The sequence below is a fragment of the Equus caballus genome, chromosome 1 (assembly GCF_041296265.1).
Source record: "Equus caballus isolate H_3958 breed thoroughbred chromosome 1, TB-T2T, whole genome shotgun sequence".
Lineage (NCBI taxonomy): Eukaryota > Metazoa > Chordata > Mammalia > Perissodactyla > Equidae > Equus > Equus caballus.
This window is the reverse complement of record NC_091684.1, coordinates 166,103,596-166,175,684: the sequence shown is the minus strand read 5'-3', so window position 1 is coordinate 166,175,684 and position 72,089 is coordinate 166,103,596. Positions and strand designations below refer to the sequence as shown.

The 72,089-nt window shown below is 42.2% G+C and overlaps 1 protein-coding gene and 1 long non-coding RNA gene across 3 annotated transcripts; one reads left to right on the top strand and one right to left on the bottom strand.

The window, feature by feature from the left end:
* Nucleotides 1-39,321: 39,321 nt before the first annotated feature.
* On the bottom strand, nucleotides 39,322-55,679 carry GJD2 (gap junction protein delta 2). Of its 2 annotated transcripts, XM_070272442.1 has the most exons (3): nucleotides 55,050-55,265; nucleotides 53,198-54,038; nucleotides 39,322-39,447 (listed from the first exon to the last, which is right to left on the bottom strand). In XM_070272442.1, the coding sequence occupies exons 1-3, from the start codon at nucleotides 55,118-55,120 to the stop codon at nucleotides 39,412-39,414; spliced, it is 948 nt and encodes a 315-aa protein (XP_070128543.1). In that variant the 5' UTR covers nucleotides 55,121-55,265; the 3' UTR covers nucleotides 39,322-39,411. The 2 variants fall into 2 exon arrangements, with proteins under 2 accessions (XP_070128543.1, XP_001503703.1); XM_001503653.5 differs by lacking the exon at nucleotides 39,322-39,447 and having other exon boundaries at nucleotides 51,703-54,038; nucleotides 55,050-55,679.
* Nucleotides 55,680-55,994: 315 nt separating this feature from the next.
* On the top strand, nucleotides 55,995-71,264 carry LOC106782118 (uncharacterized). The gene is made up of 3 exons (XR_001378956.3): nucleotides 55,995-56,146; nucleotides 61,895-62,007; nucleotides 71,131-71,264. It is a non-coding gene; the product is annotated as an uncharacterized lncRNA (long non-coding RNA).
* The last annotated feature ends 825 nt before the right edge of the window (nucleotides 71,265-72,089 follow it).

Below are 72,089 nucleotides of genomic sequence, written 5' to 3'. Positions count from 1 at the left end.
AGAACCCTGCAAGTAAGTGTCCAGTATCTCCTCTGGCTCTGGTATGTCCTCTTTGTCCTCCCTAAAAGACGAGATGGCATCCATTCAGTCACATCCTCTGTGGGTATCCCTTACTTATTATCTATCCCTCTTTCTGCCAGTTTAAGAGAATGAGTTAGCAGGAGTGAATGCCCTTAACAGAGAGCTCCCTGGTCTAAAATTCTTAAATTATTGATGGAGGCCTCATTGAGCCAAGGCAATCTCTGTGGTCCATTCTAACCATATGAAACAATTGTACATTTTCATAAATACAGTGAATTATAATAGCCAATACCAGCCATTAATTCATCCACTTTGTTTACAAAGTGTGTTTCTGTTATGAGCTAGGTGCTGGATTGGATAACCTTAAAGATCCCTTCCAATTTTGAGGATCTATAATTCTAAGAGAAAATTGAAGTGAGCCTAGAAGAATGCATTGGATTTTGTAGAGAGGAGGCAAGGAGGGAAAGCTTCCCATATCATGTTAGTGAAGGATAGTGATAAGCACGATAGTGGCTTAACTAGGAGTGGAGAATAGATATCTCTGGTAGAGCAAAGGGCAAACTTTAGGAAATCATGAAAATTATAGTTGAATGGGTAGACTGGGCCAGGCTATTGGATGTCTCGAAAATCAGGCAGAGGAATTTCAAGCTGGTGCTATAAGCAAGGGAAAGCCATTGTCACGATTCTGAGCTGGGGAACCCTATGAAGAACACAGCGTCTTTAGGGTAAGAAACCAGTGGTCATCACCCAGTGAAAGCAAACCTTCCCTCTCATCGTATAGAATTCAATGAAAATTAACACTTCCATTAGCGTGGAAAATTAACATTCCTGTGGCCTAGATGCATAGCACAGAAACAGGAACCGAAGGCAATGCTCTCCCCTTTCACGGTTCTCATTTTCTCTGTAACCTTCATCTCTCAGATCACGATGATGTGGTTTGCTAGATGTTCCAAAGGCTGCTAATGAGATGCAGCTATAATCTATTCACTTCATAGCCTTCGCTAGAAACCAAACTACCCTCTTCACCTCTGCATTTCCAGGGTGTTCGCGGGGCAGGGCACAGTATGGTCTGTGTGGGCCATGGGGAGAGGGAAGTCCTCACTCAGGAAGGTCATTACTTCTCATTAAGCCTCAGGGAAGGGAGGGGACATAGGCCACTCACTGCCACAAGGTCAGAACAAACAGGGACAAACCATGCAGGAAAGGAAGTGTGGATGCTTGAATACAGAAATAGTTTGGGAACAAAGAGAAAACCAAGAAGAGACTTAAGTACCCAAAGGGCATCTGACCAAAACAAGAGTAACCAGTATTTCTCTAACATCACAGAGGACAGAACAAGAAAGAATCAGGCTTACAGGGTCGCAAGACTATAATATTATCCTCGCAGGCAAGCTGGCTTCTTAACAAGGGCTGTTAACAGGCCAGGTCACCTCAGAAGGTTGTGAAATCTGCTTATTTAGATCTTTAAAAATAGCTCTAAATTATATTTGCCTGGGAGTGGGCTAAGAAATGAAGATATATATTGGAAGATAGGAGGGTGCGCTAGTTAGCCTTTCAGAGTCTTTCCTAATCAAGTAATTATGACTCTTTCTTTTGAGTTGAATTAAATTAACGTAGCCCAAATTTATTGAGAATGGTTAAGATCTGGCGTGGTTTTTGTGCGTGTTCTTGCCCTCTGCCTTCACTTTCTTATTCCCTCTGTTTCAGATTCTCCCAGGCCCATCTATCTCCCTTCAAAAGTCCGTGCTTGACTGCTCCAGGGCCCAAGAAGTAGGCCATGCTTCCACAGTCTGCAATACATACAGTCTTTGCCACTCACTTAAGCAGCTGATCGTAAACTATTTTGTATTCTTTATTGTTGGCCAAGCATTGGTTTTTGATCCTAACTTACTTCCAACTCAATAAGGCAGAGGCAATATTTTATATCTTGTCATTTTCCCCTAGAATTCTGGGCAGGATGCTGCTGTTTAATAAATCTTTATTGGTTGACAGCAAAAGAAGCATCTAATAAATTGTATATATATAATTAAATATTTATTGAGCGTCTACATGTGTGAGGTGCTTTGAAGTCTTTATTTAGCAATTTTCTCAAACACTAGCACTTTTAGAAACAGCCTCTAGTGTAAATTAAGATTTTGTTAACCAAGTGTTTTGGCACAGGCAAGATGTTGGTTACTCAGGACACGATCGTATACAGACTACCAGTAAACATAATTTAGAAACTAGATTCCTGAATGCAGAAAAGAAGAGTTGGAGAAAAAATTTTAGTTGAAAATTGAGCAGAAATGATGCAGGGTCGGTGAGCCGAGGAGTTGAAAGAAAGATTTCTCAGACTCTTAAGATCTGGCACTAGTGCTCTTTTATTTAGAGAATAGTGTAGCATGGGGACAGGGCCCATGGGCAGGCAGAGCAGCTGTTGCTGCCCCCGCTGGCATGGGGACAGGACCCATGGGCAGGCAGAGCTAGTGCGTGGAGACAGGACCCACGGGCAGTCAGAGCTCCTGCTGCTGACCCGAGTTGAGGATTAGGGCTAATTTTATAAGGCATGGGTATGTGAGTCATTTCTTTACAAGATAAAGGAAAGAACATGAAAAAAAAAGTTAAAATGGTACCAGTGCAGGTGGGGTCTGGTCATTGGGTGATCCCATGACTTTTAGACAAGAATCAAATCAGATTAAGTAAAGGTTAGAAAGGTTAGACGCTACCACCCTAAACCAGTTACATGAGATTGCCAGACAGCAACCAACTTAAGTTCTTGCCTTCCCCATTAAGAGTTTCTAGGGATAAGGTCATCTCTCCTCTTCTTCCTGGTACAGAGAGGGAGGCACCTTTTACAGATAGAGATTTACCTTGCAAATGTAAATGTGTCCCAACAAGGGCAAGTTCCATTCCCCAGAGCCTCCTTCCCTGTCCCAGTTTATCGAAAGCAATCAGCCCCAAACAATCCTGATGCCAAAGAGACATATCCTGGGGTGGCCAATTTCAGGTCCCTACAAGGTCATCCCCGCTTCCTTCACAAACGCAAATGTCTCTCAAAAGGGCAAGCAAAATTCCAGTCCTCGGAGCCTGCTTCTCATCTGTAGTTTTAAAAGTAACCACCCTAAAATCCTCATCATAAACCGTTTTAAAATTAAGCAGCCTAAAAATCCTCATCAGAAATCATGATTGAAAAATAGGATATTAGAGAATATTGAAGATATAGTGCAGACTAACATGACAGTTTGTCTTGACACTTGCAGTTAGGTGAATAACAGGAACACTGGTGGAACCCAAGAGAATTATGAGTGTTGGTTTAGGAGCAGCAGTCACATGTGTACAGTGGTGGACTGCTTTGTTTGAGAAAACCAACCTAGAGACTTTTGATGCCAAATTGGTCTGGAGTCCTAGGAACCTATGGACAAATTCTCAGAAGTGATCTGTTTGCACAGTGAAAGAAAGAAACAGTCCATTGTGGTCTAGAGACAATGATCAACTTAAAGCCCTAATGGACAGAAGGTAAAGATTAGTAGAAAGCATAAATCTTGATTTCTTTAAATCTTTCTCCTTAAGTATCATCCTTGAAAATATTGCGTCTTTAAATTTGCCATACTTAATCTTCAGAAAAAATAATGACTATCGAATAGAAGGCCTAGGCAGTTCTCCATTAACCTGGTTGACAAAGTAAAAAAGTTAGGAAATCTGGGTGACAAGGTTACAACTCCATAACCAAGGCATAATCACTGTTCTATTACTGAGGATTTGGTAAATTACCTTAATCACAGTCAAAGTATCTCAGAAGGGCCAGTCCTACAGTGATAAAACTGTAAAATATCCTAATGTCATATCATAAATGGATTACAATTTCATGATGAATAGACTACAATCAAATACCCAATAATGACAGGAAATAGCCTTCAATGATTCAGAGGTCCTTAATAATCCTACACTACCCTAGGGTTATGCTTACGAGCCTTCACTTTGAGCCATGAAAACCTGGACACCTGAACACCCGGACATTTGAATTTTGTGATTATTTGGACATAATTCCAGTCTTATCGTAGATCACAAAATAAATAATTATGAGGCAGCATTTAGATCTGACATGCTTTCCCTGTTTTGCAGGAAATGGGAAGAATTTAGCTATCCATGAGATTCTTTGTACTTTTACATTGTTGTTATTAACGATGACTGAAATAACATTTGAGTTTTTCTCAATCATTTTATCAGTACTTCCCAAACTCTTTCCCATTTTGGCACAAATTGGAAATATATGAATGGCACCCTGGAAACATGGAGGTTACTGGGCTCGGGCGTCCCAGTGCCCCTTCCTGCTGGCTCTGGAGGAAGAGATCTAGATCTCTGCTCACCTAAAACCCATCTGTGGATCCTAGTGCAGCTCTGGAGATGGATGGCTAGTTTTGGGCCACCTCACATGTGGTCCTCTGACTGTCATGAAAACATGTTCTTCCAGCATCCTCATCCTCACTGAACCTAGCATCTTGAGTGAGCAGAAAGGAGATAAGCAGCCTCAGGGAAAGGAGGACTGGCATGCATTCCTGAATGGAGTGAGCAGAAACACTTGTACGTAGGCAGTGGCAGCTGTTGTCCTCAGGGAATTTTGCTGACAGTATGAGAATGGGGCATGATGTCACAGAAACCCTGGTTTGGCCAGAACAGCATGGTGTCCAAGGCAGCTGATCTGTTCATCCAGATTGAAAAGATTTCTTCCCCTGCTGCTCTCCCACCCTCCCCTTCTCCCTGCCGGTCTGAGTGATAATTGTAAAGCCATGCGGTTCCTTTCAGAAGTAGGCCACGGGAGCTAGGGCTGGGTGTTTTCAGTGCTGGCATGTTGCAATTATCACCAAGGATGGCTCTGATGACAGCATAATACATGTGGTGTTTTGTGCTAAAAAAGTCAATGCCAGTGGCTTAAAGAGCAAAACTTCTCAGTGATCCAAGCACAGTTTCAATATGACATATGATCTGTGTGAGCCCCAGTTCATGGTCACCTTTCCTCACCCTCAAGATTATTCCTACAAAGTAGTCTATAGATCTAGTCTTTGGGAAGCCATGAAGAGAAATTCTTCTCTATTCAGGAACTCTTCACCTCTTAACAGAGAGACAAGAGAATGCTTTATATAGAGCCTGTGTCAAAGCCCAGAATTTAAATTTATCTGAACTGGAGTGGAAGATGTTAGCCTCAGAATAGGACTTTAAGAAAGTCCTAATCCTAAATTTACCACTTAGTGGCTGTGTTACTCTGAAGATTTTAATTAACTTCTCTGACCCTCACAGTAAAAAAAAGTATAGTAATATCTACAGACTTGGATATTACAGACTTGTTAGAATTACATGACTAAATGTAAGTAAGATACTTAGACCAAAGCCTGGCCCTATGCAAATACTACATAAATAGTACTTATTGCTGTTGCTATATTTGTAGTTATTATTACATATACCACTCGTGTTTTTAGGAAAGGAACTCGATAAAAGAAAATTGTTATGCATGATTGCTAAGTTCTTCTTAGTACTAACCAAATAGGATGACTATGACATAGATGCACACACATTTTGCTTAATGACAGCAATACGTTTTGAGAAATGTGTCGTTATGCGATTTTGTCATTGTTCGAACATCATAAAGTATACTTACACAAACCTAGATGGCATAGCCTACCGCACACCTAGGCTCTATGGTGCTAATCTTATGGGACCACTGTCATATATGCAGCCTGTTCTTGACTGAAGCATCGTTGGGTGGCACATGACTTTAATTATGATCATGGTACCATTTGTAATCTCTTCAAAAATCTTAATATGCCATGTTGGTGAGAAGCTTGAACAATAATCCCAAATAAGAGGAGGGCAATTTGGAACATATACCCCACCCTGCAACCAGAGCAATCTGTAAACTCAAAAATTTCTTTAGATGACAAGAAGTTAGTTAAGTATTCTTTTGCTGGACAAGTTAAAAAATGAATATAATATATATTTAATGTTGACATTTTTATACCAAAAGCTATAGCTTAATCTTTCATATTATTGAGCCATCTAAAATAAGTTAACTTTTCACATTAGATGACAAGTTTTATTTATCTAACCATGAATTGCCAATCTGAAAAGGTTTTGCCTTATTCATTATTCAACATTAAGTATCTACTTTTCACTTTGAGGTAAGTTACTAATTTATAGACCGCTTTTACCTTAAGTTATCTGGTGACAGAGCACAGTTCCAGAAGTAGATTTTGAAGGTAAGCAGCTTAAAGCAGGAGAATATTTAAGTCAGCTCGATGTTTACTCAATAATTCATCAAAAGGAAACAATGAAAGGGAAGTTAGTCTTAGGCAGAAAAATATCTTCTTCACAGTCATATTCAGCTATTAAGTTTTCCTTAAGTAGCGTGTTTTATGCGATTGCATTAAGAAATCATTATATTTCTGCAACTAAACTGGCAGAGAGTAAAGACCTTGGTGTGCTGGCTATTTTAAAAGACAGACTCAAAATTCATTTAGAAATCACAGAGTAATAGTTTTCCCATTAACAGGTTCAGAGAACGTCCACTCAAGGTAAGAATGCATGAAACCAAGAGACCAGGGCTATATTATCCTTCCAAATTAGCATTTATTATAAAATGGGACTTTCAAGGGTTTTCATCCTTTATTAATTATTCTTCCCCTTCTCCTTCTTCTTTTTAAAGTACAGAATATTGAGGCAAAATAAAGGACCTCATCTTGTCCAGTCTCATCATTGTGCATAAATGGCAGTAAAGCTTAGCGGTCAAGAGCGGAGGTTTAGGAGTCAGCCTGGCTGAGTTCAACATCCTGGCTCAGCCACTCCCCAGCTGTGTGACCTTGGAAATCACTTGGCCAGGCTATTTACTTGTCTGTACTTTAGTTTTCTGAACTATAAAATGAAAGTACAGAATAATGAAAGCATGTACAGTATTGGGCTACTATGAGAAGTAAATGGGGCCACACATAAACGTTAGATGTTATTACAAATGGGAGAAATGAACCTATGGCGAGTTAAGGGATTTGTGTTAGTTTCTTTATCTCGTCGGCAGTGGAGTCCAGTCTCCTCACTCGAGTTCAAGACACCATATTCTACAAGTGAACAGCATGGTAGTGGACATAGATCCTTTTTGTCTAAACAGCGTCTACTCCTCCTTCTTCTGGTAATAGCGAATTAAAGTTTCCTTTGGAGAGCCACCTGATCTCCACTCTTAGTCCATGTATCTCAGCTTTAGTTTTGGAGAATGAGGGAGGGAGTGTCACTTAACTCAAGCCTGGGCAATCAGAGCCACCCCGGCCACAAGGTTTGGTTCAGGGAGGAGCATGTGATTCCAGGTCAATGAGATGCCATCCAGGACTTTTGCCAGAACAATTGGGAGGGAGAAGCTCTTGTTCAAAAGATGTGACTATTAAGATATAAGCTCAGAGCCCCTAGAGGCCACCTTGCTTCTAAGAAGGTAAAGCCTGAGTGAAAAAGAAGCCAAAATAGATAGAAAAATGGCTCGTAAATGGAGAGAGAAATATGACATCACTTGAACACTTGGATCAGTCACACCTGAAGGTCAGGGAGCTCCATCCTTGGGCATTGCATTTAGTCAGCCAATAAAGTGACTGCTGTCATTCACATTGAAAAAATTCTGATCTATGCAGGCATTTAAACAATATACCACATAGTTCTAGTCTCAGGAACAAGCTGGAGTATTTTCTCATATGAAAGTACTCTGAAACACAAATCTTCCTGTTACAACATGGAGAATCAATTCAACAGGCCTCCCTACTCCAGGAGATTTTCTTAGTGTCTTGGTCAGGTAAGCATCGGGCAGGCAACAGAGGGTGGCGTCTGGAGTCAGTCCTGAACTGGAACCCCAGCCCTTCCACTGGTTAGTCTCTTTTCCTTGGCTGGTTACTTAACCTCCCCAAGTCTTAGTTGACTTATCAGAATAGATTATTGCAATGGTTCCATGAGATGATGCATGCAAAATACTAAGCTTGAAGAACACAGCAATGATACTTGTAAGGATGACTAATGTTTGTTACTGTGCACTAGACTCTGCTGAGCACCTTACAGATATTAGCTCACTGAATCCTCATGACGACCCTATGTGGTAGGGGATCCATGCCTCATTTTGCAGTTGAGGAAACAGAGAGAGACGGAGAGACAGAAAGAGAGAGCGAGGTTAAGTAATTTTCACCAATCTGGAAAACGAGTAAGTGTTGGAGCCAGAATTCTTGTTTCAGAAGCCAAGCTCATTACTACTCTGCTAAATTGCCTCTCCTTTTGCCCAATAACTATTAGCTGCTGAGGTTCTTGCTGCTGCTAACTGACTCCTGACATAAGTGCAAAAGGTGACTAAGATTCTAAAGTAGTTTTTGAAGTAGTTAGGTGCAAAGGTTCAAGGATGAATAGGCCATAGGCCCTACTCTAGAAGAGTCCATAATACAGTCAGGAGTGGAGTTGGGTGAGGAGAGACAAGTTAATGGTAACTTCTCTAAGCATTGGTTTCCTCATGTGTAAAATGGATTTACCTACGTCCCCAGTTTTAGTAAGGGTTAAAGCAGATCTCTATGAAAAGCACTTAGCAAGCTGCCTGAGAATCATCCTCACTACCATTATCAATATCATTACCAATAGTGTCTACAAAACAGGCAGATCATGGCCCACAGTTTACAGATGTATGCAGAATTTGGTTTTACTTAGCGATCTTTTTTGGTGAACAGATCTTGTCTTCATGTTTAAACAAAAGGAAAAAGGAGAAATGAAAAAATCTCTGCAACCTGAAAGATTTTGTTTATTAGAAGTCTCCTAACGCCAAGCAAAATGGCCCAGGAAGAACTTCAAAAGCAAAGACTGAGGAGAATTGCCGCGAGCGTTTGTCCTTCTTGAGTGCTCTACATCCTTGAAGAGGACGCAGCACATGGGACTCTGAGAGATCACATGGGAAGGGGGCAAAGTTTCAGCAGAGAGGAGCTATTCAGCAACTGAAGACCTACTCCGCTCTCTGGTACAGTTCTTTCTAGGCAAAGAGCTTGCTGGACCTTGACTTTCTCCAAATGCTGTCTAAGTGGTCATTTTTAGACTCTTGCTTCTATTTCCTTGGGATGGTCTACACTGAGTGTCAGCTATAACTCCCATCGCCTGCTTTCTGCCACTGTCGTCACTTTCCACATCATGATCACACTCACTCAACCCGTTTTGGGTGGCATGTTCACACACAGACCTCCTCCCCTCACAGTGGCATTGGGGTCCTTTTCTCCTCTATTCCTTACCACTTTCACCCAACAGCAGAAGAGAGAGAGGCAGTACCTTGGTGCCCCACTTACCATTGATGGGCATCTCCTGGTGAGTGGTTCTCAGGGACCAAAGCTCCACTTGGCAGTAAAAGCATAAATATAAGACACCCTTGGTCCTCTTGCGTGGAGCAGAAAGAATGACTATCAGAACTACTTTATCTGTAGTGTGCAGCATCCAACAGGAAGATTGATACAAAAGTAGGAATGACATCTATTTGTTTTCAGTGGGTGATGTTTTCCTTTTCCCTCTTCTAAGGATTCAGAGTTGGCTTCTGGTCACCTGCTCCACACTGGAATAAGATCACTACTCCTATGAAGAGAGAAGACCATAAGCAGAGTGGACAGTCTTACAGTCAGTATTGTGCCTATCCATCTATTGCAGGAAAACAAATCTTGTGGCTTGCCCTGCTTGCCCTGGTAAAATATTTTCGAAATCTGCAAACATTTCATTATCAAGAAAAAATAACACATGTAAGTAAAAGTGCCTTACCAGGGGGTCATGTGCCTTAGAGTAAGCTTAATAGTTTTCATATATATTATCTCCTCTTGTCTTTTCATCTTCTTGATGATATAAGGATAAGAATGAAAATTTTATGATGCTTTATTCTTGACCTTTTTGTTTGAAATTATATATGCTCATTGCCAAAAATAAATCAGACAATACAAAAAGGCATAAAGAGTAAAAGATCACACAAATAACCCCACTATTCAATATTAAGATTTTCAAACATTTCAATATATATTTTAACACATATTGCAAAAAATGATCATAGTATCTTGTAGCCTGCTTTTATCAAGATATTCTTAACATCTTACAATATTAGAACATATAGATCTACTTTAACCTTTTTAAAAAGATTCCTCCATAGTATTCCATTATATGGAGGTCACTGAGTTACTTAACCAATTCTTTATTGATGGACATTTAGTTTGTTTTACATATTTTTTTTACAAGGAACAACTCTTTGATACATCTTTCAGTACTTGTTTGATTATTTTCTTAGGAGTTATTCCTAGACTCTGGACTAAAAAGTGTTTGCACTTTTAAAGTCATTTGCTAACTGTAGCTAAATTACCTTCCAAAAAGGTTTTCAGGGAATAAAATTACTTTCCATTTTTCCATGGACCACAGCATAGAAAGATTCAATGACTTGCTGAAAATAATTCAGTTACTCACTCAGGTGCCTACACATCCATCTGTTAAAAACCTTAATTGAGATGTTTTAGAGCTGGAGAGACCCACTGAAATCACTCCAGCCAAGTCTAGTATCTTTGTGGACAAACTGTGGAAGGGAGGTGTGTAATTCCTGAACTCAAGGGCCTCTCTCTTCAGTCCTTCCTTGAACTGGAGGAAGGTGTCCACAACTTGACACGGTGCCATCCTGCCACTCCAGTGCTTTAGATTTTCTTTAATGGGCCTCTATTTTTCTGGTAATCTGCCCTTTCTTTCACAACTTTAACCAACCCCACTACGTAGACCAGCAGTCAGGCTACAGACAGGATCTCAGACCTAGTGTCTTAAAACAATTTTTATTTTTTAAGCTGAACATGATTCTCTTTAAGTCCCTTCCGGACCTAGGATTCAGCAATGCTCTTTAGACATTTTCCTCCTTAGAATCATGTGCGGTTAGTTCCAGGCCCTCCCTGATGACCACTAGGCGTCAGACTTTCCCACCTCTCCTCCAACTGTGCTGCTTCCCCAGTAATTAACTCATTTGCTCAGAGTCATTAGCTCTTATCTAAGGGGGCTTCTTTGTCATCATATGAACATGGTCATTATGATGCAGAATCCTAGCAGATTTCAACAGACTTATTAAGTCTGACTGTCTCCTAGTTACTGGCTTTTCAATAGAGCTCTTCACTGCAAAGACCAAGCCCTAAACCAGGGGGGAGGTGGACAAAAGACCAATAACCAGGCCTTTCACCATTCCCAAGTGAAGCCACAGAATACCACTACCTTTCACCGCATAGATATCTGCATCCTAGCTGCTAATAGGTTGCGAGTGTGGACAATTAGGAGCACCATCCCTCATCGTCTTAAAGACAATTAAATGCCAACACTGTCAACAGCAAGCTCTGAATTCTGCACATGAGATGGGTTGAAATATAACAGCATATCATTAACCAAACATTTATTCAATGTCCAATTCAATGTTCAATTAATGGCACAAGACTCATAGTCCAGAAAAGAGAATTTTCATTCAGCCAGTCACTCAATTATTCACCAAGTATTTGTTGAATGCACCACAGGCATTGGGGACCCAGTGACAAAGAGAATGACATGGGGTAAATACACCAGGAGTATAGCTTGTGTAATAAGAAGACCACTTTCACACTACACCCAATTACAGGCTGTTTGATCCCTCTTGCCTTAGAAGAAGCTGTATAGGTGGGATTAAAGCCATGTCCTTTTCTCCCAGCCAAAGTGACTTTCTCCTTACAACCATGTCACCTTCTTGGAGGGCCTCAGTGTCATAGCCTCAGCACTTCCTCACTTCCTTCTCATCTCTCCCTGACAATATCTCTGAGAGAGGGAGACAAATAACACCTCATTTCAGACATGAGGGAACCGAGACTGAGAAAAGTGGAAAACGTTTTCTCAAATAGCATAGAAATACAGAGGCTGAACCAGCATTCTGGGTTCCATGTACTGAATCATAGGGGACCCCATGAAAATGGTTTTCAACCAAGACATAGATAATAACACTAAGTACAGTGCTTTGCAGAGAGCAGCTACTTAGTATTAGGAGACCGATGAATGAGAACAGAAAGCTTCGTTTTGTGAACTAGTTTCCATGAAAGACAGCATCTGCCTATAATGCCTCTGAGGAGGAAAACTCTCATCCTGGAGATAACTTCTCACCTTCCTTTCCTGGAGAAAGAGGTACCGTTCCTTGACAGGCACGGACTCACCTGGTCAAATGCATCGATTGTGATTTCGCGCAGCGTATGTCAAATCTTCGCAGGATTGCTCAGACCAAAACAACAGCCAAGTCCCTGAAGCTGAGACTCATTAAAATCTATTTTAACTTGCCCAAGGAATCACCATTACCAGAGTCTTCCCAGATAAATGGGTGTTTTCCATTTGGTTACTTTGAACTTTGTTTAACACTTCCAGGATTTTAAGAAAATAATAATGTCTCTATAAGATGCGGCTATAAAATAATGAGACATACATTCTCCCTCTTCCTCTCCATAAACACACACTTTCTCTAAATAAATCAGAATTGTTCTTTTTTTCCCTGCACTTTACTTTGAATTGTTAAAAAAAGAGAAGTATTATTTCCAAAACCAACCCACTAACTAACAAACAAAATAACAGCAACAAGGACATAAAACAAACTATTAGCATCTTTCTAGTTCATGAATCTCAGATTTTCTTTTCAATTTGCATTGCCAGACTCCAAACAATCCCATTATAAAGTTTTCTCCCCCTTCCTAAGTAATACTTAAAGTGGCTCTGAGAGCCACATTTCTTTCCTTTTCAATAGCTCTTAAAAAGGGATGTGACAGCATTGATTCACCCATCTGACCCAACGCCAGGGCAGCGCCTCACCTACCAGCCTTGCACTGGCTGCTGGCTCCCTCAGGTCAGTTCAGCTCTCGCCATGAGTCATCTGAAAAATCGAACTGGGCAGCTCAGCTCTTGAATAGCCATTCCTTTCTTGTGAAGGTATTTTCTGAGTAAGCACTCAGCAGCCACACTAGCTTAGGTTGAGAAACAAGATACGGGCCTTTCCTTTAGAGCTAGGCTTCCGAGGGCAAAGAAGAGGGCAGTCCTTAAAAAATGTGAGCATTGAGATAGTCATAAGCCTTAGTTTCTCAACTAGAAACCATAGATTGTACGGGAATTGTGGAAGGGCTAGAGATGGGAGCTTGCATTCTTATTTGGGACATCAAGAGCTGGACTAGGGGGGCCGGCCTGGTGGCACAGCAGTTAAGTTCGCACGTTCCTCTTCTTGGCAGCCCGGGGTTTGCTTGTTGGGATCCTGGGTGCACACACGGCACCGCTTGGCAAAAGCCATGCTGTGGTAGGCGTCCCATGTACAAAGTAGAGGAAGATGGGCACAGATGTTAGCTCAGGGCCAGGCTTCCTCAGCAAAAGAGGAGGATTCGCAGCAGTTAGCTCAGGGCTAATCTTCTTCTTCTTCAAAAAAAGAGCTAGACTAGGAATAGGAGTTTCCAGAACTCCTACCCAGGACTCCACATCTGCATCTTCCCTACTTCTGTTAAAAAGCTAGGATTAGAGGTCTGTGAATCTCCTAAGTACCTAGCAATCAACTCAGACTACTGCTTGGCTTAGCTTATTGGCCTCCCATGAACTTGCAGGGTTCAAAACCTGAACATTTCATCACAATTAACTAATAAAAATAGTTTGCCAAATAAAAGAAATATTTTCTTTATGACAGCTCCTTAATTGCCACTGGATAACGTTTATTGAGAGTTTCCCCAGGTGTTCAGGGCAGTGTACTAATTTATTCTGGTTTTCAGCAAACGTTTACACAACTGTACTAGGTACAGCTCTGAACTCAGTGCCTCTGGGAATAAAAAGAATTGTGGCCTGCGGGGAGGTTACAGTCTCATACAGACCACATTGCATTTATATAAGACCTACGATTCAAAACAATACCCAGGAATGGCCAATTAGGCGATGGAGAACGTGTGAGATGTGTGTATGCGGGAAAAGTGAGCTAGAAGTGGACATTACAGAATGTCCTACTGATAAAAAGTTATCTTTAGAGAATAAGGATTTGAATAATTTTAGTTTTCTTTATGTTTCAATTCTTTTATTTTCCACAATAAATAAATAATAACTTATATTTGTATAAGTTACGGTTTAAAGCTCAAATTAAAAAAAAAAAGAACTTGGATGAGGGAGTGCTTGCTTACAGTGGGCCAAGCGGGAAGGCTTTGTAGAAAAGGGACATGTGAACTCAGCCTTAAAGGATAGGGAGGACTCGAGCAGATAGACAAGGAGATAGGAATTGGGTGAGCAGGGATTCGGAAAGTAAAATCTGTATTTGGAAATTGTTAAGTGTCTTTGTTTGAAGGTGGTATGAGGGATAAGTGGGCTGTAAATGGACTTGAGCCTAGAAAGGAAAGTTGGGAATTTATTGGGAAGACTTAAATGGCAGGCTTTGGAGTTTGGATTTGAGTCAATAGTCAAAGGAGTCATTGAAGTTTGTCTAATAGGGGAGCATGTGATCAAAAAGGTACGCTGGGGGGTAGCAGAGAAGGGTGTTCAGGCTGGCTGTGGAGAGGGCAAGAGTAGAGGCAGGGAGGCAGCTGAGGAGGCTCTTCTGAGCACCTGGACCACAGGCGATAGAGGCTACACCTCAGTAATGCTTGAGGAAATGGAAAGGAAGGAGGAGGCAGTGTTATACACGAAGAAAAGACCTCGTTTCACCCTAAGGTATTCACTTATAAGCTCAAAGAAGAGAAAAGGGAACGTGATTTCAACATATGATGTGGAACAAGAGTAATGAGAGTGATTTTCAGGTGTAGTTATGGAATTACCCTCCTCATTGCACAGGCACAAGTGAAAAGTGGATATAATTCAGTTGTTGACAGGCCCTCTAGGTGAAGGCAGACACAGGAGAGGGAGAGCCAAGCTGGTAGGCAGACATCACAGGAACATCAGGGCCCAGAGGAGAAAGGGTTCCTGGCTCTCGGATCTAAAGGCAATGTCCTCATTAGGTCACAGCACAATGTTCTCCAACCTGGGGGAAGGTCATTGTCCCCTCAAATGATTGGAGTATTTTAAGCGTCAAACCATGCAAGGCCCTGAGCACATTTAGCAGATGAGGAGAGAGGGGGTTTTTGGAAAATGCACTATTATTTCAGTAATTTGATATTGATTATTCTTATGAAGCATTTACAAGCTAGACGTTATACCCATCACAACTCAGAGATGCAGGCAAGCTGTGCTTACCTTGCTGGAAAGAGACACAGCCCTATGCAGCCTTTTTAAGAGGTCGTAAAATATTTATTCCAATGGGCTAGTGGTTAAAACTAAAATTCCTAAGCTTTTCAGAAATCATCACCTTCAGGTGCACATCATTTTATGTAAATCCAACCCTAATTTCTCATTGCCTTCTGTCAAAATTTCAATATTGTTTTTTCCCTTTCATTTCATCGTGAAGTCCTGAAACTTGGAGTCTGTTCTGTCTACCTCATTCCTTACTTCTGTGATCACTATCACTCACCTTAACAGATACTGAGGCTGATGAATTTATTAGCAACCAGAATAGTTATTCCTTTAATACTTATTTCCATGTAAGGAGTTTTTGTCAAATGAGAACAGGATACAACATGGCTATACTTGCAACTCCACATGGACATGAGATAGTCCATGTCAAAGGATTTCCTTGACACACTCTTGATCACATACATATGACTTGCCTGTGAAAGAGGATCAAAGACATAGTACATCTCTGCTCTCGCTCAGGGAAGCCATGTGGATGGTGCGTGGACCTACACACTCTGCTCCATGCATGTGCTGGGGGCTCCTGGAGTTGTACAGTAAATAAGATGTGGTCTCTCACTGTGCAACCTGGAGAAGGACTTAGAAAGAAATGTAAATGCAGTTCTGGGTTTTCTGGATAAATACTGAAGACCAGGACCTCAGCGAGGCAGTTGGCTTGGTGAGGCTAGATACGGCTGTGTGTGTCTTTTTTGCTCATTGATAAGTTGAAAGAATAGATCTATTTTTTTTAGAGTCAACAGTGACTTTTTAGCAGCTTCGTGGATCTCTTGGGCTTCCCAAGTGAAGCCACAGAGTACCACTGCCTTTCACTGCACTGCATAGATATCTGTACCCTCATTGCTGATGGGGAGCTGCTGTGGGCAGTTCTGAGCACCACTCCTCATTCATCTTAAAAACAGTTCAGTGCCAAAGCAGTTGATAACAGACTCTAAGTTCTGTACATAAAATGAGTTGAAATAGAGCATCATCAACAAAGCACTTCATGAATGGCCACTGCATATAGAACACTGCACTTGAAGTCCAACAAAGGGTATTTTCACTTAGCGATTTGTTCAATTATTCAAGTACTTGTTGAGCACCTCCTGGGCACTGAGGTCCCAGTGGTGAAGAAAACAACATGAGGTAAATACACCAGCAGTATAGCTTGTGTAATAACAAGCCCACTGTCACAGCACACCCAGTTCCAGGCTCTTTGATCCCTCCTGCCTTGGATGAGTCTGTACAGGTGCAATTAAAGCCACGGCCATGTCTCGCAGCCTGTCTCCCAAGACTTTCCCTTTGCAACCTTGTCACCTTCTTAGAGGGCTTTAGTGTCATAGCCTCAGCACTTCCTTACTTCCTTCTCTTCTGTCCCTCCCTGACAACATCTCTGAGAAAAGGACACAAATAACATCCTCATCTCTGGCATGGGGAAACTGAGACAGAGAAAAGTGGAAGAGCTTTTCTTAAATACCGTAGAAAGACAGACGCTGAACCAGCATTCTGGGTTCCATAGTTGCATCATTCTGGGCTCCATGAGCTGCATCATCACGGTTTCATGAAAACCAGGAAAATGATTTTCAACCAAGACACAGATAATGACAGCAATCAATGCTCTTCAAGTTCTGAGATCTCAGTGATGTTAGCAAAATATCAATTACATGGAAAGGAAATTGAAGGACAATCAGGTTAACCAGACAGAGTTAATCCATCAGTTAGTCCATAAGCATTGTATGAGCTCTTTCATAGGACTCTGGGGTAAAGGAGTTTGAATGAAACTGCAGAGAAAGTGGAAATCTGCCAAAACACCTCCAAGAAGAGTCTGATGATTGACCATCACTTTTTCAGACCAATAGTGAATAAAATGTGTTAGCAATGTGAATTAATTCCTACCGTAAACCTCGTTCTCCTGCATCTTACTACCCTCCCTTTGGGTTTGGCTGAGTATAAAAACCAGCTCTAACTTGAAAAGTTAGGTATGCGTAACAATCATTTCTGAGGACTGTGCCCTTTGTAAATGGGTGAGGGAAGCTACGTGTGTGAACCAACACATGTTTCCTCACGACTGAACTGTTTCTATAGCTCAAGAGGCACAGAGCTGGTGAACAGACGTTCCCTCACTGCCTGCAGCCATCTCTGCCCTGTCTAGCTGCCAGGACTGCTCGGACAGAGATTGGAAAGTACATGGTGTTTTCTGCCCTTCAGCCCTCCCTAGTGACCACGCTGACTCTTGCCATTCAGGACAATACCCTGCTCTTCCTCAGACAGGAACCTCGCACACCTGGGGATGTTGAAAGTTCTCACGTGTAGGTCATCATGCTGAGTGGACTTACACTCATCTCCCCTTTAATGTTGAGAGTTTAACCATTTGATCCTGACCGTCTGGGAGTGGCAGCAATAGGATAGACAGGACAAGGTGGGTTTCCTGGAGAGGAGCCCTATGTTAGGAAAGAATTACAAAAGAGAAGAAATGGAGTCCACAGAGAAGATCTGCCAGAAACCCTGAAAAGCTTTACCAGACAGCTTCTTGCTAAAAGTATATCCAATGTTTACCAATAAACATGTTCTTAGGTGTATGAACAGCTTCCGGGAAAGAATCAAGCAACATGGAACCGAACCTAGTTTGTTAAAACACAAAAATTCCCTTTCATTTGCATGGCCAACCAGTGGCTTTGTAAGCGAGGAGAAAAGAAGATGACATACATGGTGTGTTTTTAAGGACACCGGGAAGATGATCCTCCCTACCCAAAATCACGGCGCTCTTCCGTCACCCCCATCCTGCCAAGACCCCCACAATTCCAACACTGGAGATACAGTTCTTCCAAGTTTCACCTTTCCTAGGTTTCCTTTAACTTGTAAATACTCCCAAAAGGGGTCCCCCGTTAAACCCTAATATCTTGCTAGTCATCACCTTTTGGCTTACTTTCAGCCCCAGTCCCAGAGAAGAGCCCTGGTCTTTGGAAGAGGGTGGTGGTTAAGATGACCAGGGAGGAAAGGTGAGTAAAGAGGGACAAGGAGGCCCAGAAAGGGAATCGGGAAAAGCCTTCCCTACTCCGTGTAGGGCAGTCTCATGCTAAGCTAGGCACGAATCTGCAAAAATGGCTAACCAAGATTGCTCTTTGCAAGCACAAAACCTTATTTGCACAGCAAGTCTTTGCGTATCTGATTCTGAGAATTCCTCTAAATTTCTTTAAATCATTATTAGAAGGTAGAATAAACTTGGAGAACTAGAGTTCAGGATGATGTCTGTGTCCCAAGTGTGGGCATGACTGTGTGTGTGTATGTGGTTGACTTCCCTACAGCCTCTGAAATATATTGGGACCAAGCTTTGTAACAGTTAATTTACTATAAATAAATACGCTAAGCAATGTGAGTTACTTATCAGACTCTTCACCATAAATGTCCTACGTGAAAACTGACCCCTGTTTGACACCTCAGCTATTTTAAAGCTATGTGTACAAATTCCTCAGCTCTGTTAATCTGCAAAGGCTAAAATGTCCTTGCTTCTAGGCTCTGTGGGACTCTCCCGACAAGGAAAGTTGGTGTCAGGAAATAATTAGGTTCTATTCGAGATGGGGAGGGAAATGTCAAGAGCTTATTATTTCTGGTCACCTTGTTAGACATTTATAGTGAAATGCTGCAGAAAATAACACAGACATGCGGAATATTCAAGTCAATGTGAAAAATTGCACTGGCTAAGGAGAAATTAATTCATTTCATTTCAAACAGTCTAGCTGTTTAGTTTTAGATCATGGGCCCTATGTAAAACAGAAATATATCCAATTTGTCTCTCCATAGAGGATTGAGAAAAAGGGCTAAATCTCATTGTCTAAATAAATTGGCTGTTATCTGACATATGTGTAATATTTACATCAGTAACACTCTTCACGCCACCTTTTCTTTTTTTTTTAGTGAGGAAGATTGGCTGTGAGCAACATCTGTTGCCAATCTTCCTCTTTTTGCTTGAGGAAGATTGTCACTGAGCTAACTTCTGTGCCAGTTTTCCTCTATTTTGTTTGTGGGATGCTGCCACAGCATGGCTTGATGAACAGTGTGTGGGTCCACACCCAGGATCTCAACCCGTGAACCCTGGGCCCCCAAAGTGGAGTGCATGAACTTAACCACTATGCCACCGGGCTGGCCCCACTCTCCATCTCTTGATAGCATGTTATAGATCTTATGCATATCTTTCATCTTGTCTCTCTCACCCCACCCCCACAAAGATCCACATATGTAAGCCATTAAGAAGAGGTCCATAGCAGATGTGATTTTGTTGGAATGAATGAAAACTGATTTGGAATTCACAATCCCCATGTACAGAATATCATGCTCAAGAGAAACCATTATTTCTGCCTCTGACAAGTGCAGAATAATTGAATACTTCCAAATCCAAATCCCAAAATCATCAGCTCTTAGATAAATCAAATGTAAATTAATAAAATGGTGACCTTCTTTTTTACATAGAGACGACAATTGTGGGAGTGTGGGGAGAGCAGAATCTCTAAGAAACCCAAACAAAACAAGAAACCTGAGGCTTAAATGTCCATGAATGATAATCCAGGATTCTTACTCCACATGGTGAGCCATACTAAGACTTACCTGATTAGTTGGTAGGTCAAGTCAGGGCCTGCTGGAGTATGTGAGGTTACATGCTCTGTTTCATTACACTGTTACCACTGGGATAAGCAGTGTCTGTGGGGCGCTCAGCATTGAGGGTGGGTGTACCTCAGCTTGAGTTAATGAGAACACTTAGCCCAAAGGTATGGGATGGAGACATGAAATTACAACATGCATATCCAAACATCGCTATGAAGACTTTAAGTGCATTCCTTAACACTTTGTATTTCGTATAGAAGCAAAGAATTTTACTAACATTCTCTCTGGTTCTCTTTTTTTCCCCGTAATTATCCTGTGCTTAGCTGATTAGCTGGTCAGAATCACAGCTCCTGATTTACACTTAGAGAAATTGAGAAATGGAGAGGTTAAATGATTTACTCAAGGTCACCAGCAGCAGAGTTGGATATAGAAACCGCTGCTCCCTTATTCTCTGGGCACCGAGCCAGTCTGCCTCTCCTCACTTTAGCGTGAATGTCAAATATCTTTATTTGAATTTGTTTTGATTTCAGGTTTCTGTCTGCATGCAAAGTGTGCATGGCCTGCGTATCTCAGCCCCGTTACTGAAAGCAGCAGCTTGCTATTTCTAGCAGCCAATTCCGTCCTCCTCTGGAACAAGGCCCCACTGGGCCCAGGCCTGACTTTGGAAGCTGGTCCCAGATGCTTTGGGTTGTGTGTGTGTATGTGTGTGTGTGTGCACATGTGCTCATGGGGTATGCCAGGATAGAGCTAATCTTGAGAGCCTAAATGGGTCCAGGACCCCTGTGAGGGCAGCATGTTTGCATCTGATCCTACACAAGGGAGCAAAAGTCACAGCAGCTCAGATAAGGTTCATAGTTCCCAGCTCCTGCATGCTGCCCTGCCCTTGTCCCTGCGGAGGCCTCATGAGCAGGCTTCAAAAGGAAGCCTTTGGCTGACAAAGAATCGACTTGTCACCCGCTGCGTTTGGGCCTACTCAGCAGAATGTGCCTTCCCAAGGTGACACAAAGGGTACAATCCTTTATACACAGTGACTCATCTGTAATCTCTAGCTAACTGGGAACTTAAGCAAAACCCGCTTTAGAAGAGCGAAGTGTGTGAAATCAAAGGTCAGTCTGGGGCAGAAACGACTCAGGTCAGTGGGAAGGCTGAGGCTAGAGCCTCAACATGGATTTCGTCCCCCAAACTCTTTCCAACAGCATTTGGTGCCCTCCCACAATCTTAAAGCCTTTGGCTCCACTTTTCTCTATTGCTCTTTGCAGCCACCATTTTAATCATCTGCCTTGTGGCTTTTCATTTCTGCAGCCCAGTGTCACTCAACTCCTCTTCCTTCCCCAGTCTCCTGAGCCAGGGCCAAAGGTTGTTTAAGGTCCCTGAAAATTAACTTTAGTCTCCCACAAGGTGAATTGTTGCTTTCTGATGAAGCCTCACACCCGCAATGAGCTTGTGAAAATATTCCACACAAAAATAGCCTCATGCTTATTGTGTGAGACTCAAGAGTTTTCTTGAACTTAGCCCCAAATCCCTTCCTCTGCTTTTTCTCCTTGCTTGCAATTTGCAATCAATCATTCCTGGATCTTTCCAAAGAATTCTTTTAGGTGATTAGGGCTTTTTTTTTTTTTTTATGGTGTCTCATGAGACTCACAGAGGTTTGATTTGGAACACTTGCTGAAAACTACAGACTGGCTCTTTCTTCTTGCTCACCTTGTATGGAATGATCAAGGATGATAGGAAAAAATGAGAACACACATCACTGAAAGGATGAACTTTATAGTGAATGGTAGGATGCCAGCTCCCTGTTTCTTCCTCCAAAGACTGGGTTACCTAAAGCCCAATCCTGGGAGATTGGTATCAGTGAATCTGGAATGGAGCCTCAGGTCCACCCTCGGATAGGCTCAAACCTCTGGGATACTTGCTATAGTGACTCAGTCTCCAGTCTTCCAAACATAGGATGGCCCTGAGGTAGGTCCCTGAGCAGCTCTCACAGGTTAACCTTGATTATTCCTAAACTTCAGAACCAATTCACCAAGGAGAAAATTATAGGACCAGTACTAATCACCACTCTGCTGTTGCCTTTCCCAGTGTCTTGTCTGGGCTGGTGGAGAACCCACTGGTGGAGAACGTTCTCCTTTGTAAGTCAGGAGGTTAAGGGCAGCAGAATTTACTTTGGGATATTCTATTTTCTGGCCCACCACACATTCATTCATTCATCCTGTGTAGGTAAATTGAAGCTGTCAATGTGTGAGGTGACAGGAACACTTACATATGAACAAGAGGCTTTTTTGGAGAAAATATATTTACATAAATAGTTATAAAAGGAAGTAGGAAAAGAATAATAATAATAAGTAATTGCCAACATTACATAGCACCTTATATACCCAGCACGGTTTGCGTGTGTGTGTGTGTGTTTTATTGCGGTAAAACATGCATAACATAAAATTTACCACTTTAGCCATTTTTAAGTGTAGAGTTCAGTGACATTAAGCACATTCATGTTGTTGTACAACCATAACCACCATCCATCTTCAGAACTTTTTCATCTTCCAAAACTGAAACTCAGTACCAATTAAACGCTAACCCCATTTGCCCCTCCCTCAACCCCTGGCAGCCACCATTCTACTTTCTGACTTTCTGTCTCTAGGAATTTGACTACTCTAGGTACCTCATATAAATGGAATCATTCAATATTTGTCCTTTTGTGGAGTTGTAAGCACTTTATGTGTATTTACTCATTTAATCATAATACTAGCTCTTTGCAGTTTGTAAAATTATTGTCCTTATTTTGCAGATGAGGAAACTGAAATATAAATAGGCTAAGTAAGAAGTAGAAAGTAAATGTTCAGAGAGCTCAGAGAGAGGAAAAGTCTCCCTTTCTCTGTCCCCAGGGGCCCATGGACCACTTAAAAGGAAGCAAACAATCCTCTTGTTGGAGGCCCACCCCAGCACCTGCTGGCCCCATCTCCGTTTCTACATCAGGGCTGAGCAACTGGACAGGGCACTTCTGCAAGAGAGAAGGGGGAATGTGCTGAATGAGTTAAGTGCCCCTTGTCCTTGTCCCCCATCCCCCTAACACGCCACACAAGCTGAGCTGGTGACTGGGGTAGGATCTGAGCCAAAGGATTAATCCATCACAATGAGACGTGCTATTTTGGGCAGGCGGCGAGAGCAGATGCCTGGTGCCTGCACATCGCAGAGGCTGTGCACACAGGGAGCCGCCCACACTGGTCCACTCGCATCCACGACTCTACTTGTTGCCTAATGAAGAGAAAGGAACTGGATAGAGGCATACAGTTCCCAGTTGACGTCTTAGGAGTATCAAAACTAGACTTTCCGGTGCTGATGGAATTTCTTAGGTGGGCCCTTCTGAGAAACCTAAGTTTCTTACCTAGACCGTGTTTAGAATCTGCAAAGGCCACCTCAGCCGTCTCATTTTCCTTCCAAATCCAACCCACTCTTTACCTCTCACTCCACCCTCCCGCCTCCCTCCCACTCCACTTCCACTCCCATCACAGCTGAGTTTTCTCCTAAAGTCATCATGGGTGCCTGCCCCAGTCCAGAGTCCAAGATGGAATTGAGGACTGGGTATAAATCACCACCCAAGCCTCTAAATTAGGAAAAGGAAATCAACTCACTTCTGCTACTCCCAAGTACAGTCCCTTCTCAGCGCATTTCAGTGGCTGGATGGCCTAGCCTTTAGATATGAAGCCGTGCCTCTGTGTCCCTATAGAATTTTATCCTGCTGCCTTCTCCCTCAGTAACTTTTGACCATTTGATCTCCTGTTTACACTGAACTGGATAGAACAGCCCAGTGATTCATCCATTGGTTGCGCTCCCAAGATATGTCAGAGAGGAGAGGGGGAAAAGATAAAACAGTAGTTGGATACTTTGAATTAGAAAGCCCAATTTTGAGATGAAATTGCATTTTAAATCAATCTTGATGGCTTGACAACCTCTTTTGTAGCTATCAGTCCCTCCCAGGCAGAAAGAAGCATATTTTGATCATGGAGAAGAGAATTTTTGCAAGTTTTATTAGAGACTCTGTGAGAGAGCTCTACAAATTAAAGCTTTAAATATCCAAAGTAGAAGTTGGGACATCATTTAGAGGCAGAAGGGGTTGTCTCCATTTTTGTGAGTATTTTTGGCCTGGTTTTAAAAGTGCTTGGGATTATTTCCCTCTCAATTTTCTAATCCTGTCAGCATGTGTGCCTAACTCAATTACTATGTAATGTTTTCCCCAATTCTATCTAGATCACCCTTCTCTAAGACTTGATCTTTCTAAAAATTAGTCAACAAGGATCTTTGGTCAAATGTGAGACTTACAGATTTCGGAGTAGGGAGTAATTATGAAAAGCTTCTAAAATGCTCTCAAGCACATACTTTGTAGGTGTAAATGATAAATAAGTCAAGAGGTCCAGAGCTTTTGGGTTCTAACTGGACTTCAGTGCATGGAATTTGGGCTCCTCCTGCTGCCCTCAGCCCTCTGCCAACTGCTCAGGCCTCCTTACCTGGCCCACACAGGAAAGAAACTAGAGGAGGGACATCTTACCAAGCTGGGCACCAGAAGCATGTTTAGTGCTCTAAAGGTACATGAACAATCCAGGCCATGAATGGATGACAGTCAAACTCAGCCTCAGGTGAGCTAATGGCATGTGTTTCATGACTGAGAACACAGAACTGACGCCCTCCTGCCTCATTTGCTCTTGAGAAATCTGCTCATGTCTACCACTAATACTCAACCCTTCCCTTGGCCCTTAGCTGTTTCTCTGCCTCAACCGCCAGCTTGCTCTCTGAGCTTTGGCTTCCCTTACAGACTCTACCTCCCCTGCCCCCCTGACTCCAGCACACAGAACCATTTCTTATCCCCCTGAAACCATATTTGGTTCATCGGTATAATGGAAAACAGGAACTGACTATGCCTTAGAGATCAGTTAGTGCAGTGATTTTTAAACAATGTTCAAGGAGGCTTGGGATTCCTTGGCGGCAAGCAGCAGAGGCCACTGAGTATGCATATGTGTGTGTGAGTGAGTACTCACAGCAGTATCTAGAAAAAGAGTCTTTAAAAGTCCCTTAGGCATGCATACATAGATGTCAACCAGAACAAAAGACAGGTATCTGTTTTATGTATTCGGATACTTCATTGTTTGATAAAAAGATTCTATTATTTAAAGACAATCATTTGAAAAAGACAGTGATCCCATCCCTTCATTATCCACAGGAGGATCCCTGGGTGTGCCCAGGTGGGATTCCCATGCCTGTAGTCCGCCACACAGAAGAGCTCTCTCCTGGTTCCAGCCCCGAATAAAGAGGACAGAGCCTCATGACTCCATCTGGGCCAAGGTGGGTTATTGCCAAGAATAACCTGGAATCAAGGGACTTAAACTCTTTGCCTTCAAGCTCTGGCATTCTAGTAAGCACTGAGTTGGAGCTGTCACAGCAAAGCTCAGCCGGCTGGGGACAGTAAATGCAGTCTAGCACTTGGTTGGAGCTAGAGTGTGGCTCAAAAATGATCACAATGGATAAAGCTTGGTAGCAGCTTTCTTTAAACAAATATATGCACTGCACAAAATCCTTTTGCATTAGGATTGGAATTTGGTTTCTGTATACTCTTGGATTCCTAAGAATCACCCAAGACTACTCCAGCTTGCACCTTTTTCTTCAGAAAGAGTATTTCCCCATAAGCCTAGACACCTGTGTATAAGTAAATATGCTTGCTATTGTTAAGAGGAGGATGCCTATGTTCTTCACACTTAAAGTAACTCAAAGCAACTCACACAGAACACTAGGTATACTTAAGTGAGATTAAACTGTAATCCCTAAGGGAATCCAGACTCACCCTGGATCTATAGTGGTTACTAATGTGTATAACTTAGAGTTTGATAATGATGATCATAATAATACTGAAGCCAGGTACCTGAGTGTTACTGTAAATATTAAAAAAGAATGTGATTACCCTTCAACCTTGTTCTCAACACAGACACAGAAGAAAAGAAGTTAATCTTGTTAATTTGCTGTTTTCTTGTTTAACCTGAGGGGTGACTCAAGTTTCACACAGATTTTTGAGCTTGTTTTGCAGAAGAAAAACAATGCCTCCAAGGAAGTTATGATCACCGGATAACCAGCCCCCAGCTGCTGTTGGCACCCAGAAGTCTGATTGTTCAAGGGGTTACCTGGAGTGAGAGAAACATGACTTCCTCATTGTTTCTTCAGAGCTCCTCCTCACAAGCTCCTGAGCTCTATAAAGACCCCCGCTCTCTTCTTTTGTTAAGGTGAGTTTGGGAGAACCTATCCTCCTGCTTTCTTGTTTTTAGCCCATTTGAATAAACCTTTCTCCATCTCCAAGCACCAATGTCTCAGTGATTGGCTTATTGTGTATTAGGCACACAAACTTGAGATTAAGAGGTTGGGAATCAACACTACTTATGGGGCCCTTCTGTGTACCAGATGCAATGTTATACACTATGTATTTAATCTTCACAACATCCCTATCAGATGGATTCTCTCACCATCCTTATTCTACAGAAGAGAACATTGATGTTAAAATTCAAGAAGGAACACATCAAAGGTCAAAACTTAGGTGTGGCAAAAGTGAGATTCAAACAAAATTTACCTGACTTCAAAACCCATTTTGTTAATCTCAATGCTATGCATTGTTATGCTGCCCCCATTGGAACCCAGACACAGGTCTCACTAGATGGTGGTCAGCAAGGTCAGAGAGTATGAGAGGAGAGGAACCTCATCTTGAGTTAAACTTCTCTGGGCTTCTACTCTCAATACCAAGAGACTCCTTTCTCAACTAGTAACAAGGAGATGAAGAGTAGCACATGCGCAAGAGGTTTATTTTGGAGCAATCAGTCCCTTAGCATGCCCTATTGAAATAGTCAAATACATACCTGAGGCATTGCTCAGACCCAGCTGCCAGTGCCTCCCCTGCAGTCACTAAACCATAAAGGAAAGAGATCTTACCCACTAAAGCTAAGAGAGACCAAGCCAAATCAAGTTGAAAACAAGAGACTCAAGAAATATGGATGGCATCTGAATGGCTCATATGTTCAGCTGTTGTGCATTGAGTACATAATTGAGTGATGAGCTTTGGCATCCTGATGCATCTCCTTCCCCTCCCCACACTCATCCCCTCCATCAACCAGTTGTCTGGCCAACTGCAGAGACAACTGGCTGGCATCTCTCTCTCTCTCCATTACATATATTTTTGACTCTGAGTGCATATTATATATAATTTCACTTACTGATTAACATGAGAGAGCAGGCTTTATGGAAGGGAGGTAAAGACCTCATTTCTTAGCTGATGAAAGAAAGAATAGAGTGCACCATTCCCTCTGCACAGTAAGGGTCCTAGTGTTGGGGCATTTATCCCACTGGGATCCATTTAGAGGTGGTATAAAGCAGTGAGTCACAAATTTTAAACTACACCTGAGGATCTTATTAAAGTGCACAATGACTCATTAGGTGGGGCCTGAGATTCTGCATTTGGACAAAGTCCATACTCTGGCTGGACCAGGGCTAATGCCAGAGTCTGATTCAATGGAACAAATTGCCCTACTTAGCTGAAGAACCAAAGTTTGGTCATTTTTGCTCTTTTGGGATTGCCAGATTCTACTTGTAAATGATTTTCAGAGTGATACCAGGTAGACTCATGAACAGAACATTCCTAGCTCAAGTCTGGTCACAAAGCTTCCTTGCCTTTATTAGATAGTCTGCTTTTCCCTTTCTTATAATATCTGTTACTGAAAGTCCTACTGTTTGAATAAAGTTTCTCTTAGAAGTCTGGGGAGACTGTTAAGTTTTTGGCCATAGGAAGACCACTCAGACTGATCCTTGCCCTCTGGATCTTCTCGTCAATCCAGATTTATAAAAGTCCCTCCAGCTCCAGACTAGACCCAGAGATCTGAGAGGGCAGAAGTGCCTACTTTTTCCTGTGAATTCACTACTGAGTTGCTGCACAATGAAGTGTGCAGATAATTGAATGTCCTGCTTCACTGTGTGGAGATAGCTGAACTTCCTGTTTCATTGTTTCATCATAATCAACCCACGGAAGCCACATATACTAGGGTCCTCCAGAGAAACAGAACCAATAGGATATATATGGATAGAAGAGATATATTATAAGAAATTGGTTCACGTGATTATGGGGGCTGAGAAGTCCTAAGATCCAGAGTCAGCAAGCTGGAGACCCAGGAGAACCGATGGTATAGTTCCAGTCCAAGTCTGAGTCTGGAAGAAGGAGTAACCGATGTCCTAGCTCAAAAACAGGCAGGCAAAGAAAGCCCGAATTCTCCCTTACTCTGCTTTTTTATTTTATTCAGGTGTCCAGAAGCTTGAGATCTACTCACAAAGAGAGAGCAATCTGGTTTACTCGGTCTACTGATTCCCATGTTGATTTCATTCAGAAACACCCTCACAGACACACCTAGAGTAATTTTTTAACCAAATATCTGGGCTCCCTGTGGCCCAGTCAAGTTGACACATAAGCTTAGCCATCACACCACAGAATCTCATAGAAAGAAGATCCAGAGCCAGATCCACTACTTAACCGTCCCATGAGAGAGGCTGACAGGGACGGCTGAGTAATTTGCAACTAGGCTGAAACTTAAGTATTGTCTCAAACATCATCTTTAAGTCTTCAAATACTCTCCAATAGCAATTTCATCAATCAGTATATATGTATGTATGTGTGTATATATGTATATATGTATATATTTGGTCTTTTTACCCCTAATTTGGCCCAGCTTCTAGAATGCCATTGTCAGAAAACCCCAGCCCTCTGTTGCACCCAAAATCCCTGGTTGTGGTCCGTGCCTTGTTTGTTCCTTCATCTACCTCTCCCCATTCCCCATCTAAATCCTACTAGTCCTCCAAGGCCAGCTTATATTTCACCCTCTTCAAGAAGTATGTCCTAGTCACTCCAGCTCACTATAATCTCTGTTCCTTCGGACTTTACAGCCGTTGTTACTGTCCATATGGCTTTCTTGGCACTTTGTCACATACTACCTGATCCTTCTTGTATTGAAGCAGTAATCAGAACAATTAGAAGCATGGACATTGGAATCATATATACCTAGATTCAGATCTGACACTGCCATTTACTGGCTGTATGACACTGGGCAGGCATTTAATTTCTCTGACTTTCAGCCTGTGCATTAGTAAAATAAGAACAATAATGGCCTATCTTGCATATCTTGCAGAATAGTAGTAAAGGTTAAACTAATGAGAAAAATGATAGTATAACCTTATTTTACCTGAGACTGACATGGTCGTGTCTTAGAGTATGATGATTAAAGAACACAATTCAATTAAAACATATTAACCTCAAAATAACTCACCTTTTTTGCATATGTTTCCCTACACTTGGAAGGAATATATAGACCCCAGCAAATCTTTGACAATCTCCTTTCTTTTCCCATACGCTTCCCTTATGCCCCACAGCTGCTCAGACCTTGTTTTTATGACTTTCAACTAACTCCTCTCCCAGTTCTAGATCACAAGAATCTTGCCATCTTATTCTCAACCCCTTCCTCTCTCCCTTCCAGTCCTGTGTCTGTCTCCCCATTCTTGTAAATATGCACAACAATACAGTCAGATCTGGCAAAGACCAATACTCTGCCACACGTGCTTGAAAGATAAGAAAGGGGAAAAGGCCAACAAGCAGAAGGACAAGACCAGACACTCATATGTTGTTTTTGTTCTGCCACATGTGTAAAGAATTTAGCAGTACCTGGCACATAGTACATGCTCCCAAAAGGGTAGCTCCTACTATTTTATTGCTATCATATTGCAGAAGGAAACAGGAATTACACTTCTTTTCTTTATAAATATGCAGTCTTCTCAACTAGACTGCAAACTCTTTTAAGGAAAGAATCTTCTATTATGCCTTTTTATACCTCTATAAATGTGCTGCCCAATAGAACTTTCTGCAGTAATGGAAATGGTCTACCATTTATGCTGTCCAATATGGTAGCCACCAGTTACAGGTGAGTATTGAGTACCTGAAACATAGTGAGTGCAACAAAGGGACTGATTTTTTATTTTACTGAATTTATTGAATTTGTGTTACAAAGTCTAGTAGCTATCATATTGAGCAGGGCAGAGAATGCCTACAATAGTACATTGTACAAAGTAGACATGCAGTAACATTTATGGACTGGACGGATGAATAAGTGATTAAATAACCAAACTATAAACTAGACAAATTACAGTGCTGATATTTTCACAGGTAGATAATTTTACGATTTACTTACCCAGAGAGGCAGTAGCTGCTTTCCTGTTGCTATATACTCTAGAGTAGTTTCCATGCCACAGGAAAAAATAGCAAACGCTAAAACAAATAAACAAGATTCTGTATTTAGGTCTCAATTTTTCTTAGCTCAGTATAAATTCATTCTGACTCTGAGGTCAGCCTCTTTTGTTTTTCAGAAATTAAAAAAAAAATCTGTGATGTACATGTTTTATTTAATGGTGGGTTCTTGTTATGACATTTCCCTTCAGGAATGAAAGAGGAAGAGAGAAGTTATTGTCAATGCAGCCACAAGCAAATTCAACCATCTTCCTCAGCACTGAAGAGAAATGTCAAAAAAGATTAATCATGCATTAAAGATGCATGGACATGCTATCCCTCTTATATATTGAAGGCCTGGGTTGTGTTTAAATATTGTAGACCATTAAGAGACAGTCAGGGGCTTGGTAGACTTCAAATAATGTTTATATCAGTAGCTCTATGACCTCAACTGTCTCAATACAAAGACAGAAAGAAATATTTCATTGATATTTCATGTGAATGATAACTGTTTTTAAGGCTGTTGAGCCTTGGAAAAGAATATCGTCATGTTGAATTTAGTTCTTTACAATTTTAGATTTTTAAAATATCACATTTGAACAAGGCCCTGTATGTTTGTGTCCATTCACTCTTCCTAGGATGACAGTTAAACTAAGACAAAATGAAGTCATAAGGAGATCCCCAAATCGGGGGAGAAGTTAACCTTATATTCAATCTGAACAGGCGTCTGGAATCTTAAGAACTGGGTAACCCCAAAAACATTATGCTAAGTGCCAGACACAAAAGGGCAAATATTGCATTATTCTACTTATATGAAATATCTAGAATAGGCAAATTTGTAGAGATAGCAAGTAGATTCGAGATTACCAGGGACTGGGGAGAGAAAGAAATGGGGAGTACTGCTTAATGGCTGCAGAGTTTCTGTTTGAGAGATGAAAAAGTTTTCGAAATAGATACTGCCGATGGTTGTACAATGTTGTGAATGTAATCAATGCCACTAAATTGTACACTTAAATATTGTTAAAATGGCAATTTTTATGTTACATATATTCTACTACAAAAGAAAAAGAAGAGAATTGAGTAATCCAGTAGGAAAAATAACACTATTTTGGACAGGTCAATAGCCAAGTTTAACCCCAGGTATTTAGCCAGCAAAGCCATATGGAAAACATCTGGGGCCACCCAGTGGTGTAGTGGTTGAGTTCGTGTGCTCCGGTTTGGCAGCCTGGGGTTCATGAGTTCAGATCCCAGGTACGAATCTACACACTGCATATCAAGCCATGCTGTGGTGGCATCCCACATACGAAATAGAGGAAGACTGGCACAGATTAACACAGATTAACACTGCTTAGGGCCAATATTCCTCACACATACACACAAAAAACAGAAAATATCTAACTTTGGGTCTTTGATTTTGAGAAGTAACGTTCTATAGAGAAACAAGGTTGCCCTCCAAACACTGTAATGAAATAATACCCAATGGCATTAAATAAGAGGCAGAGGAAAGGATGTTAATAGGGTTTGGGGAAAACTGCTAGAGGGGATCCTTCACCTTTAAGGTGATATAATGCGGTACAACTATATTCTCCCACGAGCAGCTCTTGGGGCCACTGGGAAAAAAAGAATGATGAGCTGGAACCAGTGAACTGACTTAATGTGGCATTTCTTGAGTCTTATGTGGCTGTGGTGTGACATTAATACTAGAAAGGACTCTCAGGGCCATTTATTCATCCCCTTGAGTGGAAGTTGGATTGCAATTAAGCCATCTCCATCTGAGAACTTACACTTTTTCTGAAGACCTCCAAAATGATCCCCTGGATATCTAATTCACATCTCCTAATAAGAGCTTAAACTGCTCCTTTTTTCGTGCCTAAATTGAAGAAGATGGGAAGCCATCATTATTTTGTTGTAACCCTCAAGTTTCTCATCTGTCTTTGACAATACAGAGACTAGAAACGGACAAGGTATTTTAGGAGAGATATAGTTAATGGTGCATTTCCTATATGTAGCAATCAGGGTTCAAGCAGGGAAGCAGAGCCAAGATGATTATGACAAGAATAAGGATTCATTATAGGAAAGAGACCATACACTGGTATGGGAAGAGCTGGGAAAGGTCTAGAAGAAAAAGTCAAAGGATCAAAGGAAGAGTCACCAACCAGTGCAACTGAAGCATTGACATGAGTGGACATGTTGGACCTTTCAGGGAAATCTGAGAAGCCATGCATGTCTAGCTGACAGAATAGACCCGTAAGAGAGGAGCTCATGGAAAGGTCTAAGGGAGGCTGTGGCTCTGTGCAGCTATGTGGGGCCATAGCCGAGCACCATGGTGGGCTTGATGCTACTGTTGTCAAAAGGCCAGAGGTTGAGAAGATGACAGAAACAGAGCAGAGGAGAGCAAGGACTAGCCGGAACCCACTAGATACCTCTGCTGCTCTCTAAAACCATATATGACCACACAACCTTTGTGATTACGTATGGTGCTTTGCTTCCATCTTCCAAATCTCACACAAGTTTCTACTTTGACCAACTCTAACTCTGAGCTATGTAGTCACCAGCAAAACCAAAGTGAATAGCACAATCTAGCATGTTGTGTCACCTTTCTGTGTCTTTCAATTAATGTCTAAACTTAGGCTTAAATAAAGGTATTGAAAATGTTCCCTAAATCTGAATAGAGAAAGCCCTTATCCATCCTATTCTTGCCCTGTCCAGGTAAATAAAAGATTGAAAACTGATTAAAAAAATGATAAAAAATATTTCACTTTTTCCCTCCTAGCATTGTTCATTTACTTCACGGTGACTGATGGTAGAGATAGCTACAAAGATAGACCTCTGTTACTGCCCATCACATCAAGCTGAGTCACAAGACTGTCATTCCACATTGCTGTACAGCACTATCTATCAACAAATTGAGCAGTTTCTAAATTGGCTATCTTTACATAATGTCTAACATCCAGAAGTAGAGTACTGTTTGCAGTGACAAAAGCTTGGAAACAAGCAAAATATCCATCACTAGGATATGGTTAAATAAATTACGCAACAAACATGCAATGGAATACCATGCAGGCTTTGAAAAAAAATGAGGCACGGTATTCAAAGGGAGCCATCTCAGTGTTATTTTGTTAAGTCAAAAAAGCAATGGGAGAATAGCATCTACAATACCATTAAACAAAGGATGGACATAACGTATATGTGCAGAAATGCATATGTCTATTGTCTCTAGGGGAAGTGACTAGAGATGGGGCAGGAGAAAGAATATATAACCTTCAAATTTTTTGCCATATGTTTGTGCTGCTTACTAGATAAACGATAAATAGATAAAGATAGATTAGATAGATATGAATATGTAGATAGATAGACAGACCTACATTTTAACAGTGATGTGCTCTGTGATATAGTGTGATCTGGTATATCTTACCCCTAAATCCTCTGCTCTTGACATTGAAGATGCCCAGGAGAAAAAAGTAATAGTTATCATAACCAGAAAACTAAATGCATATGTTGGGTCAATGTACCAAAGTGTACATATATGAGAGACACATGGAAAGAACATTCTACTTCCTCATTTCATTCCTCAATGTAAACAATACTTTAGTGTATATTTGTACATTTTATCACATGAGTTAAAGAGAAATGCAAATTGCCTGTTAGAAATGGTTGTTTTTTAATTGAGACACCCCCTATTCCAAACTACAGGAAGAAGTTCCCTGTTCTGATCATCAGAATGGTTATTAAAGGTGGGGGAGAATATCGTTACTAATCTAGGTCTGTTAAGAGGCTTATTCTGCTCCCTCCCCCCACTTTTCCTGGACCACCTGCTACAGGAGGATTGGATTTACTGTGCTTCTGCTTTGTAATTCATTTCCTCTGTCTAAATTACATTTCCCTCTTTCATTCCGTCCAGATGTTCGACAGGTGCTTAACTTCTGGAATCCCTCACCCAATAGCCACATATTCTTTCTTCTGTGTAGTTGTCCAAGGCTCAGAAGCAAATCGCATTTTGCAGGAGAGTACAAACTGCTCTTACACCAAACAAATCATGGCTTCCAGAGACAGGCACATTAGTGCGGGCTTCCGATGGGTGATGACTTCCTGGGAACAGGGCAGGGGTTCTCTCTGGCTCTCCCTTCCCATCTTCTCATGGCCCTTTATTGGTAATGTCCTTGCTCAAAATACTCAGCTGTGATCGTTGCAAAAATGGCTGTGGGACACAGTCACATAACAGAAAGTCTCTCCTCACCTCTTGATTAATAGCCAGTATTAAAGGCACTGAAAAAATTATGTTGGCATCTATTAGAAGTGGTTATTAGATTTCTTTCTTTCAAGAAATCCCGGCCTTGCATTTTCTTCCTTCAGTGGCCAATCTGTGTGCAGAAGGATATTTACCCTTTGTGCAACCCTTGGTTCTCCCATGAGCACTATGCAACTCTCTCGGTCTCTTGATAAAGAACAGCCTCCTGGAGGTGAGGGTTGCACAGGCATTTCCATGCCACTGAGCCGTCAGTTTGCAACCCTGTCTATAATTGTTTTTTACTTTGTTTATTTATTTATTTTCGTGAGGAAGATTGTTCTGAGCTAACATCTGTGCCAATCTTCCTCTATTTTGTATGTGGGACACAGCCACAGCATGGCTTGATAACCAGTGTGTATGTCCAGGCCCGGGATCTGAACCCATGAACCCTGGGTCACCAAAGCAGAGCACGAAAACTTAACCATTACACCACAAGGCAGGCCCCAAATATAATTTCCTGTTATTCTTACACTGTGAGAAACTGACTTACTTCAGGTTGTCTCCCATTACAAATAGTTTATTAAGAGATCGCTAAAGAATGGATGAGACTGACGCTCTGGCCACCAGCATTAGTGTTTTATCACACCTCTTCTCCTCTTCCCCAGGTCGGAGATTCAGAAGGTCCCAGTAAAGCTCATTAGTTTGATACATCTAGGACACATCCTTTTTCTCAATCCGCTCCTGCTACAGTGGACTTCTTGCTGTTGCCCTTGATTCAGAGCTTTGGCACCTGCTCGTCCCTCTATCAGGAATATTTGTCTTCCAGAGAGCCACGTGGCTCACTCCTTCACCTTCTTCAAATCCCTGTTCAAATGTCACTTTCTTATCGTCACCTGTTTAGAGTTATAATCCCAGCACTTCCTGTCCCACTTTTCTGTTTAATTTTTCCTCTGATGTGCGTTACCTTATATATTTTAATTTTTGTCATTGTATCACTCCATGATAAGATCCACATGGGCAGGGATTTCTGTCGCTGTTCACTGCTGTGCCCTCTTTGCCTGGCACAGAGTAGGCACTCTGGAATGAAGGAATAAATGAATAGTTGTAATTGTGGTTCTCCTGTCCATGTTGGATGGGCTAACCGAAGACTTTGCCCTGAAGGCATGAAGATGGGTCAATTCAAAGCAGAAGGAGCTGATACTTGCCTATAAACTAGTATGTTCTAAGCATTTGGTATTCTGACTCTTACCATTTTGTTTGTCCAACACCACCACCACCCCATTCTGACCACATTTTGGAGACTGCTCTCCCTTCCTCTGGGAACTTCTCGCTGCCAGCTCCATCCATATGTCCACCATGGGAGCCTCCATGTTGACACAAGATGACTCTAGCCCCTGAACTTTATTGTTGAGTTTAGGGGTAGACTTCTTATTCAAGCTAGACAAAGGACCTGCTCCAAAAGATTTGGAATCTGGGCCAGGAAATCCAAACTCAGCCTGGTTGTGCTATTGAGTTGAGAAAATGTAAACCTGGAAGCTGCTGTTGGCAGCCAGTTTTCATTTGTGCAGATGGGCAAACAGTGAAAGCTGGTCTGTGGCAGAGAGAAGTAGAACAGTCATGCAGAGAGGCACAGGGACATGAAACCAAGGATGGTCTGGATGCCCTTGGAGCCTGTGATTTCAATTCACTCTTGAGAGTCAGCTACATTCCTATCTTTGAATTTTGAAATACTGTTATATCCATAAACTACATTCCCCCTTTTGCTGAAACTAATTAAAGATGATTTCTATCACTTGTTAAGAAAACTTTCTTATCTCATTTAATGCTGACAGAAGCCTGATGGGGTAGCTAATCTGTCTCTGATTTTGCAATGAGGACATTTTGGGACAGTTAAGAGTCATGTCCAATTTCTGTTGGAAAGTGGCAGGGCTGGGATTTGATCTCAGGCTAGCCTGACTCTACAGCTTGAATCAAGACTTCTATCTGTGATTCAGTCAAATCCAATCATGTTGATGCTTTATCTTTTTATTATGGAGATTTTACACACACGAAATAGAGAGAATGATATAATGATTCGCCATGTACGGATCAACCAGCTTTGATCATTATCCACATTCACCCGTCTCGTTTCTTGATGGCCTTTAAAGCAGTGAATCTTCAGAAAGAAAAGAAAACTCTGTAGGATTGGAGGCCTTGGAGTGGGATCTGTAGCATGGTTGTGCAGTTGTCCTCCACAGAGAACTACAGAAAAAGAAGAGACATTGAACCTGGAGCTGCCAAGAAAGGCGTGGTGCACAGTGGCTTTAGAGGCAGGAGGTGGATTGGATCACCCGAGAGAGAGAGAACTTTTCCAGCCCCAGTGAAAAACGCTAAATATTGGAAGAATCTTTAGAATTAAAAAAAATGCAGAAAGCAGTACCCCTCTCCCACTCAAATCTATCACGTTTGTGATAACCAGGTGCGACTAATGCTCCGATAGAACCATCTGAGATACTGTCTGCAGAGGCCTCAGTATCAGAGTTCTTTTGTTTTGACCTCGCTCTGGTCTCTCTCTACTCCTGGTTGCTGATTAACAAGTGACACCTTGGTAACGGCTGAGGGATCCTCTTTCCTTGTTCTCTTTAAGGGCAGGAAATAATCCTGAGCCTGGGGACAATCCCATCACCCATGATTAGAGCTGCACCCAGGACACTGTTGGAGCTGACCAGAGCTTTGTTCACTGAGATGGCAGGTCCCCAGCCTGACACTCTGCTGACAGCTGCTGTTTCCCTTCTCTCTCTCTCTCCCTCATGCCAGAAGGACATTTATGTAAGCGCCACAGGCTCGGTACTGAATAAACTAAGATAAGAAATGAAATGGCGGACTCAGCAGGTTGGTGGAGTACATTTTCCTACACTGAAGAAGCACAGTCCCAGAACTGCCAAGATGAGCTAGAGTCATTCTCAGGAGATCCTCATCCGGGCGTTTCTCCTCCCATCGTGGCTCTTTGGTGCCCACAACTTTATTCCTGGGATGGAGCCAGCTACCTGCCTTAATACCTCTCTCAGAGGGGAGTTGTGAGGATCAAATGAGATTGTGAACAGGGAGGCATTTTGTTAACTGCATAATGCCACACAATTGTAAAGGACTGTCATTTCTCCTACTCTACATTATACCTGGGGACCTGCCTCCCAAACCCAGTCAGGCCTTCTTTCAGCCTGAAATCCAGGCCTTTTTTGTGAGGAGGAAATCTTCACTCAGGATCTATTTCTGAATGACAGCCACTCCTGAAAAGAATCCACCAATATTTATAATTCACATGAAAAATGTGTCAAACATATTTAGCAAGCTCTCCATGAATTCCTTGTGTCTAGCAACCAAGCAGAAAAAGCAACATATGGAATTTGTGGTTATTTGATACCAACTTGATCTGACTGAACAAACAAATTTGCCCACTTTTCCAAATGCGAATCTGGTACAATTATTACTGCTTATGTGTAGGGGGTAAATAATGTTCTTACTACTTAAATTTTATTATTTCTACTTTTTTCAGAACGTAATTTTCATTCCTGGCAAAGAAAGAGAACCAATGAGTCTAGCATGTATGTCCTCTGACATCTCAACACACTTCTGAATATCCTGCCTTTTCCAATTCCAAACCCTCAACTTCAAGATTCTCTCCTCCCTACTGGGCATGTTGTATCAGGCATCACTGCATAACAATTTTCTCCAGAGGAAAGCATGTGGCCATTAACTCCACCTCAGGCAGCGAAAACTGTGGGTGAATCTGAATGGGAAGAAACAAGAGAACAAAAACACCTTTTCTATTGGGCTCTTGTCTGAAAGTTACCGCATCTGGGGGCGGGGGGGGGGGGGGGAAGATTTCAGCTCAACATAAGGAAGAACTTTCAAGCAATCAGAATTACCGGAAGATAGAGCAGACTCTCTTGAAGAGAACCAGTTCCTCACCAATTGGATGCAGGCAGCCACTGGGAAAGGATGCTGTACAGGGAAGAAGAGGCTGGGCTAGCTGTACACAATGCCCCTGCCAACCCTGGGAGCCTGTGAGTCTACGAGAGAACTGAATGGTTCATAAAAAGTAGGAGCTCCCCTCTGTGGCATTGTTTGAATGAGCTAGAAAAACCCTGCTTAAAAATGTCTTCTGCATTGACACTTGAAAGTCCACCATCAGTAATCTCTTCCTTTGGGTCAAACTTTTATCTTTTCCTAAACTGTTTTTTTAAAGGAGTAGTAATTTTAAAATTTTGTCCTTGGAGTGAAAGAACTTATAAAGAGCTACTCTCCCACTCTCCTCCTAAGAAAGAAAATGTGGGAACACCATAAAATCATGAACAAGAATTAAAAAGAAAGAAAGGAAGGAAGAAAGGGAAGGGAAGAGAAGAAGGAAGGGTGGAAGGAAGGTAGGAGGGAAGAAGAAGAAAGAAAGAGAAAGAAAGAAAGAATAGAAGGAAGGAAGGAAGAAAGAGAAAGAAAAAGAAAAGAAAGCCCTATGAGAAATTTTGCCCACACCACAATTATTTGGGACTGAGTCTGACAAGTGATGAGACATCTTTGGATTTTCTCAAATATTTGTGGGGTATGTCTTACAAATATTTCCTGCCCAACATCCCAATCATCTCACAATTTTACTTGTCCAATTTCAGTAGAGATTGTACCTTCACAGCCACCCACTGCCTCCCCAATCTTACCCCTCACTCCACCCAACTCTCCCCCGATCCCCTCCACAGTTTCAGAATTCTAAGATTGTCAGTGGGCAGGGTCAATTCAACCAAACATCTTCCCCTCTTTAACTGTCATTGACTTGAGCTCTTATCTCTGCCCTTGCACCTCCTTCTGTTCCCTTAAGCATATTAAAAGATTCTAGAGAAGACAAAATTAGCAAAAAGCATTGTCATTAGATATACAAGACTCTCTCCTTGCAGCCTTGGGCAAGCTAAACACTCACCTCAGTTTTTCCACCTGTAAGCTGGGTCCAAAAATACCTTCCTCACAAGAAGACTGCATTAGCACGGCGTATAGTGGATGCTTTCATCAGTCAGGGTCCCAGTTGGAAATTGAAGGTATACTTAACCTGAATGTTTGAGAAGACTTTCATGAATAAGCAACTGACAAAGGTTAAGCCACAGAAGGCTAGACAGTGTTAAATCCCATAATTTCCTCTAAATGCAGTAAGTTAAAATTCTTGTAAGATTACAAAATTAAATATATCATAATACATCATATTTAAGTATTATAAATTTTATTGTATTTGTGGAAAATCCATAAGTTAAAATTAAATTTAAATTCCTCCAATTTCTCCACCACTCAGAGACAGGTATATTCTTTGCAGACTTTTCTACATGCAAACACATATAGCCAAAAATGAGTTTATACCACACTTAGTGCTCAGTAACTTCTCTGGACCTCAGCTTTCTCATCTCTAAAGTGGGCCCATAGGATTGCTGGGGTTACCAAATGCATTATTACACGTAAAACTCTTAATAAGCACTCAATAAGTAAATTATTTCTTTTTCACTCAATGATACATGAGTTCATTGAGGACATACTATGTGCCAGACACTGTCCATAAGAGCTTCACATCTCTTAATTCAATAAATCAGTCCATTAGTAATGCCCAAGGAGTCCACAAATAAAGACTGCTACCAGTTCCTCCTAAATCTCATCAAGAGCCAAGATCAGGGTCATGGAAAATAAAAATAATATTTTTCAAATTTCTCTTTGATTTTAGAATTTGTTCTATGTGCTTTGCAATGTCTCCAAAAATTTTATTTAATCATGTTCTTGTCTGACCAAGGTTAAAATAAGTTTCCCTTTGCCCAGAAAAGCCCCCTGAAGAGCACAGATATTCACATGAACTACAAAGAGGTCAGTATTAGGAGCAGCAGAACATTCTAGTAACTAGAAGTTTGAGTTTAAAGCAGGCTTTGGTTTCAACCCTGCCTCTGTGCCTGGCTGTTTGACATTGAAGAATAACTGTCTCTTAACCTCATTTTCTCACCTGTAAGATGGGGCTATTTTCCATTCTGTCTCTCTTACAAGCTTGCTGAGGGAGGATTGCTTGAGAACGTGAATGACAGCATCTTGTTGAACAATATAAAGGTCTACAGAAACGGAAGTAGTTTATTTAGATCTTGCAACAAGGTCAAATTCTAGGTAAATAAAAAGGGATTTCCAACTCCTCCATGTCTCTTTCCTAACCACTCCTCCTTCAGCAAGGAGCCCAACGTCCTGGCTGCCCAGTCCACCTTCTTTGGTGTCAAAGCTGGATTATATCATGCTCTCCCTACACATCACCTCCTCCTTCCACCAAATTGGCCCTGGGAGTCATGGCCATTGGCCTGGGACAAACTGTGGAATGAGAAAAAGCTCATGTCCTTGCTAAGATCCCTCCTTCTATATTCTTTTCTCTTTCTTCAGTATCCTCTTACAGAAAGGCCTGTGATGAACTCAACGTGCCAATGGCCACATCCAATCACCAACAGTCTCATTAATAGTAGTGATCATTATTATAATAAATCAATACCATTTATTAAGTGCTGAGTAGATATCAGGCAATGCGAAGAGTTCTTTACAAACAAAATCAAATTTAAAACTTCCAACAATCCAATGAGACAGTTGATTTTATGATGTCCATTTTACAGATCTGGAAACTCAGGTTTAGCAGGGTTAAGTCACTGCCCAGATCACACAGCTAGAAAGTGAAAGAGTCAAGAAGCTAACTCAGTGTCTGGCCCTGAGTTGAGGTTCAGTACATATTTGCAGAATGGATGCATTCAAATTCGTCAGAGATGATCATGGGACACTACTATATTATGAGTCACTATTAGTTCTATAGGGCCATTTGACTCTCAGTCCTGTGCTTGTAATTACACTCCAGTCACCTGTCATTCTCCTATTTTTCTCAATTAATCCTTTGACCCCAGAAAGGCTCCAGGCACATACTACATGTGAAATCTACCCCCGTAAAGTATTCAGACTGTGAAATTAGTTTGCCTTCCAATTTTCTTAAAAAATTGCTTTTTCTACCCACCACTCACTTGCCTTCTTCCTTCAATCCTTAAAAAAGAAATCATTGCATCATTGTATTTTCTCACCTAGGAAAGCCTTTTTAAGTACCAGTCACCCTCGTTTCAACACTCTGGGACCCTAGGAGCGCCAGAGAGAGGTGTGGTAAGGAGAGCAAATATATCAAAGTGAGGAATAAATGCCTGCCGAGCTCATTAGCACCCAGGCAAGAAAAGGAAACTGCTATTTTTATCAAATGCAACTTCATTTAAATAAATTTCAGAATAACTTGATAGAACAAGGGTTCCTTTGGAAATTTTTGCTCCTTCTAATAAGGACTGGCTATCTCATATGTCCTTTCTAGCCTGGTTTTTATCCTCAGATATGCAACGTGTAAGTTTTTATATTCATTTCTTTATGAAATCTCCATCTCCACCACTTGCCTTTGGGTTCTAGTTCAGGCACAGGCTTCACAGGAAGCATATAAAAGCTTTGCGGCTGAGGTGGAGCGCCAACTCTGCAACCAGGATTTCAGGCTTCATCTCTTCCCTGTGATACACCAGCTGGATTTTGATCACTCAGCGTAATTCCAATCCTATGATTCTTTTAGCCAAAGCTGGTTCATGACACAATGTATGATCTGGGCTCCAGAATTTAATTATATACGTTAGTTTTATCACTCACAGTTTTGCCATCATTTTACAGATATTCCAGGATGCTTCTCCGACCCGGTGCATCATGCTCCTCCTCAACCCTTGGACAAACATTTTTGTCTCATACTCAGGAGTCATGGCCACCTAGGGTCTCTGTGCTAACATCTTGTGCTTAAAGAGTTAACTCTTGTTACACACATACTCTTCCTGATTGTTTTCAATAAAAGAAAAAAATGGACCTAAAAAGTACTTTTCCCTTCACCCTTTCTCCCAAAAGTACATTGGAGGAGACTTTCTATGTCTTCCCGTCTAATAAGCTAGTTTTGCCAGAATCTCAGAAATTATCTTCTTCTTGAACATTCTTATTAACTACTGACATCAGTTAACCTTTTCATATTAACTTTTTGAAGATTTGGCAAACTGCAGCAGCAAATTTTAAGTGCCTACTCTATAATCCAGTTATCCCGAAGAAGCAATCTGGTAAGTGTGCAGAGATGTGCACGCCACTATTGTCCATAACAGTGACAACTGGTAACAACCCATATATCCAAAACTAGGGAATTGTTCAAGTAAATTGTGGTACCACCATATCACATAACCATATTTATCCCCTAATTAAAAAGACATTGTAAAAGTATTTGTTGATGTGGAAAATATTACCATCTATTTCTAAGTGGAAAAAAAGCCTACAAAACACTATAGACACTGTTATGTTAGCTCTACAAAACCCACACCTATGGTCCTATGTGTATCCATCTCTCTATCAGTCTAATAGACGTCCTAAACAGGTCTACACCAAAGGACAGACTTAGTTAACAGTGATTCTCTTTGAGTGACCGAATTTGTTTTGTTGTGCTTTCCTCTGCCCTGCCCAAAATTACTTTTGCAATTAGGGGAAATACGTGCTGGGTTTTAAAAAAAAAAAAAGAAAAAGAAAAAGTGCTGCTTTTTATTTCCTTTCTCACTTCTGAAATCACGGAAAACAGCTTAAGAGGAGGGTCGCATGTTGGACCTGGGTGGCTTTCCAGTATGTTCACTTCTGCTTTCATTTGGTCTATAGTCCTAGGGAAAGCACTCTGTTCTAACTGCACTGAACAAATCACAGTTCCCAAGAGACCAAGACTGTCATCTTTCCCTAAAGACTGGCTTGCGCATTTCCTCACAACCTCTTTAGAAGCATAGGAAACCACTTTTTGAGAATATATTCATTTCCCTCCTGACATTTCTAGATATGTCTCTTGACAATCTAAAGCTTAAGGTTTGACAAGTCAAGAGTCCATGTAGAGTGGAAAGTGCACTGGACTATAACTCAGAGTATTGTGTTCTGTCCCACTTGTGTTAAAACTATCTGTGGTTTTAGACAAGTCACCAAAACTGAGGCTCTGAGGTTCTGCTCCTCTAAGGAGAAAACAGAAACACGTGTTCTGTCCTCTGCCCACTCCATAAGCAGAGGTTGCAACCACCAAGTAAGATAACACATGGAGAAGAGGTGAGAAAAAGCACCTATTCAAATGTTTGCTATCACTATTGTGATTGTTCTTATGATCATTATTATTATTATTACAGCTCTTATGACTGAAGAAGCCAGTAAATGATATTGCAATCTGACTTTAGTTTCTGGAAAAGGAGAAAGAACATCCCCGATGTCCAGGTCACCAAGTTATCCTTAGCCTCCAGCATCATTTGAGGTTATATTCTTATATATGTTTATTAAAGAAAAGACTTGCCTTTATGATGTCAGATGTACATAGTCTGCTTGCTTCTCTGGAGGAAGGCCCTAGAACTCCATTGCTCATGCTCTTCTCCTCTGTGCTTGGCTGTCCCTCATCTCTACCTTTTTCCCTGTAAAAAAGTACAGCTCCACACTGCTTCCTTTGGTTTTCTCCTACATGTCTTCTGTATCCTTAGTGTCTGGCTCAGAGCTAAACATGTATGTACTGTATTCAGGATATATGTGTTAAAATAATTAATTAATTATAATAATTAATTAATTAATTTTCTGAGCACATTTTGGGCTAAGCATAGTGATGGAAAAAATGCTGCAGGGAAAGAAGCTTCTAAAGCACTGAAAACACTGACCCAATGAGCACACAGCACAGGGCTCCTGGAATAGGGAGACAAAACCTGCAGAGAAGCTTCAGTCAGGATGAGTAGGGTCAGACGTTTTCTTTATGGACTAGAGGAGCCTGAACTCCATCTGGAACCCACCATACTTGCCAGGGGATCTGGAAGAAGCAGTCAAGAACATGGTTTCTCAGAGTAGGGGATGTGAAGATGCCCAAGGTGCTCCCAGAGAGAGAACAAACCCACATGCATACACACAACTCAGGGCCAAGGATATAGGTCTGTGCCCTTGAGTTAATCCTCTGACCTGGACTAAGCCCAGGAATATGGTGCCTCAGAGCTGGATGCTTAACCAAGACAAACTCTCCTTCTCTCCAATACTGTGCCAACTCATGATTCTCATGACCTGTGCTTGAAGAAATCCGGACTAGGAGTCAGAGGACCTCTGACTTTGCCAATCATGGCTAACAACCTTTGCCCAGCCCAGGGCATCCCTCCTGACAACTTGAGAAGCTACTCTCTTAATCCCACTCTACCTTGATTTCCATCTGTGCTCATTGGGTCAGCTGGTCTTTCTTCAAGCTTACTCTCTGGATCTAAGTTGCGTCTACAAAATGAAAGAGTGACTGGGATGACCTCAATGTCCTGTGATTCTTTATTTTCATTTGCTTATTCAATTAATAGACATCCGTGAAGCCTTGTTCTGTGCCAAGAACTGCAGAAATAAAGATGACTACAACCTGTCAATGGCTTGGAAAACCTCACAATATCATGCTACATGGAGACATGCCGAGAAAAGAACCTTTGGTGGAGAGGAGGGAGGGGAGAGATGTTCCAGTGAGTGGTGTCCTGAGAGCAAGGTAGCAGACCAATATGCCAGGTTGCCTGAGACCTCATGCAGCAGAGCTTTCTTGAAGATAGGGTCATGAAGTGTTAAAATTTGGCTTCAACATCACATCACACTGCATAGGCTGCAATTTAGACACAGCCATGGACTAGCTGCATGACCTAGGCAAGTTGATTTAACATCTACACCTTTTGGTTTCCTGATCTGAAAAATGGATGTAATCACACTCAGCACCCTCCTTCCAGGCTGTTGTGGGGGATTTGGGGAGGAAATGTTTAACACATATTTGCTATTATTGAGATCATGAATAGAAATCGTTAGCCCCTTTCAATTTCATGCAAAAAAGCTTCATGAATTTTTTCTTTTATTGTCTTTGGGAAAATAAAAAATATGGAGGGAAGAAAATAGAAAATTATGCCAAAAGGAAAGAGTTCTTTGGAGAAAGCAATCATGTGCAAGAAGCTTGGCCCCTACCTGGACACAGGTACAATAGATAAAGTTCCCCAGATTAAACGTCTCAGAGGTATCAAAAGTCACCAATTCTATATTTAGATGCCCATATGTTCCTACTGGCCAGAGTTGCCCACAGATACAGACATTTCAGTGCACACAGCAGTAATTTTCAAAAGGATTTCCTTTTTAGGAGAGAGAGATGCTACAAGCTTAATCGGTTCTAAATGATTCTGAAATATTGTACCAATTTACAGCAGAAAGGTCATCGTGGTGAATAAACATAAGGATTCTGCTCAGTGTCTGGGATTTAGCAGACTAACTCCCACTAATGTTAATGGGGCCATGCTGCCAAATCCCCAACCATCACCCTGGATTTTTGTTCCAATCCCTTGCTGTTGAGATTGAAATGTGTTTTCCAAATCAAAGCTGATCCTGAGATAGAATCTCTACATGGTCAGACAGGAACAGTGTGGCTGATGCCTGGGGACCTGGAAGTGCTGGAAACAGAAGCATTAAGGAGCTTTGTTGAAAGGTGTGTCTTCACGTTGTCTACCCAATTCAGCATGGCTTCCTTTGCCTGATGCACAATGTGGTCTGCTCACTTTCCAAACTCGCCTCCCACTACTTCTCTCTGTGAACTCCAGGTAAAACAAAATCCCCCAGATCTGCACATATGCCCCAGGCCTCTCCACTGGAGGTGAACGTTTATGTCGGTCCCTACCTCCTTCTCTCTTTTCCAAGGAAACCCATCGCAATACCACCTCGTTAGTGAAGTTTTTCTATACCTGCTCTCCACCCTCAACACACATACATACGTACTTGATGTGATGTCTCCCTCCTTAGCTCTCAGAATACTTTGAGCCTTAAATGTGGCAGAGTTCACATTCTGCCTTAAGATGCTATCTTATTCCCTCAGGTAGACTGCAGGTCCTGTGAGGGTAGAGAGTGCATCACACCTGTCTTTGTACTTCCTTTAATGCCCAGTCTAGGCTCTTGCACACCACTGATGCTCAAGAAAGTACTGAATTGAGTTGAATGACTTTCTATTACTTGATGTTTTGGAGACTGGGATGTTCAAAGAAGGGGTTTGGAATTGGGGAGTTGGGGTATAATTATAGACGATAGATCCTTTATTTATTACATTAAATAAATATGTTTTAGACAGCATCCTAGTCTTTGGAGCCAGAGAGAAGAACAGGTCCATTCCTCACAACTTCATTTGCCACAGCTGCCAGAAAATTAGAACATGGCCCTGGGTGAACCGTGGATCTGATTCACAACAGCAAGTCCCGCATTGATATTTGGCACCAGTGTCCCTCAGAGGCCTCTAGATGTAAGCACTGTCCTTGCCTACAGTCCTCAAGTCCCAAAGCTGACAAGGGCCACTGTGTACATTTTAGCCACCACTACTCATTTAGGCTTGGTTCATCCAGGTCTGTTTTAGCCAACATACAATCTAGCTGGTGTGTAGCAACCTTCTAAATGAACATAACCTTCTGGTAGTTACCGAGCTGGCTTGCCATGCCTGGCTGAATATCGGAGCCCTGGCTGGGTTGGGATTGGTAGTTTACCCTTTGCCTGCTCTTGTTTCAATTGCTTCCATCTAACCTGCAGGAGGTCTGGAAGTATCTAAAGCAAAGGATAGTCTGTGTTCACTGCTTCTACTTTCTCACATCCCACTCACTCACCAAATCTAGTGGATGTTTTTGAGGCCTTTATTGAGCTTTTATTTAGCTATTTTACCTAGCTGAGCACTTATGAAAGTTGAATGCTAGTAACAGAACTTTTTCCTTGAGATTCCACCTCCCTTAACTTTATGATACCACTTTGCAACTTCCCTTTGCTGGCTGGCTCTTTTCACCTCCATCCTGGACTCCTCCTCCTCTGTCCACTCCAGGTTCTACTCTTGGTCAGCCCCTCTCACCACCATGGCTGCTGCTTCCACTCCTAAAGCCCTAAAGCCAGAGAATTATTCTTGGTCTTCCATCTACGGCATCTCATCACTAATTATGCACGCTATATAAACAGAGGCAGCTCTGTTGTGAGAAACTCACATTTCCCTCTTCCTCCTTTCCCAGTCTCTCCTCCAAATATCTGATTCTCATAATTTTATGGTAATGTCTCTGACTCAGTTGTTCTCAACCCTGACTATGTATTAGAGTCCTCTAGGAATGGCAAATAAAAAATACGGATGCCAACATGTTGTGGCAGTGGCTCACATAGAAGAACTAGAAGGACTTACAACTAGAATATACAACCATGTACTGGGGGGCTTTGGGGAGAAAAAAAAGAGGAAGATTGGCAACAGATGTTAGCTCAGGGCGAATTCTTCCCTGCAAAAAAAATAAAAATAATACTGATGCTTAGGCTACAGCATCAGAGATTTTAATTTAGGTGGTCTGGAGTGGGACAAAGGCATTATTGTTTTTTAAATACTATTTTCCCATTATTGACATAAATTTTCATCTTCTTGTCTGAGAAGCAGTTTTGACAGCCCTTCTCAAGAGCTGAGGCTTAGAAATTATTATCTCCAGGGTCCCAGGCTCTGGAGCTGGAGCACAATGGCTATTTCTCGTCTTAAATAAGGTATCTGTACAACCTGGTTTGCTCAGGGCAGATCCAATTGACAGCCATTGTTCTGGTGTTCTATTCGATTAGCTATCCTGCCCCTTTCATTCTCAAAGGTATCTAATTCTGTGCAATAAATTATGCAGCTCCCCCAATCATAAGGGTACCTAAAGATTTGAAAATACTTAGTGAATTGTGTCTCCCTAGGTCAGAATGTGACTGTATTTAGAGATAGGGCTTTTAAAAAGGTGTTTAAGTTAAAATGAGGCCATTGGGGTGGGCTCTAATCCAATCTGACTAGCATCTTCATAAGAAGAGGAAATTTGGACAGAGAGACCCCAGGGATAGGTGCATGCTCACTGAGAAAAGACTAAGCGAGGACACAATGACGAGGTGGCCATCTGCAAGCCAAGGAGAGAGGCCTGCTGACACCTTGATCTTGGACATCTAGCTTCCAGAACTGTGAGAAAATAAATGTCTACTGTTCAAGCCAGCCAGCCTGTAGTATTTTTGTTATGGCAGTTTACATTTGGTAAAATATAAAGAAAGAAAAACCAACAAAAATATTGTTTTCTAAATACTCCAATCCTCCAAGATGAATGCCTACACCATTTTCCAAGAAACCCACTGTTCTGATTTTAAATCTTTTGGTTTCCTTAACCATACAATAAAGGGCTTGAGTTGACGTCTGCACAGGATGCTTTCAGCTTTCCTACATTCTGAGTTTATAAGACTGTTCCCAGCTGGAGGACTGAGGCACCCATCTCTCTGGTAGTCAATGAGACGGTGATAATAAATGTCCCTTACAGTTACAATGGGTAAGGCACAGCTCCTGCTCTCAAGGAGCCACACACTGATCTAGCAATGTCTCATCTCCATGCAGCAAGTGACTGAGTGACTTTTATGAAGGCTTAGCACAGGGGCACTAAGTCAGCCTGGAGGAGAGCTTAAAATAGGCTCCTGTGAGAGTGGATAGCCAGACTGATTTTTTTTTTTTTCTTAAGATTGGCCCTGAGCTAACATCTATTGTCAATCATTTTCTTCTTCTTCTTCTTCTTCTCCTCCCCCAAGCCCCCCAGTACATAGTTGTATATTCTAGTTGTAGGTCCTCCTAGCTATGCTATATGGGATGCTGCCTCAGCATGGCTTGATGAGCAGTGCCATGTCTGTGCCCAAGATCCAAATCAGCAAAACCCTAGGCCACTGAAGCAGAGCCTGAGAAATTAACCACTCTGCCAAGAGGTCAGCCCTTGATTTTTATATTTATTTTTTTGGTGAGGAAGATTGGCCCTGAGCTAACATCTGTTGCCGATCTTCCTCTTTTTACTGAGGAATATTAGCCCTGAGCTAACGTCTCTGCCCATCTTCCTCTACTTTTTGTATATGGGATGCCGCCACAGCATGGCTTGATGAGCTGTGTGTAGGTCTGCACCTGGGATCAGACCTGTGAACCCTATGCTGCCAAATTGGAGTGCATGAACTTTACCACTATGCCACTGGGCCAGCCCCCAAATGGATTTTTAATGGGTGAAGAGGAGCACACTCAGAGAAAGGAGGTGATAGGACAGGTACTCCCTGTAGAAAAAAACAGTGTTAAAAAAAAAGAGAAAAACGTAGAGTTGAAAGAGAAACCATGTTCATTCTGCTGCTTTCCTAACCTCCAACACCCTCGATTTTAAATCCAGTCCTTTTCATCTGTCCGCAGAGATCAGAGAAGACAGCTGTTATCCCTCATATTTTTTAACCCTTTAAATTTTTGAGGACTTAAAAATGACAAATTATATACTTTCAGCTTTTTTTCTACAGGGTGAGTAACTTCAGTCTCTCCAGGCTATTTTGCAAAATTTTAAACCCAGTTCATACGTTGACACCACTTTCCTCACCAACGTATGCACGCGCACACACACACATGCACACACAGGCCAAAAAGGCCTGCAGTTCACCCAAAGGCTCTTACATTTAAAGAATATATTGGTGCTGTCCTCTCACAAAGCACAGATTAAGGTCACATCCATCGCGTAGCTGTGTGAACCATCAAATCATCAGTATATCTCTGTCATTAAATAGCAAAAGAATCAGACTGACACACGTCAGTCATTCTGAGGGATGACTCCATTTGCCGAGAGGAAGGTGTATTCCCTTCTCCACTACTGACAAGTGAATTAATAATCTTGCCATTTACCAGTGTTTGGAAACATCAAAGAGCTGAAATAGATGATATGGGATGAATTTCTACCAGGAAACACCATCATTCTTCTAATCGTACATCACGGCATTAAATACAACAGCCCTTGTTTTCCACACAGATTCCTACTTCTTTCACACCCAAGCATATGCTAAGAGCTCTCAAGCAACACTCTTTCTCCATCTCTGGGAAGTGTCTTAAAACATTTTTAACTCACCAAACACTAAACAGAGGAGGATCTGTTTCTTTACTCAAGGGTAATCATTTTCAACTGTCCATTTATGCTATAGATGGAAACCTATATTTTGAAATAAATATATTTTCATTCTAAAATTGGCATCTGCACTGCCATAGTTAAAGGGTGCAACAGTTGTGCTTGAAGAACAATCCTCCCGGAAATTCCACATTGCTTGTGATGTTCAGACCAAGTGCTCATTGGAATTAGAAGATGAATAGCATTAAAGAACATGGGGAAAACATTAGCCTGAACTAATGGGACCACATGGAGACAGAAAATGCCCAGAATGATAGTACGATGTGTGGTTTAAAAGTAATATCTGGGCAAAGCCTGGTGGCCTAGTGATTAAGTTTGGTGTGCTCCACTTTGGCAGCCTGGGTTGGGCTCCTGGGTGCAGACATACACCACTTGTCAGCGGTCATGCTGTGGTGGCAGCTCACATACGAAAACAGGAAGATTGGCAACAGATGTTAGCTCAAGGCAAATCTTCCTCAGCAAAAGAGGAAGACTGGCAACAGATGTTAGCTCAGGGCAAATCTTCCTCAGCAAAAAAAAGTAGTATCTCATGACACATAAGCAAAGGATCAGTCTCCTTTGAAAGAACTCAATAAGAAAGGATTGGTTAAAAGTCTAGGACTGTGCTATATAATACAGTAGCAACTAACCATATATGGCTATTTAAATTAATTAAAATTAAATAAAATTAGAAATTCAGTTGTTAGGTTGTACTAGCCACATTTTAAGAGCTCAATAGCCACATGTGGCTAGTTGTTGCCATATTGAGCAGCAAAGATAGTCGAAATTTCCATCATTACAGAAAGTTCTAATGGACACTGCTGGTCTAGGGGTTGTGTTTGACTACTGGGATAGCATCATTTTAAACATCAGGCCTTAAAGATATGATAGGGAGGGAGTAAAGCATGTCTGCCAAATGTGACAAACCAATGCAGAAAAGTATGGTAGAAAGGAAAAAAGTTCCACTCCTGGAGTGAGGTAATATGATATAGAGCTGACATTTTATTCCAAGAAACATCCTTAGTCAAGCATAGAAATCTTGGACTAAAACGGAAACGAGTTAAAAGGTACTAGTATTTGAATACCTCAGCACACTCTTCTAAACATTCATAAAATGGACCAAACTCTTCTCATCTATTAGCAGCTGATTACACTTTATAGGTCATCCTTCAAATACTATTCATTCATCCCTCACTTCCTGCCCACAATGTTCTGCTTTTCTGAACACATAACAAAACATTTTCGAACACATATCTAAATAAATAGAACCTTAAATAGAAAAATGCAGACACTTCCCATTTTATAAAAAAAGCCAAGAACTTTATTTTAAACAAATCCTCAGTTGTGTGTTACACCATGTCCATCTCTAAATCAAAAATTATAATGATAATGCAAAGGGAACAGAGGGCTTCATAAAAGCACATTATCCAAAAATTACTCTTGGCCAATGCTTTAACTAAATACACAGTGGATGTGAAAGGTACAGTATGGCACTTAAATAAATAAGAGCAAAGAGAAGGAAACATATTCACAGTCCAAAGCAATAGGTTTTTGAACCTTTGGTATATGTCTCAAACACGCAAACGTAAACACGTGTTAGCCAATAGTGTTTAGTTCCAGGTTTCTTAAGCCAGTGATTGTGTGTGTGTGTGTGTGTGTGTGTGTGTGCACGTGTCTATGTGAGTGTGTATTTCAAAACTATTGATAAAATAAATTGGGATTGACGTGGGCTGATTAAGGTCTCCGGTGTGAGCACACAGGTAAATTCAAACCATAGCAAAATGAAGTACAACTGTGTTGCACAACAAAACTATATAAGAAAATGAGTGGAATACATCAGTTAGAAATTCTGTGGCTCGGGTAGACACCCTTGATTTTAACAAAAAAAATTCTTTTAATGCTATCCAAAGTCCACAAGCCAGAAGGCAGAAAGATCCCAAAGCTCATAACCACATGCCTAACAGTGCAACAACCATCTCACAGAAGTGTCAGAGTTGCATATAGCACTTCCCTCCCTCCCACCCAACCCTTGCCCCTAATAAACAGCACCAGTGCAGTTTGAGTTAGAAAACTGGAAATATTGAGACATTCCTAGGGTTTTCATAATGACTAAGGGCCAATCAGATGGGGCTCTAATGCAAAAGTCTGCCACGGCCATTCTCCAAAAAGCACCCCGTGTAATTCCCTCCAGCTTGCAGATAAACCATATTAGGTCTGCTGTAAGGCCAGATTCAGAAAAAAAGCTGGCATGCTATCCTGGGTTGAGGGAGAGGGGCATGCTGATGGGGGAGGTATATGAAGGATGCCTCAAGAATGTTTGTCCTGCAGCCCAGGGGGAAAGGATGTGTTGAGATAGGTCACAAATTTTGTACCAATGAAGTATTTGACTCATGCCATTCACCAGTATACAGAGTTCAGCAGAGCTAAGTCCTACTTGGTGGCTGTGCAAGTCCCCTGTTATCAAGATCAGACTAGGCCATAAAAGAAAAGGGCCCAAAGAAGTCCAACTCATCCATTTCATCACTCTACCCAATTGTCTCTGTGGAACCAATGGTGTGACATGTGGTAATGGTTCTATTTTCTCTCCTCTCCCATTGATGCAAGATCTTCTTTCTACCAGCTTTATCCTACATCTCAATGGTGAGAGTCACATAAATGAGGGCAGATATAGCCACTCTCGAGCAGTCATCTGCCTTGGGACTACTTGTCATCCCCCAGGCCTTCCCAAAACCTGCCCCTTCATACATAAGCAGAGTCACTGGACTGAGTCCTGCCAAAGTTGGGAACACTGACCCTGGGCAGGTCCTTGTTGCGGATCTCATAGACTGACTTCCTCTTGGCCTGGGCCCCTCGCACGGCCAGCTTGATCTTGCGCCATCCCAGGTGGTTGAGTTCGGCCAGGTTGAGGACCACACAGATGCCACTCACAGCAAACATGAACACTAGAAAGACGGTCTTCTCAGTAGGCCGGGACACATAACATTCCACCTCTTTGATACAGGGGTAGCGGTCACACTCATACAACCCCGGGACGCTGAAGCCATAGAGAAAGTATTGACCCACCAGAAATCCAATCTCCAGGGCATTTCGGAAGACCACTTGGATAATGTAGAAGCGCGAGATGCCTTCCTGCCTTCGGAGCTTGGATCGTGCTGCAGTGCGCAGCCCTGATGGGTGTGGGGTCAGTTCCTTAACTTCTAAACAATCTGGCTCTGTCTCCTTGCTGGTGTTCTCTGTGTTCTGCAGCACCCCATTGACAATGGCATTTTGCAGCTTCTTATCTTCTCGTTTGCCACCACTGCTGCTCCCACCCCCAGTTCCTCCAGGACCCCCCATGGACTCAGGGGCATCTCTGTCCAGGGCTAGGAAGACAGTAGAGTAGCGGCGTTCTCGCTGCTTGGCGGACTGATGCACAGAGTAGGTGATGAAGCAGAGACTGGGGGTACACACCATTATGATCTGGAAGACCCAGTAACGTATGTGGGAGATGGGGAAGGCGCGGTCATAGCAGGCCTGGTTACAGCCGGGCTGCAGGGTGTTGCACACAAACATGGTCTGCTCATCATCGTACACCGTCTCCCCCACAATGGCCACAATGAGGATCCGGAAGATCACCACCACAGTCAACAAGATCCTGAGCAGAGGAAGAGGGAGGGAGAGAGGTTCTCATGGGCGGAGTCACTGACTTAGGAAACCCCTACTCTCGTGTTACTCAGTACACTGACTGGAGAGCTGTCCATCCCTGCGTGGTACTGAACTAGGAATCTAGCAAAACTTTCTGTCTCTTCCCTCTCTGCTGGGTGCTGGTAGACTGGGAATACTTCAAATTACAGGGCCCTCAGATATATATATCCCCATACACAGGACAAGGTGTATTTGCAACAGATAGCTTTCATCTGTATATACGGAATGTACAGAGGCACAAAAAACACCTTCACTCTGGATATGGCAAATGGACGTGGAACATCGGAACAGAGTACATGTTTCAAAGTCTACACATAGAGTGTGTACATACCTACTCCAAGTGGGTATTTAGTTCATACTGAATATGAATATCGAACTTAATTCTTTATATAAACAGATAGCTATGAATACATATCCACATATACTCATGAATATATGTATAGACACAAAAGTGTCAGTTGTGTGTGTGGGTTTCTGAAGCTGTAAGTTTTAACAGCTAAATCAGTTTAGCTAAATAAATATTTGTAGGGAAAAGATACATCTGCTCCAGAGAGCAAATCCATCTCCCTATTTGCCCTTCTCTGTCCAAATGCAATCCTGCCTTCCTTGTAGATTCTATTTAGGGAACCGGATGGAGATTGGCTCTGACTCTAGAGAGTGGGGGGACCATGACTGAGCCAACAACTCCTTTTCTTATGGGAGAAGAGTGAACACCCCCACCCTCGCCTGGTGGTGCTTCCTAGGGAAGGGATGGGGGAGCCGATCAGGAGCAGCTGGAGGAGGGGGGCATCACAGGGCGTTGGGTAATCCCTCATGCCAGGAACACAGGCGCATGGACCGAGGACGATGGGAAGGGGGCAGAGGATGGGCTGGGGGCTTCAGGGGCTTGGTCTGGACGTGAGACGGGACTCCCAGGGGGCAGCCCGACGGGGCCCACTGACGGTCGGCTCGGCGCCCTTACCTCCCGATCATAGTGGAGTGCTGCTGCACGGCGGCTTCCAGCAGCCTCTCCAAGATGGTCCATTCCCCCATCGCTGTGCATCCGGAGGCAGCAGACAAAGACTGGGCAGCACCGGGCACGTTCCCGCTCCTGGCCCCTCCCCGGGCCGCACCTCCGGACTGGGAGCAAATTGCCCCCCGATTAAAGAAGCAAACAAATTTTTTAAAAATCCACGAATCCCCTCTCCCTTTTATTATACTTAAAAGAGGGAAATGGGGAAAGAAATCCAAGCAAACCCCGACTGATGGGGCAGCTGGCGCGGTCCGAAGAGCGGGCACGAACCTCCCGCGCCGTCCGGGGCTCAGGTCTGGAGCCTGCGGGTGCCCGGGCGAGGGGCAGGGAGGGGGTGGCAGCGTGCTGGTCCGCGAGCTCTCGCCCGCCTGAGAGAGGTCTCTGGACGCCGCTCACCCCGGGGATTGGGGGTCGGGAAGAGTCCGGGCACGAGCCCGGCTCCTGGCACTTCAGTGGGCACCGGGCGCTTCGGCGTTGCCGCCTGCGAGGCCAGGGCGGAGCGCGCGGAGCTGGCTGCAGGGCTCGGGAATCCGCGCCACCGCCTCTAATCCGCCCTTAAGTAGTCTCCGCCTGCGTCACGCCAGGTCGGCGGCGGGGAGCCGAGCGCGGCGTGCGGCTGTCGCTGCGCGCCGGGGCCCGAGGGGCAGGGGACGCGCGCGCCGGGGAGAGGGGGGCAAGAGTCCTGGGGCCCCGGCGGGGAGTGGGGCGACTTGGAGAGAGAGGATTGCAGCGCCCCACCCGCTTCTCCGGGCGCCCAGGTAACCTCACCTGACCGCCAGCCCTCGGCAGGACGAGGGGGAACCGGGAGCAGACGCGGGGGTGAGTGGGGAGGGGCGCGAGTAGGTAGTTGAGCTTCTCTACGTGCATCCCTCAGCTTTTGCTTTTTGTCTTCAGGGAAACAACTGAAATTCCCTCTCTAAACGGAGATGCTGGTTAGGGGAAGAAGAGTGGGGGCGACAATAGGACGCTTTTAAATCTGCCTTGGAGAGGACTGCGTGGCTGAGAGCGAGCCTGCGCTTCGGTGCCTGCATGGATCGGATGGTGAGGTGAGGAAGGCTTGCCGAGAGGCCATTTAGGCTGAAGCTTAAATGCAGGTGTTAAGCTGCCTCTGAGGATGGGAGTCTGGGCACAAGTTTGCACCCAACAGGTACCTAGAGTGTGCAAGTGGGTGACCATGGTTAACGTTCTGGCTTCCTCCAGCGCAAACCCAGACGCTCTGCTATTTAAAAAAAAAGAAAAATTTATGTACTTATTTCTTTACTAATGAGGTGGAGGGGGTACTTCTCAGGTAAACTGTGTTCTAATCTGAATTTATGGAGGCCCAGTACTCTGCGAGCAGAAACACAGCTGCTCACAACCTCACCCCGCCTCCACTTTCTTTTTCCCACCTTGGCTCTCTCCCCACAACCAGCAGATCCTGGTTTCTGTTTTTAAATTTACATTTTGTTGTCAGTTCTGTCTAGAGCAAGTGCTTAATTGGTCACTAGAAGATTGAAACACTCACACTAGGCTGCTAATGAGCTCAGGGGTCAGTATTAGGAGAGACAGAAGTTTGAAGTGTTTCCTATAAATGTACCCAAAGCACAATGGGTAAGTGGTTGTCACCCTTTTAAAAATACAACTGTGAAACGGTTGCTAACTCATTCTAGGCATATAATGCAGCCTTAATTATCCACAGGGATCACAGCACATATGTGTATTATATAAGCTGCACCATGATGAACCATTGGTTCTAGAGCAACCGAGTTTGTTGGGCAGCCAGTGGCCCAGGGACTGGGAAGAAGGCTACAGGGTGTGGGCTTGAGTCCACTCAGTGCGCTTCTGCATAAAACGATGTTCAAAGGCACAACCCAGGCTTTGGTGCGAGAAGGATCAGTGAGATGCTTCCTAGGCCTGACATCTTTACCCTATGGAAGCAGTTTTTCACTGCAAATGAGTAAAAGAGTCCACTAAAAATGGAGAAAGGCAGAGCATGTAGATAGAACATTAGAGCGAAGGCAGGTATTCCTTATGTCTGGCTGGGCAGGGAGAAGGTGCAAAGATGAGGATGGATGGATGTCCCATTATCCAATCAGCTTCCAGATGGAATGGTGATTCCCCCAACTCAGGCTTGTGTTTTCTCAGACTTCCCTCCGGCTCCCTTAGGCTCTGGCTCCCTGTATTCACTCCTCTAGCAGACATTTTTGGAGTAAAGGACCTCAGATAAGGAGAGAATGAGGGAGAAAGTTCCAAGGGAAATCTGTTTAACATCTTTAAATGTCCCCAGTAAGCTGCGCAACTCAAAATCATTATGTTCTATACGTGTGGCTTTCCCTAACCCTTAAAGATGGTGATCCTAAGACTATAGACTGCAGGAAATACATTTTAAATGTTCTCCCCATGCAACCTTCAAGCACTAGGCTATGACTACATTGTTGATGATTAGTTTATTATTTTGAAATATGCTTTATTATGTCGTATAGATTCAACATATCAACACCTGTATATATAACACATGTGCATATACACACAAAAGCACCTACACACAGAGCCTATATTTTAAAAGACTCGTCTATTAGATTCAGTGGCCTGTTTTTAGGAAAAATCCTTACTGTCCCCACTACACCTTGAAAACAATGAACTCTTTTTTATTTTTAAAAATCACTCATAAGTTGTTTTACACTTAGTATGTTGTGTTTCCTTTTTTGACCCTGATGAATGCCACTTTCAGTTAATAACTTGCCCTGATAGCACTGCATTAAATATGAAAAGATTCTGTGTAGCTCACCATCTCTGAGTTTCCTCAGGGCATTATCTCCTCCAGCTAGATTCTCACTGTCTCCATTCCCCTCTGATTGAAGATCCCCATTTAAGTTGACAAGAAAGTTCTTCCTTTAGCTCTTATTTAAAACTCATTTTACTCTATTAAAGTAATAGTTTTGGATGAGAAACAATGGAACTTGTAGAAAAAACTTTGGGGTACATTAGACCATCTGCGGATACTTATTAAAAATACAGATGCTAACCTGCTAAATTAAAATCCATGGAAGCGAGATTTAAGTATCTGCATTTTTATTAAGTTCTTGCCAGTGGCTCTAATAACAATAAGAAGTTGAGAATTTTTGCTTTCAAGAGTAGTAGGACAGGAAGGAATCCTAGAAACCAGGAAATCCTCTCCTCTTGTTTCGTAGACATTAAAATTGACCCAAAGATTAGGTGCCTAAAGTCATAAGGGTAGCTGAGGAAAAAGCTATGAGGAAAGTGCTATTTAAGAGTCCTAAATAAGAGGACCCAATAATTTAAAGGGATGGAAAATGTGATCTTTGAAGAAGGAAAAGGGAATTAAGGTGGTTTGGATCATGGGGACGTAGCCATCTAGAAGCATCTGAAGGAAAATAATACCTGGATTGTTGGCTTTGCAAAGCCGTGTCTTACCAAACAGTAATTTCCATTAAACAGAGCAGAGGGATATTCTCCACATCTAGTGAGAAACACTGTAAAGGCATGTAGCCAAGGGCAGAGTTGAACGTTCTCATAGAGGGAGGGAATGAGTTACTAAGAGTTACTAAGTTACTAAGAGTGATCCAATTTACCCCATGGGTGTATCTGGATTTGCTCTTTTCCTTATATGTGCTTAGAACTTCATTCTCTTTTCCACCACAGATTCCCAGGTGAACCTGTTAGCTTTTCATCTTTAACTATGTGGAAAATGAAACCCCCTAGGAACTTTGTGCAAGGTGTAAGAATGAAAGGGAATCTACTGACCTCTCTACTGGACCATAAATTCTTGGGGAGCAGAGGCCATGCCTTATACATCATGGTGCTTTCCATGGTGTCTGGAGCATTGTGGAAACTTAAGTGTGCTGAAGGAGTAGGGTAGCTACTCTGACTCTCCATTCCCCTTAACCTGGGAAAGCTGCACGTTCCCTGAGTAGAGATGGGTCCTGGCTGCCCCACGACCATAAGTTATGTTCAGACTGAGAGGAGAAAAGGGTTCCCTTTGCCAAGTGAAAGTCCCTGTAGACTTGGGGCAGCCTGGACCCCTCACTAGAAAGCCTTCTTGCCAACTACCAGCCTCCTGCTCCCACTTTGTGCTGTTCTTACTCCCTGTGGTCCCACCACCCGCTGAACTAACCCGGAGAATGCTGTTGAGTGTGCACGGTTTGGGCTGCAGCATCAGAGAGGCAGCCTGGGAGAGCTGGATCCGTGGACTCCTGGAAGCGCCAGCATCTGTAGCCTCCTGGGATTCATGTGGCTCTGGAAGGACTGATTCGGTTTGGAAGTGGTCTCCATGTTAAAGTCCTCCACATTTCATTCTCAGACAGCTAGGGTTAACTGAGCTTTATCTCTCCCAGTGACCTATATACATCTGTTTCCTAAGGAAACCATCAAATTTTCTTCTGAAGGGGTGAACCCAACTTGTCTTGTGGGACTTGAAAGAACATAAACAGCAGGTGAGATCTACTCCTTTTTGCTGCAAAGTGATTTTTCTCTTTTTTTCTTTTATGTTTCCTTCCCTGTGTTAAGCCCCAGCTCAAATGTTTAGGGAAGCACTTTTTGCTTTTACTGCCCAGACAAAATTTAGAGAGTAGTATTTCCAACAGGAGTAAAGCTGTCCAACCCAATCATAAGTAGCCCTAAATATGGTGGCTTCTTGTGTGGCCTGTGACTCCCCTGAGCCTGTTACCTTCAAAACTGTTCTGAAATCTCATGGACCCAAATGCCAAGCCATGTCTTAGCATCAAGAGACTATATATCCAAATAGTGAGGAACTCTAACATCTTCTGCCTGCTAGTCCTTTGAATAAAATGGTATATATCCCTTTAAAAAAATCACATGTACCAATTCTCCATTCCTCACCCATCTTGTATGTAGAGAACATACCTATGTGTAGTAATATCTCAAGGATCAATGTAATAAGACATTGTGGCCAAAGCAGATGTGCGAAATCACAACTAATAAATTAGCACTCCATTAAGAAGCAAATCAGCCCTGCTGTCACATAATCTTTCACGTTTATGTCAAGTCATGATTCCCATTCACATTGGGAGCTTCCCAGGGGGGTTCATTAAACCTGCAGGAAGAGATTTCTGTTAAGTCAACACTATTCAAAAGTCATTCAGCTACAGAGCCCAAGAGCCTACCTGGGGTCTGGGTGCCTGCTTGTTCACACTCTCATTGTCTCTGTCCAGCCGGAGTCCCAGTCATGCAGGATATAGCTGGGCTTCCTGCTGAGTGCGTTTTCAGTCTGTATAAAAGACATGAGGAAATTGCAGGGGAAATTATACGTGGGGAGGACCTGCCCTTGACAGAGTTGTGAAGCTGGGAGAATTTGTGTTATTTTCCACATGCACCCTTTCTGTACTTCTTCTATATCAGAGTGTGCTGCTAAAAGTTGAAGTCATCCTGTTGCTTCGTATCTTCAGCCAAGATAATTATGTGAAGTTGCTATCTGTCGCCAAAGAAACATTCTCTAAGATCTGGAGCTTAAATTCAAGGTTCTTCCTTGCTCTCATAATCATATATGGATTCTCCTGGTTGCCTGGTGTCTTGTCCTCCTGAAATTCAGCCAATTCCTGTTTGTGCCTGGACTCTGGGGGCTCAGGCATTATCCGCCCAGAGGCTTTTGTGATTTTCTGGTTCTTGTCACTGCCTTCTGATCACTCTTGGGCACCAACATCCAAGTCTGGTACAGAGAGCCTCCTGTTTCTGGAGCTGGGGTGAGACTGGAAAGGCATACCACTCATTCATCACTCACCACATGATCAGCTCACTTGCTGCAGTATTTTGATAGTCAGCTGAAGGTTTGTCAAGAGCACACACTCCAACTTGCCCATTTGCTCTGGTTCACAATCTTCTCTGCCCTTTAGAGCTCTCACATCAAATTTCTCTTTTTGATGTAAACTCAACATTCCACTTTGACTATAGACTGCCTTTGGTCCAGTTTCCAATCCCTGGAATTCACCTTGAATCCACATCCTATTGACCTTTGAGTCTCCCACCATTGTGCTTCACCCACTGCCCATCCCTTACTCCACCACCATGAAGGAAAGTAATCCGATAAACAAGCACACCACGGTGTTAATAACTGATAACCACTTAATGTATTATCCTTCTCAGAGGAATTATCCTCATTTAAGTTGCAAAGCCTTCATTCAGAGAAATGAATTTTTCTAGATAGTTTTCCAAACACAACACAGAAGGAGAGAATAGCTATTTTGGGGCAAAGGATGTTCTGAGTCCTCCCAAATCCCACTCTACAAACACTGGCTTCTTTTATTGATCTATAAAGTGGTCCTACTTGTGGAAATACAGGAATTACATTAATGCAATGGCTCTTACATTTTACTACACCTTAGAGTCACCTGGGGACCTTTGAAAAATCCCAGTGCCTACACTGTATCCCAGACCAATTAAATCAGCATTTCTAGAGGTGAGCCCTGTGCATTGGTATTTTTCAAAAAACTCTCTAGGTGATTCCAATATGCAGTCGAGCTTGAGCACTAGTGCAGTAATACCCACCACCAACTACTTAGGCAGAAGAGCCCTGTATGACTGCAGTGAAATAGGCTTTCTTCTCATTCTGAGAATGGTACTTCTGGACACAAAGCCAGAATTTCATTCTGAAAATGTGTTCCTGTGGTTCTGTAAGTACTTAGTATAATCCATACAGGCTAAGTAGTTAGTTGCTAAACTGCAAACACCCATCTCATTTCCTCTCAGTCCGCTCCTGGCCATCTGGTCCTCTGTATTCCCATTACAGGGCCATGTGTGTATTAATGAAATGATTGCATCCGATTACATCTCTTATTCAGAGCACAAGAAGAACAGTCCACGTATTTTGTTCTCCAGCATCACTGTTTCTGCCATGATGTCAATGAATACTTTATTTCTATTACATGCAGAAGTGGGATGGTCTTCAATAAAGGTAAGAGTATAAATCAAATATGTTATTGCTTGCAATAAATTTTCAGTTTTGCTGTATGGTATCTATAATATAGATATTTCAGTCAAAAGAATAAACTTTCCCATGTCAGATACTTGTTAGTGGTCTTCATTTTAAAGTGTCTATCATAAAGTTCCTATTAATAACGAAGTTCTGACAATTGGTATACAAGAGGTATCACCTAAGAGCACCTCTGTCTGGGTTAGTTGCTTTTTTCTCCAGTTTCTCTAGGCTTTGTCTCTGCAACAGGTCAGAAAGCCACATGCCTAGACTATATTTTTCTGCCTTTGCTTGGTGGAGTAGGGGAGTGGGGGAAAAGGGACCCACTTCTTAACCTAAATATTTACCATAGTCTTTTGTGTTGTTGCAACTAAGACAGTTCTCTCCTAAGGGAAATTATAGTGCCAACTCTTCAAATAAAAAGGAAATTTTTCCATCTTGCGACATCTGAATGAATAAAACTGAGTGCAGGATGGATGAATGAATGAATAACATGGTACTCACTCTATCAACTGGTCATCTTCTCTCTTACCCCTTTACCTTCCTAGAGTATACAATAAAAAATTGATAGAGGTGCATGGATAGTTACTGTGTATACATGCATTGTGACAACCAAATTCCACCAACTTATTATTTGATTTTTTCACATACAGTTTCTTGGCCCTCTCATTCATTTGTTTGTTCAATGAAGATTTATTCCTTGCCTACTATGTGCCAGGGGCATACAGTAGTGAGCAAAATAATGTGGTTCCTGATCTTGTCGAGTTTAAAATCTAGTGCAAGAGATATATACCAACTAATCAAACAATCTCAAATGTGAATGTGCAATTTTAAACCTGTGATAAGTGCTGTCAGTAGATAGCTCTGAGATAGCAGCCCTGAGTACACAGTGGGGCAAGGAGGAGCTGACCTACTTTGTGGGGAGGGGTCGGGGATGAAGGGCATTCTTTAGCTGAGATCTAAAGGAAGAGTAATAGTAAATCAGGTGAATGGGGTGGGAGAGGAGCATTCTGAGCTGGGGGAACAGCGATGAGCAGACCCTGGGGAAGAAGAGAGTTGCACATTTGAAGAACTGCAAGGTCTCCAGGGCTGGTTCACAACGTAAGAGGGGAGGGTTTGAGACAAGCCTGGAGAGGCAGGCAGGGATCTGATCAATCAGAGCCCTAGAGGCCAGGGGAAAGATGTTGGCATTTTTCCTTAAAGAAATGTGCAGCTTTTGAAGGCTAGTAAGAGGGGAGTGGCATGATTAGTCTTGTTTTTCAAAGCTCAATCCATTTGCATTATGGGGAGAATAGATTGGAGGGGGTGGGCAAGAGTGGATGCAGGGAAACTAGTGAGGATACTGCCGCTACCGATGGGCTACATTCAAGTAACACCCATAGGCACTTACCTTCCTTCCCTTGGGGCTCTGCAGCTACACCAAGGAACTGCCTCTATTATTTAACCTTGTCTCCTGTCAGGGACATGAGCTGGATGATTTCTCAGGAACCATCCCAAACTCATAATCCTCTTTATTTATATAGGGAATAAATAGACCCTGATTGTAATGGTCAGCATAAATACTTCTGTGAGTAGTTGCATCTTACAAATTGGGATGCGTCTTTCAAATGCGTTCGTCTCTGGGCACAGTAAACAGATTGTGGAGGGCAACCCTTTAGCAATTTCACAGAAATAGTAAGAGTGGGGCCCTCAATTAGGGAGGACTGGGCTTCTGTGCATCCTTTTTTTTTTTTGCCTATGAAACCCAGGTTTTGCCTGAGTTCTACAGTTCTCCAGGAGCCCAAGCAAAATCCAGGTGGAGGGTGGGCTTCTTGCCAGAAGGAAAAGGGTGTTGAGCCATCAATATTTGAGAATTTCCTGAGATTTGGGGCATTCATTTTGAACAACACTATTTAAAGATGGTGCAGCTATCAAATAGAACGAAGGAGATCAGCACTGCTGTTGCTGAACAAATCCTGGCGAGCAGAACACAAGTGAAAGTTGTCTCCCTAGGAGACTGTAAATTGACTCCAAATCTGGTGCCATAACTCCAACTGTTTCTGAGGTTCCTCTTTTGGAATTGTCTTCAGAGCCCATGGTTAGCTTTAAGAAAGTCTTCAATACTTGAAAAATCACACCTCGTTTTTCACTACAAGTTGTATAAGCCAGCTTGATTACCCAATTTATTTTCATTAGTGGCATCTGAAAAATACATATTTTGATGAGTCTGAATTTAAAAGAGGAAGAAAAAATGATTTGCACCTGCATCTTGTAGAGTTTCTTGGCAACTGTGAGCTAGGATTCAGGTTCCTTCTGTTTCTCCAGCATACAAATTGGAAGGTTTCCTGGTGTTGTCCATTAATATCCAGTAAATTTTGGCTGTTGACAAAATCAGATTCATCTTCAAAGGATGGGCTTGCCATCACTGGGGATATTCATAAGCATATTTGCAGCCCCAGAGCAAATAACAGCAAGCAGTGGGCGAGTTCCTAAAATGTTCTGTGCACTGGCAGCACGCTATAATGTGCACATGGGTGACCTTCCAAGTGGTAGACAAGAGGAGCTACTTTGAAATATATTGTTATTCACACTGTCAAGTGTGTTTATGTTCGTAGCATAGGGTGGGAGTGCACATAGCTTTTTTGATGAATGAATAGGTCATATAGGATAGGTTCACCTGTCACTCAAAGTGTGTTTCCTGGCAATATTATTACAATAACAACATTAACAATATCACCACCTATGTTTGCTTCTTATCTTGGTATCTTAGCATTTTAAAGAGCACTTCCCCATCACCCACCCCTGGAAAAAACCTTTTAATTCCCGATATGTTATTTACATAAAAATATGTAAATTATTTGATTTAGAAGAACTTGGAACTATATTCTAAAGTATAATTATATTTTATATTTATCACTTAGTGCAGTCTTTAAAGTTTCAAAAGACAGATATGAGAAAGATAAATTACCTAAAGCAAGAAAGTTATATACGTATATACTGGATGTGATAGAGACAGATTTAATAGGTTGGTCTACATTGTGAAGGTAGAGGGTAGTTTGTTTATTTTTCTTGCTCTTCCATACAATTTTATACATCTTGTCAACTACTGAAGAAATTTCCAAGCTACTACTAGTTAAATGCAAAAACTACAAGAACTACTATAATGTCTCAGAGGATCACTAAATGCATATTAATCCAGAGCACTTTTTTTTTTTAAGATTTTATTTTTTTTCCTTTTTTCTCCCCAAAGCCCCCGGTACATAGTTGTATATTCTTCGCTGTGGGTCCTTCTAGTTGTGGCATGTGAGACACTGCCTCAGCGTGGTTTGATGAGCAGTGCCCTGTCCGCGCCCAGGATTCAAACCAACGAAACACTGGGCCGCCTGCAGGGGAGCACGTGAATTTAACCACTCGGCCACGGGGCCAGCTCCTAATCCAGAGCACTTTTAAAAGCACTGATATCATATCTAGTCCTCCTAACAACCCTTGGGTAGAAAGGATTTGTTGTCACCAACCTGGAACATGACTCTCAAAGATCTATCTGCAGCCCAGAGCTCTCTGCTGAGCTCCAGACATCTGCAGCACATGACCTATTGGGCATCTCCACATGGATGGCCTCTGGACACCTAGAAGTCAAAATATTGATGGTAGGCTTCGTTATTTCCTCTCAAATCCTGTCCTTTTCAGTTTGTCCCCTAGATCCATTCTCTGATATTCTCAAGCCTCCTCTGTGCCTGGGGAGGCTGACCTCTGCAGATTGAAACTTTGGGGTCCATTTATGTTTGGCCAGTGGGAGGCCCTGCCAAAAGACTGCAGAGTGAAAGGGGTAAGAGGTCAGGGTATTTACTCCTCCCTGCTTTGTGAAGTTTTGGCTGCATCTCTTCTTGACTGCAGTTTCTTTCATGGCCCCCAGCCTTAGGGTAGTAATAGCTTCTCACTGTTGCTGGAACTTGGGTGTCTCAATAGCTCTTGTTGGTTCCCTTAAGCCTGCTCACACATCTATAAAAAGTTCCTCCAAGGGGCCAGCCCAGTGGTGTAGTGGTTAAGTTAATGCCCTCCACTTTGGTGGCCCTGGGTTCCCAGATAAAGATCCCAGGGTTGGACCTACACACCACTCATCAAGCCATGCTGTGGTGGCATTGCCCATACAAAGTAGAGGAAGATTGACACAGATGTTAGCTCAGGGCCAATCTTCCTCACCAAAAGAAAAAATCCCCTCAAAAATCCCAGCTTAGTGAGCCATGTGTTCCTTGCTGGGACCCTAATTAATACATCACCCATCCTTATTTATTTTTACATCAGCCTTGTTGCACAAAATCTAACTTATTTGCTCAAGCTGGAAGTATAGAAGTCCATTCCTACTTCCTCACCCGTGCATCAAATCATTATGACCTGTTTATCCCCTAGATATCTCTGAAAGCATTCTCCATTTCTCTCTTCCCTTCATAACTTATTTGATCCAGGCCCTCCAAAGAGCCTCCCTACTTATCTTCTAAATCATCCTTCGCACTGTTATGGAATGGCCTTTCCATAATGAAATCTGGCCAACCTACTGTAATTCTTCAGTGGTTCCTACAGCCTTCTGCGTAGGTCACACTCTTTAGCAAGCCCATAAGGGGAGTTCATTAGGTCTGGCCTGTACCTGCCTCTCTACCTCAATGGCCTGTCTTCTTCCCATACAATCCTGCACTCCAGCCACACAGATCTCCGTGCAGTTCCCCAATGCACCATCCTCTCCCACATTTCGGGTGTGCCGAGAAGGCCTGCCACTCACCTTTCCCACTGGTTGGCTCTAACTCGTTGGCCTCAAACCTCCTTCCCTGCTGTAACCCCCAGAGGAGAGCTATGGCATGAATGAGGGCATATAATGGACTAAATGGTACTGCAGATAAGTCCTCCCTTCTCTCGGGAACTCCAGACCAGCTCTCGTGAGGGGAATTTAGGCAGAAACCTTAGCAGGAATAGAGTGAGCATCCTTGGAAGCTAAGCGCCTCTGTATAACTCTCAAATCCATCTGCCTTTCTTCATCTCTCCACCACTACCCTAGTTCAGGCCACTTAACATTTCTTCCTTGAATAATTCATTAGCCTCCTCATCGTCCTCCCTGCCTCCAGTCTCACTCCCTGTCTATTCACCCTAAATAATGCCAACCAGAGTGATCTTCCTATGTTGCAAGTCTTATCCTTGCTCTCCTATCTACACTTCACTAATAATAGAAGATTAAAGAGTCCAGACTCTTTAGCATGGTATGTGAGGTCTTATATGAACCGGCTCTTGCTTATCCCTTTAGTTTCATCTTTTATAGCTTCTCCTTAAATCGTAAACTCCAGCCCCCAGACTGAACTCATTACAGTTTCCTAAATTTGCCATGGCACTCATGCCTCAGGCATGCTGTAGGCCGTGCCCTCTGCCAGAAGGCCTCTCCTGCAACCTTCTCCTAACCCTTGCTTGATCCCCCAGACCCTGTCCAGCTACGCCCTCTAGGAAGACACTCCTACTTCCCAACCACGTCCCCTGCACCTTTGTGTTTGGCATTTCCAGCATATGGTTCTCCCTACTGTATGATAATCGTCCTCACCAACAGGCTGTAAGCTTTTCCAGAGCAGGAACGGTTCTATTTCTGTTTTATTTTGTTTTGCTTTTACCTTTATATCTTTCAGTACCTCACACAGTCTGTGGAGTGAAAGAGGCACTTCAATATTTGCTCAGTGAAGCTTCATAAATAGAGCAGGGTGCTGATCCAGAAGAGGGAGGTGTAGTATCCAGGTTTTGCCATGACCAGCAGAATCCATTCATCAGCTCTCCACTCTGGTGCCACTTCTCAAGAATCCTTTCTGACCTTAAGCTTTTTCTTGTGTAGGCTTGGTGCCCCATAGGGGACACGTGTTTTTGAAGAGAGAATGACATGGAAGCAGGAAAGATTTGGGCCTACATTCTGTTTTGTAGCTAGTTTCTAGCTGTACAACTGGGGCTTAATTATTTTGCCTCTCTGAGCATGGATTTCATCCCCTGTAAAATACCAATATTGTCACTGGGTGACTGGGCGCATTACAAGACGTGTTACCTGGCACATGGTAAGTGCTCAACAAATGCTAGTCTCCATCCCTCTTTTGTGCTCTCTCAGCACTCTGTACACATCCCATCAGCTTTTTTGTCTGCCTCCCTACATTCAAGGATTGTCCCTTTTATCCCTGTACCCACAGGACCCATGGAAATTGCTCAATAATTGTTTGTTCACTGAATAAAATCTCCTGTGTTATTGATTATCAACTTGAGGTCTAGAAAGATTAAATGACCTGCTCAAATCATAAGGCTAGGAAATGGCCAAGCCAAGAGCCACAACACAAATCTAATGCTTAAGCCGATGCTTGATTGGTCCAACTGCAGGAGATCAATGTATATGTATACCTATGAAATAGAATCTGTGGACATCTACACAGCACATCCTCACAAAGACTGAGCAAGTATTAGGCACCATCTAACTCCCCCTAATGGAAGAAGAGGATTCTATATTTATCTCTTATCTCCATCACTACCACTTTGCCCCATCACATACTTCATCCTTCTTGTTGTACCATCTTCCTAAAATAAATATATTATAATTTTGTTGAATAGATAGAGTTTATATTATGATGGGTATGTAAACATTCTTTCCAACTTAGTGATTTAGCATTCCGTAATTTCTCCCTTTTGTACAAAACTTTTTCTCCCTGATATGAACATTTCTGTCTGTGGTTTTCTAAGGTCTCATCATTACTTGAACCCCAAATTCTCTGTTTGTCTCAGTCACCTCTCAAAATATTTGAATATATCATGTTCTATCAATTACATTTTCTTGGAGAAATTTCTTCCAAAACATTCCAAGTTCTCCAATGCGGACTGCTTGGAGAAATGAACAACTGATGTGCTGGGTTGTAACTCCTCCATCATCCTGGGAATTCTTTGTTTTTCTCTTCTGTGTGGAATCATTCGCATCATGTTTTCTTGTTTCTTGGTGTTCTCCCTTGTATTGATGAAGCGCCTCCTCTAATAGTTTTCTGAGAGTACATGAGAGGAAAATGTTAAAGGCCGCTCACATCTGTGATTGACTTCAATCTACTGTCACATGATGGTTTCCTTCAGAACATAGAGGTATTCCTCTATCGTCTTCCAGCTTCCAGTGTTACATCTGAGAAGTACAAAGTCATCCTGAATCTTGAATAGTGTATGCAAATTTTTCTTTAGAATCTTTTTCAGATCTTCTCTTTACTGTTGGCTTTCTGAAATCTTTCAATAGTTTGCCTCATGTAGATCTTTGTATCATTTACTGTGCTAGATATTCAGAGGGCTGTTTCAGTCTACTCTCGCATCTTGGTTGTAGGAAAAGTTCTTGAATTATGTCGTCGACGGTTTCCTTCAGACCCTCACCCCATGGCTCTGTTCTCTCCTGCTAGAATTTGTCACTTGGATATTGGTCCTTCTGGACCTCCTCTTTACTTCTCCATCTCTTTGCTCTGCTTTCTGGGAGATTTCCTTAACTTTTTTTGCATCCGTTTCACTGCATTTTTTAAATTTCTGTAGTCATATTTCTAATTTGCAAGAGTTCTTTTGCACTGTCTTTTCTCTCTCTCAGGATAATAATTATAATTTTTGAGATTTTTCTTCTTCCTATATAGTCTGTGTTTCTTCTAAACTTTTTTTTAAGTTTATTTTGATCTTTGTATTTCACGTTAGAGGCTTTTTTCCTCAGGTGTCATCTGACTAATGGTTGTCAACTCATGTTGAAGAGCGAATTAAGCTCCACGAAACTGATTGGAAACTCCAAGTGCATGAGAGGGACCTGCTAACTGTGGGCTTTCAGTGTAGAGCAGTGCTATTGGCATCTGGTGGGTGGAGGTCAGGGATATTGTTCACCATCCTACAATACACAGGACAGCCCCCCATAACAAAGAGTTATCCTGCCCAAAATGTCAGTAGTTTTGGTTGAGAAATCCTGGTATAGAGTATCTCGTTGGGTCATTTACTTAGGAAATCCTAATATTGGTGGTTTTTATCTTTTTCTTGGGCTGATCAGAATCTGCAGATGAGAATCCTCCAGTCTCCTTCCTGGAGGGTACAGCCTGCCTTCCAACATTCTGGGAGCCAGTAGGGAGAAGTGAGCTGGTGGTTTCAAAAATCATCCTGCAAAGGTCACTTAATCACTCTGTTGACAATATTGTCTCCCCATGGTCAACTGTGATCAATGCTCCCCCAGTCTAGAGACCATCTCCAGAAGCTAACTATCTAGTTTTCTGCCAGGGGACAGGAAAGGTAGCTGCTTGGCTCTATGGAGTGGAAAAGGAGACACAAAATTTTAATTTCTTCTTAAGTAGACTTTTAAACAATCATTTTGATTTTAGCTACATCTTTACCCCTTCTTCACTCCCAGTTCCTAAACTTTTACAACATGATGAGGGGAGGCGAGTTTCTGCTGAATAAAATAGTTGCTGCTCAGCTTTTTCTACAGCTGACTGCTTAGTTTTTATCACTTGTCTATCTGCTTTCCATTTTTCTATTCTCTTTGCCTTTATAGATTATGTCTTCTTAAAAATCCCTTTACTATCTTAATAGTGAGATTTCTGAAGGGAATGAGAATAAATGTATGTGCTCCTCTGTCTGTTATGTGGAGGTCTCAGTTTTATTTTTCATGCTGAAGCATTCATTGCTATTCTCCAATAGGGGAATTCTGAAAACAATGCTTCTGTACTGAATACAAGGTGAAATGTCTGCGTTCTGTTGAATCTCTCATGTCTAGTTTGGAAGTGCATGTTATCAAATGGATTTTGATGTCAGGAGTGGTTTGGTTGTTTTTTTTTTTTTTATCTTTGAGAAATCTACTGACTACAAATATGAGGAGAAACTAATTTGGAGCCCATATAATCTGCAGGATGCAGTGTGATAGGAACCAGAAAAAAGTTTTTTTTTAACCTAAACCCAAGAGAAAACAAGAATCCAAACATAATCTGCTAAAAATAAAATAGCAGAGTGGACTAATTGACTAACTGAAGTACTGTGTGAACAGAATTCAGATTTCTTCAGCTGACCAGCTTCCCAAGCAGCTGCAAAAATGATGTTAACTCAATGTCACTCGCTGTGATCTCTCCCTAGAAATGTAATTTTCACTGTTGTCCTTTGAAATCTGGTGACTCTGGAGAGGACCTGGCTTGTGCTCTGGATTTCCATTCTATGCCCAGATGCTTCTCTCAACGCCAACTGAAGCATCATTTGCATTAAAAAAAAAATGCTTTGAAAGCGAAGAGGAGATGTAGCCACGCTTCCCAGGTACAGTGGGTGCTGGCTATGATTGCTTCACACTCTATCTTCAAGTCTTGCATGAAGTCAGACATTACATTCCACCACTGGGAAGGAGAATTTCTAATGTCAAGTACAAATCAGGATTAAAGGCACATTTGCATTGAAGTTGTGCAAATAAATGCAGCCCAGAGCAGCTGAAACCTGAGCTTGGAATGACGTGACTCCTCCATTTTAATATCTATGGGGGCTACTTGTATGGTGCCATGGCAACAGCACCACCTTTGATGGTGCTCCTGAAGGAAATCTTGCAGAAACATGGTCAGAATACGTGAGAATTTGGTATTGATTTGATAAGCCAGTCATCAGAGTATTTCATGTCTTATTGTGTTTTGTTGTGTATTTTTTAACTTTTGAGAAATTACACAAATAATATTCAGCTTAGAAAAATTAGAATATGCAAGTAACTAAAGAAAACTACCAGTAGTTTTTCCATTCAGATGTAAACACTGCCTTGCATTTATTTTGCTATGCCTGTAACGCAACTGTATTAAAAAGGGAGAGCAATTTTTTTTGAGAAGAAGAATGAAAGAATTTCCTACTCATAGTCCTTCACTGAAAGAATTAAAAAGAACTTTCAATCAAGAAGGAAATTAAACCCAGAGTTGGACATGATAAAAAAGTATGGAAAAAAAAAGATAGTCTTGTTTATAAAAGTAAGTATCTACTGTAAATATTTAATGTGGGCAGAGTGGGGATAAAAACAAGGCAACAATAACAGGAAAGACTTAGAAATTAACTTTAGATTGTGTTGA

Coding starts and splice junctions, on each gene's coding strand:
- GJD2 (XM_001503653.5), bottom strand. CDS start 55,120: ATGGGGGAATGGACCATCTTGGAGAGGCTGCTGGAAGCCGCCGTGCAG. Junction 54,039..55,049: donor CACTCCACTATGATCGGGAG/GTAAGGGCGCCG, acceptor TCCTCTGCTCAG/GATCTTGTTGACTGTGGTGG.